Source organism: Pelecanus crispus, chromosome 9, assembly GCF_030463565.1.
Source record: "Pelecanus crispus isolate bPelCri1 chromosome 9, bPelCri1.pri, whole genome shotgun sequence".
Lineage (NCBI taxonomy): Eukaryota > Metazoa > Chordata > Aves > Pelecaniformes > Pelecanidae > Pelecanus > Pelecanus crispus.
Window position 1 is genome coordinate 39,784,148 of NC_134651.1, and position 68,795 is coordinate 39,852,942.

At 53.9% G+C, this 68,795-nt stretch overlaps 3 protein-coding genes across 3 annotated transcripts; 1 reads left to right on the plus strand and 2 right to left on the minus strand.

The window, feature by feature from the left end:
• Positions 1-10,186: 10,186 nt before the first annotated feature.
• On the minus strand, positions 10,187-18,075 carry MYMK (myomaker, myoblast fusion factor). The gene is made up of 5 exons (XM_009480359.2): positions 17,941-18,075; positions 15,177-15,291; positions 12,612-12,760; positions 11,390-11,506; positions 10,187-10,333 (listed from the first exon to the last, which is right to left on the minus strand). Exons 1-5 carry the CDS (start codon positions 18,073-18,075, stop codon positions 10,187-10,189), a joined length of 663 nt encoding a protein of 220 aa, XP_009478634.1.
• A 10,625-nt stretch (positions 18,076-28,700) lies between these two features.
• ADAMTSL2 (ADAMTS like 2) lies at positions 28,701-54,950 on the plus strand. Its single transcript, XM_075716688.1, has 18 exons — positions 28,701-28,826; positions 29,890-30,032; positions 30,679-30,754; positions 31,162-31,264; positions 32,974-33,119; positions 33,222-33,345; positions 34,308-34,388; positions 35,383-35,558; positions 36,536-36,878; positions 37,574-37,955; positions 43,324-43,427; positions 45,305-45,431; positions 47,695-47,908; positions 50,002-50,157; positions 51,883-52,053; positions 52,195-52,371; positions 53,411-53,555; positions 54,832-54,950. The coding sequence occupies exons 1-18, from the start codon at positions 28,716-28,718 to the stop codon at positions 54,948-54,950; spliced, it is 2,898 nt and encodes a 965-aa protein (XP_075572803.1). The 5' UTR covers positions 28,701-28,715.
• Positions 54,951-58,454: 3,504 nt separating this feature from the next.
• Positions 58,455-59,121, minus strand: FAM163B (family with sequence similarity 163 member B). The gene is made up of 2 exons (XM_009491591.2): positions 59,029-59,121; positions 58,455-58,844 (listed from the first exon to the last, which is right to left on the minus strand). The coding sequence occupies exons 1-2, from the start codon at positions 59,119-59,121 to the stop codon at positions 58,455-58,457; spliced, it is 483 nt and encodes a 160-aa protein (XP_009489866.2).
• Between the last annotated feature and the right edge of the window lie 9,674 nt (positions 59,122-68,795).

Here is a 68,795-nt window from a genome sequence, read left to right on the forward strand (position 1 = left end):
AAGTTCTTTACACAGCAAGGCTGCTTGGGAGAGGAGCGGGTTTTGGCTGGGCTGGGAGGGGGCAGCCGCTGCCGGCGTGGGGCTTGACCGCCGTGCTCCGCCGGGACGGCCGGCTGCAGGAGATGCGGTGGCACGACTCTTGCCAGCTGCCTGTGCCTGGCAACGCCGCGACGTGCCAGTGCTCACCGCCCTTTTCGGAGTGGGGCCTGGCTGGGCTGCTGCATGCTGCTGGCCCTTGGGAGATGGGGACGTGTTTAGGATTTGTGCAGCTCCTGGCACAGCAAGGTCCTTGCTCAGGGAGTGCTCGGAGGCTGCATGGGATGGGGACGTGCGGCGTGGAGGAGACGTGCAGGACACAGCAGGCGTGCAGCAGCTGGAGGTCATGGGCAGCTTGTTGTAGTCACTCATCCCAGTCCCTGCAGGCAGTTGTTTGCTGTCGGGGGCTCAGGGCTGGATGTCCCACCCTCTGCACGCTGGCGAGCCTGGAGCTGGGCCGGTGGGGTGACGCTGGTGCAGCCCAGCGCATGGTCCAAGGTGGCAACCACGCTTCCCTCCTCCCACGATGAGCAGCATCGTGGACACGCCGCCGTGGGGCTTTGCTTTGCGGAGATCTGGGCGATCCAGTCTCTTTGCTGGCTGCTCAAGCCCAGGGCAAGGCAGGCTGAACCTCGCCAGGCTCCTCTTGCCCTTGGGGAGGGGATGGGGGGCCCATGGGTCTCTGCTGGGATGGGGTGTCCGTCCCTGGGGGGGTGGCAGTCCCTGACCCTGGAGGAGTCCCCGCTGCTCACAGTCCCTCCGGAGAGGAGATGGTGAAGGGCTTCATTCACTCACTGCTGGGGTTTCTGCACTGCTGGAAAATGAAGGGGATTTTTCTGTTTTTAATGACTCCGCTTACAGTCTGTCTCCTCCCCATTTTATTTACTCTCCCCTCTTGTTTGCTGCTTCCCTTTCCGGTAACTGCCAGCATTTCTCCCCCTGCCAGCAGCAGCATTTGCTTTACCTTCCTCAGTCTTTCTAGGGACCATTTCTGCTCAGAAAAGGAAAAAGAGGGAAGCAGAGCGGGGAGCAAAGCTTGGAGGAAATGGTCCCGCCAGGCTCTTTGAGAGCATTATGGGCTGCGTTTGTGCCTTGCATTCACCAAGGCGTTTACAGGCACCGTGCAGGGCAGGACCGTGCTGCTCCGGGTGGCAGAAGCTGTTCAGGGCAGGAGGTGTTAAGACACACAGCAAGTGCTGCAATCTGCATTTGGGATCCAAGCAGATCTTATCAGGATGATGCAGAAGCCTCCCTCCATCCCTCCTGTCTTCTCGGCTTGCTTGCTCTCCTTCTCTCCCCCCCCCCCCCCTTTTTTTTTTTTTTGTCCAGACATAATTAATGTAAACCAAATGCTTTGTGCACAGCTGCTGGCATCCTGAAACCGTTTTGTGTGTGGTCTTTCCTTTAGCCTGGACAGAGATGGAGCAAAACTCTGAGCACTATCCCAGACCTGCTTGGGTAGAGAGCAGCATCTATTGCACAAGAGGCACCTTGAGTTTCTGCGTTTCCCTCGTGGGATGAGGTTATGCGATGGCTGGTTGAACTGGTTTAAATAAAACCATGGAGCTGCCCAAAAACTTCATCTCCCAAATCCAGCCAAACCCAAGCTCAACTTTTCTTGCTGGTTGAAGGAAATTTGCTTAACTGAAACCCCAAATGCCTGTCTCATTTTCGTGGCTGCCTCTGCGTGTCTTGGTTCCCCCGGGGCTGGATGCTAATGTACCAAAGCTGTTGCGGGAAGGATGTCCTCGTGCTGCGTCTGCTACCTTTGGACCTGGGGAGCAGTGAAATCTTGTGATTTATTTTTTTCCAGCCAAAGGGCTAATTTCCAATCGCTGCTATCGCTTGGCATTGCCACTGGATCTTTAGGGCATGAGATGTGAGGGAAAGAAAGTATCTGACCCTACCTGTTATGCTCCCAAAAGCCCAAGCAGCGGCGGAGCCTCTTGCATCCCGAGTGGCTCCCGACTGACCGCAACCCCCGGACTCCCCGTAGCGCTGGTGCCAGGGCTGAGGGGCTCCGTACCTTTTGTAGCCCCACGCTTCGCTGCCCCACAGTGCTGCCCCTGTGGCGTCCCCTTTCCAGTCCCTCTCAGATGGTGCTTTTTTCCTCCATTGCTCCGACTGCTCCCTTAAAACCCCAGCGTGGCATCTGGGATCATCGGCAAAAAATAGCAACTTCCACGTCCCACGTCCTGCTCGCTCACTGGTAGCACTCCGGGTGTGCTGGGAGAGGTGCAAAGTACCAAGGGATGCTCAGCTTCAAAAAAAATGCCTTTTTTTTTTGCCAAACACCCGGCCGGGGCGGCGGACAAGATCCTGCCATGGTGTGGCGAGGGCAGCCGAGTACCGCCGGCATGCCGACTCGCCCTGGGCCCTGCAGTGAGTCAGTGGCTGAGCATTTTGCAAACATTTAAGCTAAATGGGAAGCATCTGACTGCCCTGCCGTGGACGTGCTTTGGATTCCAGGGCGATTAGGATGCTGCAGATGCCTGGGCGAGAAGGTGGGCTGGGTGGTGTTTCTGGGAGAGACCACTCTCATGTTTCTGCTCAAAAACTCTCCCCCTGTTGTGGCTGGGAGCTGGGGGTGGCACCTCTTGAATGCATCCTCCCCGTGGAGACCGAGCAACTGGGGCACGTCTTGAGGTGGCTCCTTCTGGGGCGGCTCTGAGCAAAGAGCGGAGCAGAAAACCCATGTGCAATGGAGCAGTTACAGTCTGGGGCAATACCTGCAATTTACTTTTCCCTTCCTCAGACAAAGGCATCAGTCTGGAGAGAGTGTGCATGTGTCCACACAATATTTTAGTTTAAAAAAAAAAATAATCTGACTTTCTGTGGAAGACTATTTTCCGTGGAAAACTTTCAGCCAGCCCATGGTGGGGTGCCTGGAGAGGCTCACGTGTCCAGACGGGGCGATTTCTGCTCTCGGTGCTTGGTCAGGGGATGCTCACAGGAGAGGGGAAGGGTCCTGACTTGCAGGAAAATGTCCCCCCCAAGCCCCCCATCCTCGCACCCAGCCCCAGCCCTGCTCCAGGATGCTCCCAGGCTGTGGGGCTGGTAAGCACCAGAAAAAGTATTGTCTGCACCGAATGCCCTGCAGCTCCCGGGCGATGACAATTTTAAATGAGTGAGAGGTTGAAAAATAGTGAGTGAGATTTTTTAAAAGGTCACCTTGGCCAAGGAGGCAAAAATTCTTCCTTGCGCGAGTGAGATGCTTTAGGAACTGCCTTAAAATTAATCCAAAACATGAGCCCAGCTCCAAATGAGTGGGACTTGGCAAGACTGCTGGACACATTATCTTTAAATATAGGCAGGCATCCCGGAGGGTTTCTGGTGGTTTTCCTGGTCACTTCTTATTCCTCCGTCTCCCCCTCCGCTCCCCCCTCCTTGCATAATTCTCTCTATTTTAATGCCTCTTTCCACATTTTGGGTAGCCGTTTGTTTATTGGTATGAAGTCTCCCCAAGCCAGGCAGGGTTGCAACACTGCAAGAGCTTTTGTGCCGGGACGTTTTGCTGGCAGCGGCACTTTCCCTCGGGAGGGCATTGCCCGGGTGCCCGGTGGCCTCTGCCCCAAGGAGGCTGCGGCTCTCAAGGGATGGCAAAGGATTTTCAAAGGTGGAAACACCTCTGGCTTTTGGGTTGGGGCTCTGGTGGACCCCGATCTGTGCAAAATGGGGGTGAGACCTTGTGTGCTTCTGCCCCTCTGTGCAGCAACCCGAGCGGGTCCTCATGGCCACTGCAGCCCCCGAAACTCCTGTGCCAGGGGCAGCGTGCCCAGCGTGCCGGCAGGCTTGCGGGGACAGGCTCTGCGGTGCTTTCCTGAGCTATTCAGCTCCCTTTATCCTCTTCTCACCTTAAACGTGAGGCTGGGGGCATGCAGAAAACGAAGGGGACTCAGTTTAGGCTGGGAAGGAGAAGCGAGCCCCTTACCACCAAAGCAGGGAGGCTCAGGACCTGCTCGGGCTTTGAAGAGGGCTGTTGGACATGTCTGGGCATACAAAGACACATCTGTCTTTAATCCTTCCCTCTGTAACCGAGACCAGGGCCAGGCAGAGCCACGGCAAACCCTCGCCGCGTGCTGCAGGTACATGTGCATATGCGTTTGAAGGGCCTTGGCAATGCGGCGGTGCTAGACCGGTTAGAGCCACATGTTCTCGCAAATGCAGCTTCCTATTGACTTGTTAAACATTTGCTATTTATCAGATTTTGCTTTTAAACTGTCTGTAACAGTCTGGGAGAACTTGTGTCAAAATCCCTTCCAGATGTGAAGGTGCTACCCGATACTTTGGTTATAACCTGGACCCTCGCTCCTGCTCCATTCAGATTAGCTCAACTACTGTGAAAACGAAAATGCAAATAAAGACATAGAAAGAGAGGAGAGACGTGCGTAAAACTTCCCCTAAACCTTCCCTTTTACAGGCAAAAGGCAGATCTTCCCTTTTACAGATCCTGCCTTTATAAGGAGATCGTGAGTTTTATCAGTGAACATTTGCTTTGCTGGAAAACCGCAGGTAAGCAGGGGAGAGCAGCCACCCATCCCTGTCTGTCCACGGGGGTGATTTTTAAAGCATTATTGACTTTTTTCCCCATGGAAATAATGTTTCTTTGGGTCTGGGGCTTCCAGACACATCAGCTCGTTTTATGAGCATCAGATGATGTGTGCAGTTGGAAACCCGAGCAGTTCCCTTGCATTTGGAGCACATGGATCAGATAACGATGGTTCGTTAAAAGCTCATTGAAAGGCTGTTGCAAGGTTGGGAACTTTTCTTAGCAGCACCCGCTCTGCAGACACGCTGCCCTGTCCGTCTCCAGAAGAAGCTTTGGGGCCACAAGGTATTCCCAGATTAAAACAACTTCTCTCGCTCCATGGTATCTGTCAGATCGTATACGGCCCGAGCCAGCTCCCATCGTAACGAGGGAGGGTTTTTCCACTGACTTTAAGAGGCGCTGGACCGGCGCCATCCTCTGTGTAATGCGGATCCGGGAGTGTGCGTGATGCACTGCATGATGACAGAATTTCTGGGAGATTGGCCTAAACCAAAAACCTTGGACCGCCGCTCCCTGGGACTGCTCTGCCGGAGGAGTGGGGAGGCTGGAGACACCGAACCTGGACCTGGAGTGGGTTTTTGCAGCTGTGAAAGCATCCCCGCAAGAGCCGAGCGAGCCCGGCTGCTTTGCATCTGCCCTTCCTCGGGTCGGGGACTCGGCGCTCGGGTTTGGTCGCTTGGGTCGAGTCCACCATCCGCATCCGTCTCCAGTGCTGCCGGGGGGAGCGGACACCTGCATGTGTGCGAGGGGCTCCCTGCCCGACCGCCCGGGAGCCGAGCAGCTCAGCCTGTCTGCAGCACCGCAGCTGAGCTCCCCCATGCCCCGAAAATACCCCGTGGCTGCCGGAGGCTGCCGAGCAGTGCTGGGATGGGGCTGCCCGGCCCGCGCCAACCGGGCTGAAAAGCTTGGTTGGAAATCTTGCTGAAAGGCTGAGAGGAAAGAGGAGAAGAGAAACCTGCCGGGACATTGCATGGCATTGTTTTAAGCAAAAACCTGATGCATAAATGTTTTTTTCTCTTGCTGGCGCTGGGTTAGGCTGCTTTGCCCCCATGCGGGAGGCACCACTTTACCCATCCCCACGGCTGCCTCCGCTCTAGCTCCATCCTGCGCTGCCGCAGAAAGAAGGTGTTCCTGCAAAGCAGCACCGGCCATGGCAAATCCCACCCTGCTCTTCCTGGGTGCCCCCCAGATCCTCTGAAGGGCAGGAGACCTTCTTTGTACACCCAAAAAAGATACGCATTGGGGCTGGGATAGCTGGAGCAAAGCTGAGAGATACCAAGTGGTCCCGGCTAGGTGCTTCGGTTGCTCCATCTCCCCTTTTTTCCAGGCTGACGGATGGGGCCGGTATCTCATAGTGCATCTGTACCATGTGCCAGGGCTGTGGAGCCCTGGCTCTGTGGAGGACATTGGTGGTGACCCCCCTTTGCCCCTGCAGACCTGGTGTATCCCTGTTACAAGGCCCAAATACCTCCTGCGCATCAGAACTGGAGGGCGACGGAGGAGCCCAGGGCAAGACCTCTCTCTGGGGCTCCCCACAGAGCTCCTGCTTGCACAAAAAATCAACACTTTCGAATTTCCAGGGGAATCAGGTTTCTTTGGTCGTCCCCAGAAGGAGGCAGGACATCCCTGGAAGTCCCAGTGGATGCATCTCCTTGGGTTGTCCATCACCGCTCCTGATGAGCTGCATCTGCCTCAGGCTGGAGCAACAGCACTTTCTGGAGTGGGATAGCATCGCTGCAGCCTGAAGGGCATAAAAATGGTTAGAAGGAAAAACTTGGCCCCACAGTCTGTGAGTTAACCTGGCAGGGCTGACCGGGCTGGCTCACCGCTGGAACGTGCACGGAGGAACGGCGGTGCGAGGGTGAGGAGGGAAGAGCAGCGTGTGGAAAAAAAAAAAACAACCTGAAGCGGTCTTTCAAAATCACATGGTGATAAGGCGTTTTCTGGAGTGCCCCATACAGCTGGCAGCAGAAACCAGGCTTTTATGTTTTGGTCTGGCTAGTTTTTCACTTTCTGCAGCCAAAGGGATCTGGATAAAGTTTGCCTGGAAGATTAGCTGGCACCGAGCCCGACTAGACATCTCTGGAAGCCTCCCCTTGAGCAGGAGTAGGTCCTAATTCCCCTCTTGTCCCAGCCCTGCCGGAGGCGAGCACGGGGAACGTGTGTGACCGGGAAGGGATGGTTTGACCACACCACCCCGAAGCCCCGTCGCTGCCCACCGACCCCTGCGCCTGCTGCAGATCCCCTGCTGCGGGGCTGCAGCCGGGGGCCAGCCCTCTCCCCCCCGGCACGCCGGGTCCCCACTCCTCCCGCGGTGGGGATGCCGGGGAGCGTGCAGAGGTGAGCGACGTCCCGGGGGATCCCTGCCGCTGCCGTCCCTGCGTGCGGCAGAGGCGATGCCCTGCAGCCCGAGGCGCAGGACGGGAGCACGAAACCTCGGCACCGGTGCCCAGCTGTTGCGGCTTTGCGTCAGCCCTCGCCTGGGGACGCGTGTCCTTCATGTGGTCTGTCCCAACGCCGAAACCGAGCAGGGAAATGGGGTGCGCAGGAGTCCCCCGAGCAGGGCCGGCCTCCCCCCGTGCCATCTCCGGGGCAGATGTGCCCCAGCCGCTGCACACCAAATTCGGCACCGGCTGCAGTGTCCGACCACATCTGAGCCGCTGGCTCCGGGGCAGAGCTGGCAGGGCAGGGATGCGCGGGAAGAGAGGCCGTGTGATGCCGTCCCCACGGGGCCAGCGGGCACCCCACGGGGCCAGTGGGCACCCTACGCTGCCGCTGCGGCCCAGACACAAAGCAAATGGGATTTTGTGGCTGGGGAGGCATCGCGGGGCAGGAGGGAGGCCGGCAGGCTCCTGCCCGCCCTCGTCGCTGCTCTCTGCCGCTGTGCTGGTAGCAGATGCCGATGCCTCCGGAGCGGAAAGCCAGTCCCTCCCCTCTCATTCCTTTTTTCCTTTTTTATTTCTTTTTTTTCTTCACCCCCCACCCCCACCCCCCGGCTGATCTTAAAAAAAGCCTGGGCGGTTTGGGCTTCGTGAAACCCAAATGCCTTTTGCAGCATCAAGCCCGGATCCCATAAGTAATATCCCAGCATTCGAGAATAAGACAGTATATGAAGTAGACGGGGAGCTATAAAGACGCTTTAAAAGGGGCAATAAAAGTTTTGGGTTTCATATCGTCTTACCAAAGAAGAGAATAACAGAGAAGCAGGAAATTTCAGTAGCAGACATGACAAAGGTCACAGCACTCAGACTGCACCTTAGACGAAAACACCTACTCTTATGAAAACAGCAAGAATTTTTGGCAGGGGCTCAAGAGCTCTTACAGGCAAAGCTCTCGGCAGCGCTAAAAGGTTACAAGAGACTGTTTTGTCTACGTTGCTGTAAATGTTTATAATATTTCCCCGCATTTGTATTGCAGGGGATATCCTGCCCCGGCGATAGTGAATGCAGCCCGTGCACCTTCCTCGCGGGTGCCGGGGTGCCCGGTCCTGCCGCGGCGGGCGCTGCCGCCGGCGCGGGGTTGATGCTGCGGCAGGGACCCTGCGGACGAGCCCGGCTGCGTTTCGGCCCCGAGGATGGGTGCTGGTCCCACACTGGGTGCAAAGGGATGGACGGTTTGCACGGTCGCAGCAGTGCCCTGGGGCATCAGCAGGGAGAGGGGAAAAAAGAAACCTTGCCTGGGATTTTATTGTACGCTTTATTGTATGTATTGTAACTTTTGGGGTTTTTTTTTTGGTGTAACACCTGGATGCATGGCAGGTGGGAGCAGGAGCTTTCATTTACTCAGCTGGGCCTTATCTAACGTGCCCTCCTCGTTTGCGTGGGGTTTTGTCAGCCTTTTTTCCCTCCTGCTCAGCCATGGGAAGGCATTGCTGTTACCCAGCGCCTCTTCTCCCACCACTTTACCCACCCAAGGCTCTCCCCGTGCCCACGCTGCCCGTGATCTGCCAGGGCTTGCTGCGGCGTTCTGCACGTCACCGCAGCCCAGGAGGGGCCGAAGAGTCACAAAATGAGTTGGGGCGGGTTGGTGCCTCTGATCAGCAGCTGCAGCAAGCGGCGAAGGGCGTGCGGAGGGATGGAAGCTGCGGCCACTGCTGCTGGTCAGGCTCCTGGGGAGGGTCAGCGTTGAGTGTTTGCACGTGGGGTAACGCACGCCCAGAGGCGTGCTCAGGGTGGCTCGGTGAGAGCCAGCGTGGCCCTGGCCATGGGACACCCATGTGGGTGACCCCTTGGGAAGCGCCTGCGCACCCTCCGTGCATATAGCACCGAGCTGCTTCTTGCCCTCAGCTCTGAATCAGGAGCTGTAGCACATGGGACTGTTCTTTGGGGATGCCCTGAGCATCCTCGCATGGCAAAGTACTGCAGCAGCGTGCAAGCAATGGGGAAAGTGGTGCACGCCAACCCTCAGAGCATCTTGCAAAACACCCCGGGGGCTGGATGCTCAGAAAGGCCTGGCGCGCCGTGTTGGTTTAGGTGCTGGTGAACCCTTTGAAAACTCATTGCTCGCGCTGCCTCTGCGTGCAGCTGCGTCAGCTGTGCCACCGCCTGCCAGTGACTCTTGGATGCTCGGGGGTTCATAATTCATTTATATTTTTGTTGGAAGCTCCTTGGGTTTTGGTTGTTGCCCCGTTGCAGGAAGTTGCTCTGATGAATGACCGGGGTGGATTTCTCTTCCAGAGGAACCCGGGCTTAATGTGGGCTTTCTGTGGACATCACTGTATATCAATACCGCTCTAATTGTCCATGACATATAGTCTTGGCGTTTTTCCCAGACAGTCTAAATAAATCATACACTTCTGCTATAGTAAATAGTCTGTTAGAGGAGATGTTATAGGCTTACAGCCCTCCCCCTCCCTCCAGGAGCTTCTTTTCTCTGTCTCTAATTTTCCATGTACTTTCCATACTCGTGAGGCTCTCCGCGAGCGCACCTGCTGCCCGCGCCGCCCGGGCAGGTCTGCAAGGACAAAGTGCCCAATGTTGCAGCTCCCTCCAGGCTGGGGGGGGTCCGTGGGCAGGGGAGGGGGTGGCCGTGCCCAGAGCTCCGCTTTGGGGCTGGCACCAGCCCTCGAGTGAGCGGAGCTAAGCTGGAAAGTTTCTTGCACTGCTTAGGAAACACTGGGATGGCACACTTGCGAAGTCTTTGTTAGTATATATTATTTACATCAAGAGAATGCATAAATAAAATAGTAACTCTCTCACAAAAATACACGTTCTGTTAATTGGGCGTTACAAATGAAGCCCCGTGTGCTCAGGCTGGGCAAGCTCCCATGCAGGGGACAGCTCGGGTCCTCCTGGGCTGGTGCAGGTGGCAGCCCGGGCGGTGACATGGCCCGAGAGTGCAAGCGTCTCCTGAGGGTTGCAGCCCAGACAAGTGCTTCTCAGGGAGAAGTACAGGTATGTAGCAAACTGCAAGTGCAACCTTTGCTAGGGCTGCTGGTGGAAAGGTGAAGACTCCAGGGAAAAGCCTGGGGCGTGCACAGAGCAGGTGGGAGAAGATGCCGGTGTCCCAGAGGATAATGCAGCAGGCAGGCGTTTTGCTTTTGGCTGCACCCCTCCATCGCCCCAGGAGCAGAAAAGCGAGTGCCCCGCTCGCCCGGGGGGCTCAGACGCAGCAGCAGAGCGTGGAGCAGTCCAGCCTGGCGGGGGTCCCGGCGCTCCCGGCCTTCTTGTTCTCCTTGGGCAGCAGCAGCACGAAGGCCATGGCCAAGGCGCAGTGGTAGAAGCTGTGCACGTAGGTGTAATCCCACTCCTGCAAGCGGGGAGAGCGTTAGCGAGACCTGCCGGGACTGCGGGAGCAGCGGTGCCGGGGGGCTCTGCCTTAGGTGCAAAACATTAGGTTTCTACAAGTAGCCAAAAGGAAAGGAATAAAAAAAATTCCTGAGCCTTCTGCCTCTTTTTGCTGTCAGAGAAGAAAGGATTTCCAGCCTTAAAAAAAAAGCAAAGTGGATTTAACACATTCCAATTTGCACATTTCCCAATTCTTGAATGAAGTGTTTCATTACCCCGCAAAGGACGCGGCGGCGAGGCCGGGCGCGGGGGGAGGCGGTTTCTGCTAAGTGACATTTTTATGTTCTGCTAGAATTTGCAATTACTAAATGCTTTGAAAAATAACCCTTGGGGATGACTGTGAGGTTGTATCTAGCAGCTCCCAATGCACAGAGCAGCCGTAACAGCAGAGCTGAGCGCAGGCGTGACCGGCAGCTGTGTCGGGGGGTTATCGCCTTCCCCGTGCGGGACAGATGGACCCTTTTGCACAGGACGGGTGGACTGGCCAGCGGCGAGAGCAAAAGGTTATAAACAGGAGATTGAGTGCCCCTGGGAGTCAACTGAGAGTCTTTTCTTTGGCGTGAGCCAGCTTTGGATCTGGCCATGCCTGGGTCGTATCCAGTCCCTGCCGTGGCTCCACGAGGTGTCCTTAAGTCACCCATGCCCAGTTTCCAAAAAAACCCCGCTCGCATTTGACAAAACCATTTTGAGGACCGTGTATGGCTGAAGGAAGAAAGCGTGGCCCATGTCCTTGCAACTCAATGAGGGGGAAAAGAGAGTGAGCATCACCCTGCGTGTCACCCGCTGTCACGTCTGTCCCTGCCCACACCGCAGTTAATGGGTCAGGGATGGGGACAAGCAGGGAAGGACCCTCGTCCCTGCCACCAGACCCCGGCACGCCAACCCCGGTGACCCGCACCTGAGCTGGACTTTGTCCAAGGCTGGATGCAGCCCAGCGGTGCGAAGGGGGAGGTCGCCTATCTCGGTAACGTCTTTTGCACCTTGTAAAGTCAGGGTGATTGAGTGTGCAAACAGGTACCTCAAAGAAGAACCTCAGCATCAGTGCTAACGCCCCAAAACAGAAGCCAGGTCCGATCTGTTGGGTGTAGACGCTCTTGTCTGGATAGAGCCCTTTCTTCTCTTTCATCTTTTGCAGCTGGAAGGAAAGAGAGAGCACACCAAGTGTATTCACCTGGGGGGGTTGGGCTAGATGATCTCTCAAGGTCCCTTCCAACCCAAAGCATTCTATGAGTCTATGATTCTATGATTTAGCTGGCTGCTCCGCATCCAAAAGATCCCATGAATGCTGAAATAAAACCACGCAAAGCCCGCAGACCGGCTCCCCCAGGCTGCGGGGTCTGCCTGCACGTGGGAAGCACCTCTGCCTGCGTGCTGCGAGGGGTCCTGCTGCTTCGTTCCTCAGCATAATGTCGTTTTCTTAATATTCAGCCCCAAACCCAGCTCAGGAAGCGTGTGCCCTCACAAACCCAGTCTCTGGGAGAGTGGATCCCAGCACAGCATCCTTGGGCTGGGGGCTGCAGGGTGCTCCCATGCCTGGGTGCCCTCCTTGCCCATCCCCTCCCCATCACGGCCACTTGCTTTTAGCTGTCAGCTGGGCGGTGGACGGGGCGTAGTGACAGTCTGTAGCTGGGACTTGTGTCCCTGTAGTTCCATGACATTTGGCAGCATCTTCCTGCAATTTTTACCCCATCACTGAATCCTTCTCCTTTCCCTTTCCCGGCCGTGCCCATGGCTGCCAATGGCTCTGCCAGCCGTGCTCCCACCCAGGCCCACAGCATCTGCTGTGTGTGGGACACGCTGCGGCACGGTGCCCGACTGTCCCAGGAGCTGCCAGCCGGATTCAGGCAGACTGCAGGCGGATTCCTTCCCACTTTATCACTGCATTTTATGCACGTCTTCCACCGGCCCTGGGGCAGTTTACCAGACCCCTCTGCCTCTGAGTAGCTGTAAAAACTCCATAAATACGTTCCTCCTGATTAGAAATGCAGGGACAGGAGATGTGGTAGATTGCTCAGACTGATTGAATCTGGCGTTTATCACAAAGGCTGCTTGCTGTCTGCCTGCTTTCTGCTTGGGTTGAAAGCGAAGTGCTGCTTCATCACTGTCATGGCCTGTGCTGCGAGAGCTGGACCTTGAGGAGGAAACTGCTGGCGTAGGTTGGACCTCTCCGTGCAGGGCTCAGCCCCTTCGCCACCACGAGCACCCTGCAAAGCCCCGGCACGGTGCCCTTCCCTACGTACCCATTTCACGGTTATCACCAGGACGGCCGTCCCGATGGGTCCCGAGTAGACGCCGTAGCCCCAGCGGTCGTGGTAGATCCTTACGGCGATGGTGAGGACGCCAAACATGACGAAGGTCGATCTCTTCGGCTCGTCAAACTCTGCCAGGGCTGCAGGGCACCGAGCACAGGGAGCATCAGCTCATCCACCCCTTCCTCAGCTGCTGCCCTAAAGCCTTACTGGGGTCTGTCCCGCCTGCCCCGGCGACCCTCAGCACTGCATCCAGGTCTGGTTTGCCCTCCTTATGCCTCACAGCTGGGGAAACTGAGGCACGGGGGGGCAAAGCAAACTGTCCCGAGGCGTCAGAGTGGTATGTCTAGGAGCTGATTGTAGAGGTCTTTACACTCAGTCGTGTGTGGAAGTTAAAGGAGATGTCCCACCCGTATGCCCCTTTCCTGCCTCGACCCAGAAGTCGGAGGCATCACAAAGACGCTTGCACCCAGTGAGCCCGCCATCGGCTTTTGGGTTCATCCTACATCTCCAACCCTCCCAAGCTTGCTGCTTCACCCCGATGCAGCCTCCATCACCCCGCTCCAGTAGGAGCACACTCCCTGGTGCAATGGGGACCGGGCTGCCCGGCTGTGCCGGCACCTGCCTGAGGTTTGCAAGCTGGAAGTCGCCAGTGCGAGTAAATTATTAGAGGCTTTTGTTTAGCACAGAATGGGGTAATAACTGATAAAAGTTATGGATCCCAGTGGGCTCCATGCTTTTCCAGCTCTCACAGCTGTGTTATGGCTGTCCTGGATTTGCATTCCGGGAAGCGTGCCCGAGGGTCTGTGTCCGCACATGTGCGCTCGGGCAAGCCACAGCGAGAGGCTTCCCTGGGCTTCAGTCACCACACCTTCCATGTCCTTGGATCGTGGTTTTATAGGGAGTTTGGCTAAGGGATAATGTCCGCATTTTAATCTCTGTTGTTTCCCTGCGGGTCAATATTTTAAACATCGTAGTTCGGGATTTGTATTTTTTTGCAAGGTTTTTGAATACAGTAATGAAGCAATCAAGTCGAATTTTGCTGCAAGGAGCCAAAGTGTCTGGATCAGCTCTGACCTACCCTGACACTGCTGTTATCTACTGAAAATGCCCTTTGGAGATGATTTGCCTCGTTGCCTTTTCTAGCTGAGCAGAGAGAGCACTGAAGTGCCATGGACAGTGTAGGAGCCCACCCTGGGACTCACACCTTGGGGGAACAGAGCCATTTCTAAGGTTAATATTTCCCCCACTCATTTTTTCCCCATGTGGGAGATTTATCCCATTGCATGACCTGGAAGGGGGCTGCGCTGCTCGGCGGTGAAGGGAGGAGGGATGGACCTGCCCCACGGCTCCTGCTGGGCTCAGGGCCATCCTGGCCAGAGGTCCTGCACCTTCCCTGGAGCCCCAAGGGGCAGAGGGGAAAGTCCTGTGAGAGTTTTGGGGCTGTGCATCAGCATGGTGACCCCCAGCTCAGCACCAGGAGGGCTGGGGACCCTGCCTGGCTGGAGCGCGGACTGAGCGTGCGGCTGCTAGAGATGGTCCAAATCTGTTGAGCAAAGCCTTTGCTGTTGGAAAGTGAGTGTCCCCTCATCTCTCTCCTTACCCTACTCTCTTCACCTGTCAGAAATCCTCACATCCTTCCAAAAAACATGTTGACAAAATGGCAAAATAATAGGTTTGAAGTTTTTTTTTTTTTTAAGTCCTTCTTTAGTTTTGCCATTTTTTTTTCATTTCTATTCTACCTTGTTTCGGTGACAAATGAGGAACAAAATGAGAAAAAAAAGTGAGTGAAGCGAATGTGGGAAAAGGAAAACTGAGTAAGAGGGCAAAGGTCAGGATTTTTAATAAAAAGGAAGTGAAATATATTTCTGCTTTTTCTAAGCATATCTAATATTTCCCGTCAGCCCAGACTAGGCTTTTGGTAAACTAGGGAGATGTATGTTTTGACTAAACCACTTTGATTTGCATGCTACCAAGGGAAGTGGCAGATTCTGCATTTCTTAACGCCCCCAAGTCAGGACAGGTCAAGCTGATGGGCTCCGTATGGGGTAAATGAGGAGAAACGGGAGATTCCCTGCTATGTGAGGTTTCAAACCAAGTCATCTCACGGTACTGTCCTGCCTTGAACTAAAGCACAGGGCCGCACGTGTTACTTGCCAATTTGAAATAAATAATTCTGCTATTGTAAGGACATGCATAAGAGCTGGTGAAGGCGGAGGAACACCCGACTAACACAAACACCCGGCGCCAGAGCTCTGTTTATCTCCAAGAGCAAAACTTCCCCAGCCACCACTCAGGACAGTTTTCATGTGGGTCTGGACCCCACCAAGTGCAATGACTTTCCAAGGCATGAATGATATAAAAATGGATTAAACCGCAGCACGGGCTGACTTCCATAAAAGACAGTCTCAGAGCTAAGTCTTGCAGAGGGGAGCTCAAAGGCAAGGGCATTTCTGGGGACTGTACCCACTAACCGTCCCACCAGCAATGCTGACAAATCCTGCCCGACCTGCAAATGCTGGTGCTCTGTAGGAACCGTGAGAGACCAGTGCTTACCCATCAGGGACACCCAGATGGACAGAGCTGTGCCATAGATGCTGAAGTACTCCAGGATATCGTAGCGCATGAAGCACAGCACTGATAAGCCAGGGCCATCACATGCATGGTAAATCTATTTAAAAAAAAAGGCATTAAGAAAGTTAGTTCTCTGCCCACAGACAGCTAAGGTAAAATAAACTACTACTTTTTTTTATCAGTTGGTTTGAAACAGCCTTTTCCTGGCTGTTGAGAGGATGGCCAGCCAGGAACAGAACAGTCTCATATACGCCAGGGTCACTGATACACAGTAATGAATATATTTGAGATATAATGTCACTGTTCCCAATTGCAAATTGCCTGAGAATCAGCATTCTTCTCTCTTAGTACAAATTATTTGTGGACAAGCGTTAGTTTGCTTCTTGGTCTGTGCCAGAATTTGCAATCTGATGACCGTGCTGCTTCAAGCCGAGCCCCAGGCGGTGCGGGGACGTCCTCTCCAGCAGAAGGAGGACTCTGAGGTTACGGTTCTGATTGCGAAAGATTCTTGCAAAACAATTCAAAATGAGCGTCCTGATGAAATGTATATAGATGCCAGGTCACTGTCCAGGCTAACTAGAGTTTATATGGCCAAAGTCTGAATACTGGGGAATTCACTCATTAGTGCATTCTCTTAAAAGCTGCTGGTTCCTGCCCATTAGCTCATTGATTAGGTTATTTGCAAAAAAACCCCATTGTCATGCAATATAGATGCAAACCAAGCCAAGAGACATTTTCCAGTGCAATCAGAGGAACGCTCCCAGTGTTTGCCTGGCGTTCGCCTTTTCCTCTGAGCACTCAGCCCTGCAAGTTTTCTAGTGGTAGCACCAGCATGCTTCACTGTTTTTGAAGAAGTCCCTTCACCGCTTGGCAGGATGCCTTTGGAACAATCCTCGCTGTCATGGCCCAGCGGGGATGCTGATATTATTTATAATGGGAATTGCTGCAAGTCCTTTGGCTCGCTGCGGTTTCTAGAAAAGATTGCACCACGGCCGTAATTCTTTTCTCTGCTTGAGATTGGGTTTGGGGAGTCCAGAGAAGGGGGGAAGAAAGGGTGGAAGACAAAGAGCGTGTTTCTGGCCGGCGTCACAGCACTTGTCTGCGATGGACATATGCTTTCACTGCTCTGATGAGGTCTCCTGGGGGAGGACGAGTGGGATGCTACAAGAAAGGCAACGGCAGCAGCTGCTGCCCTTCCTACCCCCCCGACCATGCTGGCAGCTGCCTTCCCTTCCCTTCCCTTCCCTTCCCTTCCCTTCCCTTCCCTTCCCTTCCCTTCCCTTCCCTTCCCTTCCCTTCCCTTCCCTTCCCTTCCCTTCCCTTCCCTTCCCTTCCCTTCCCTTCCCTTCCCTTCCCTTCCCTTCCCTTCCCTTCCCTTCCCTTCCCTTCCCTTCCCTTCCCTTCCCTTCCCTTCCCTTCCCTTCCCTTCCCTTCCCTTCCCTTCCCTTCCCTTCCCTTCCCTTCCCTTCCCTTCCCCACGCACAGATATTTTGCCTCTTCAATCTCTTCAGCGAGGACCTGTTCCACCTCCCGTCGAAACATGTGCCAATTTTCCTATTGACTTCTCGGGGAGGTGGAGCAGACACAAAACCGGTGCGAAATGAAATTGTAGATGTCTGGCTTCCCCGGGGAGCTGGTGGGGGGGGGCTCGGTTGGGATGTTTTTATTAACTAGTCCTGTAGTTTTTATGGAACTGGCAGAATTTCTCCCCCTGCACTGTGCTTTAATTGGAGGTTTAAATGGTGGATCCTTAGGAATAAGAGACTGGTTCAGAGCCCTGCTTTACCCTCAGTGCTGCTGCGGAACAGCTTTTCACACCGGGAAGGTTCTTTGTCTACTCCCTGCCTCAGTTTCCCTGTCTCTCTGCAAGGGATGTGGCAACTGTTAGGAGATGCCTTGAGATGGGTGGGGAGAAGAGGTAAATGCAATATTGGTTGGGTTGCTGGGCTATTTCCTTCATATTCTTTAGCAGAGCATTGCCATGGGGTTAAATAGGAGATATTTTCCAGTGGGAATGCTGCTTTAGGTGCTCAACCCATGTGTGTACGGAGGCACCTAGCAGCGATACGAAGCGCAGGGCAGCTTACTGCTGGGAGCAGGAATATGAATTATTTTGTGTATGTACAGACAACTGACTTTCTCCACTCATTCCCACGCGAGGGAAGGCAGGGTGACTCTGAGCCTGGTGAAACACACATTTTCAACCCGCTCTGCCAGGTTGGAGGGTTACTAATTATTTTTCTTGATAGCTCAGCAGCATATTTCAGTCTTTCCTTTCCCAGTGCAGAAACTCCCCTGACTCCAGAGTTGCTCCCATCACCAGTTAGCAATTGCAAAATCAGTAATTCAACTACGTGCTTTTGGCTAAAACGACAGAAGCATAGCAAGAGACTCTGGATACAATTTAAAGCCCAAATTCAGCATGGCCACTTACCAGCTGTAAAACAAAGAGAAAAACCAGCTCCAAAACACTGCGAATCAATGGAGTCGCTTTGCACCCAGACCCTCTCCCTAACCTCACAACCATAAAACACCATTAAATCTATGTAAGGCCATCCCTTAGGACATCCTAAACTGAAGAATCAGCTACTCAGCACCGCACGCGGGGGGAAATAACTGAAAATGGATATTCTGGGGTCACGCTCGCTGCTGTTGGGTGAGATCCAGCTATGCTTCTCAGCGGAGACCCAACGTAGGGGAATCTGGGGGGATGAAACACGCGGTGGGGGGGACGGGGACATCTTACCGCCACGAAGAACATGGTGAAGAAGTAGACCATGGCTTCCATGTGAAAGCGCCGCTTGGCTGCGATGCTGATGGTGGGGAGGAAGACCAAGGTGCTGATGGTGGGCAGAAGGAGCTTGGCCACCAGCGAACCCATGGGTGCCTCACAGGCCAGCAGCTCCCGGGGCTGGGGTCTCTGTGAGCTGGATGGGGACAGTGGAGGAAACAGCCGTGGCGAGTGTGCTTTAAAATTTAAATGCCCTGCATGGATAGGAGGGCTGCGGGCAGGGAACAGCTGCTGCCACCGCCGCAGCCGCCCCCTTCGCTCCTGTCTCTCCCTGACAGTGAAATTCCTGATGCAGCCGGCGGCTCCCAGTGGCAGATGCTCTGTGCCCCTGCTATCGCCCCGGGTGTTTCTAAAGGAGCAAAGGGGAATGTCGTCCTGGCACGCCTTGTGCTGGGTGCCAGCTCTGGGCGCACAGTGGGTGAGCACTGTGGGTTTGCTTGCTCCCCATGGGGACACCCCACCTCTGCATCCCGCTGCCCCCACACCGAGCCTGGGTCAGTGCTGCTGGAGCAGCCCGGCAGGGAAAAACCATCCTCTGCTCTGCGCTGGCACAAAGTAGGGAAGAACTGGTGCATGAAAGGTGCCAAGGGTTTTTAAAACAGTGGGATGTATCCTGCTACATTTGCTGTACCTGAGAAATACACACCAAGCTCCAAATCTGCCTTTTATTTCCCCGCGAGGGCATAACCTGGAGCGGGTGGCCTTGCTCTAGCGGAGCACAGGCACCGGGGAGCTCGTGCGACGCAGCGTCTAACGCCTGCTACGCGTGCCTGCGTGCCCTCCTGCGCGCTCGGGTGGAGTTAAGCGCGGTTAAGTTTCCCAGCCATGCCCTCAGCCTTTGCAGAGTGGACACCTCCAGGAGAGCTGTCTGAAATTCAGGAGCTGAGCGTCTCTGGGGTGGAGGAATTTGAGCAGATCGGCGTGCAGCACAGAAAAGCTGGAGGAAAGGAGACCAAAAGCCAAGCAGCGTTTGGGCTGCTAATCCATTCAGTGGCTTCTCTCTTTTATTATGACTTTTTATTATATCACTGCTGCTCCCCTCCTGGGTTAATATCTTTTCCTTGGAGCCTCGCAGGGATTCTCGGCATCTTTTAGGTACAGCTGTTCCCGGGACGCAGGGAACAGGAATGCTACGCTTGAGCAACCGCCTTTGTGGCTGCGGGTTTGGGGAGGAGGCTGCGAGCAGCGATATGAGCCACCATTTCTGAGGCCGATAGGACAGGCTCGCCTGTCCCCTGGGAGAGGGTCCGGTGGAAAGGCAGGCATGCACAGATCAAAAAATGCTCTTTAAACCACTCCGGCCAAGTTGGAAAGGGCTCCGGGAGGGGGAGCGCAGCGGTGTTGTGTGTGCGGTGAGAATGGCACGACAGCACTAAAGCACTGACCCAAGAGTGCTGTGCTCAGAGCCTTCCTCGGGCACAGCTGAGATGAGCTGCGTAGGGCTCCTCTTTTTAGCTGATATTGCAGGAACCTTCCACATGCCCTGGCTGGCTGCAGGCAGCATCCCTCTGCAGAGCGCGGGGGCTCCACGCTGCCCACGCCGCGTCTCCAGCCGCCCTCCTGCCATAAACTTACCACAAACCCCTGCAAAATTGAATCTCTCCCAATAAATAGTGAAAAACTCCGGTGTCCCTATTTACTGTGAAAATTAATCCCTCCAAGTCAGCACATAAATACCCCCTGCTTCTCCCCAGGCATCCAGCCCTGAGCGGGAAGCGGAGCCGAGCGCCAGCACGCCCCGAAGTACCCTGTTCCTTTTCTGTGCCATATCCTCAGCCGTATCCGTTATTCCGTGTTATTCTTGCAAGAGCTGCTTGGACCAAGGAAGGTGCTCGGGGCCGCTGCATGCTGCACGGCAGGGCTTGTCTCCAGGAGGGTTTCAAGTAGGGTTGGGGTTAGCTGGTTGCACAAACAGCTCTGGATTCCTGGCTAAGGAAACCGCGTCCACCCTGCTTTTGTGGCCACGAGGTTGGTGGCAGCGAAGTGAAAACACAGCTCAAAACCTGTTGGTGAGGACAAACTTCCACATCTGGGGGCAAAGCAGCCCCCCTCGCCCTCGTGGGACCATTTGCAAGGACATGGCGGTTGTGCAATAAGCCACCATTTGCAAGGACGTGCAAGGGTGGTGGTTGTGCAACAAGCCAAAGGGCATCAGTTGAAAAATATGATCAAGCAGTTGTTAAATGCATCCCCCTCGCTCCCATCCTTTGCCCAAAATCTAGCTGGAGCCCACTGGAAAGGAAACCCCGTTGGCTGCTGGATGCAGCAAGCGCCAGCCATGGCAAGCGTTCCCCCGAGCAGGGAAGTGTTGGAGCTCTCAGGAGCAAGAAAACATTCCACAGGTTGTTGGGGTTTTTTTTGGTTTTTTTTTTTTTTTTCTCTCCCAGCTGCACACCCTGGGCTGGCGTTTGGTTTGCAGCCAGCACTGTAGGCATAGAGGAAAAAAAAAAAAACCCACACCGGTTTGCACACGTGTTCCAGCTATTATTGAAAAAGAGACCCCAAAGTAAACTGCAAGGCAAGGGGCAGGCAGGTGGCGAGCTCCTGTCGGGAGCTGCTGCTTAAAAGGTCTTTGTTCAGGCTGCAAACAAACCGCAGTGCTAGACATGGGCTTTGCAAACCTTCCCGGGAAGGAACCCAAATAACAAAGGGCCAGGACTTTGTTCCTTCTCTCCTAAACAGGTAGGAAATGTAGAAAGAGCAAATTTTAGCTCCTGCATTTAAGTCCTTCTGGAAAGCGAATTTTAAATCTGCATTCCACAGGGCTAATTTTGTGTGGACCGGAGTGCACGCAGGAACGGTGATATATATGGCTGAAAACTGGTTCCCAGATGCCAAAACCAGGTTCTGGTATGCTGTCCTGGATCCTTCCAGGGTAACATTAACCATGACTTTCTGTATAGAAGCACCTTTTCAGCTCAGACATTGCAGGGAAGGAGAGAGACATAGACAGTTTTGGTTTATTTTTAATATGAGGGTGATAGTTTGAAAGTCGTATATATTGGAACAGAGGATGAGGGATCTGTGCCAATTGAGAGTATTGACAGTATATTCTCCTTGGGATAAGTATGGGATGATCTTTCATCCACGTGTGGTGTAAGACAGTATCAGAATTGAAAGGTGCTCCATTGCGTGTCCCCAGTTACTGCCAGGTTGGAAATAATGATGATAACGACACTAAAATGGAGAGTTAAGGTTGCAGCTTCTGTATGGGCTTGCAGTCTGCAGTGCTGCAATACGAGCGTCGGTGTGCGCAGGTATGCACGGGCGGCTGCGCCAACTCAGCGCTTACTGCAGAGTGTTATTTACCACTTCCGTTACTTCAGAGCCTGGTTTTTCATCTCCACAACTTTGACTTACGCACTCTGGACTTGGGGATAACGGTGAAAAGGTGGATGATGGCCTGGTTTCAGCGGGATGATGTGCAAGAGCCGCTGCTCTGGAGCAACACGGTCGGCCCCGAGGAGCCCTGAGCGATTTGACGAGCACGGCTCCATCCAGCGTGCAAAGATTTCTTGTCTTCTTGCTGCTCCGCCTCAGGAATTTAATCAAGAAACCTTCTGGCGTGAAAGGGCCTGGTGTAAGTGTGGAGCAGCCCATGGGCACAAGCCCTTCCCTGCCCAGCTGGAGAAGTGGCGGCTGTAGCATCTGGATAAAATACCTCTCGTTACCTACCGCAGCCTGTGATCAGCGCCGTCGCACGAGACGCCGGTGCGGGCGGTGCTTTCTGGAGAGCTGAAATCCATACGCGGGCCCTGGCACCAGGGAAAAGGAGCCCAATAAACGCAGAGCCACCAGCTGTGCCGGAGCCCCTCGCACGGCCGGTGCCGCAGACCCGGCTCTGATCAACCGCGGCTCTCGCCCGCTCCCGTCCACAGCCCTGCCAAAGCACCTGCATCCTTCTTTTTTTATTAGTGGAATAAATTGCCACTTAAAATATCCATTCTCCGTAACGCCTGGCCCCATTTTAGGCAGCTCTAGTTGAATACATGCCCTTAAAAAAATTCCCTCATCCCGTCTCCCTGTTGAATAAACCTATTATGCGTATCCCTCGCAGGTATCCCTGCTTCTTTTTCCCTTAGGGTTTTTTTTCACTCTTCCCTTCTCCTCTACCCTGCCATGGCCCATTACAAGCATGTCACTGCTAATGGTGAGGACATCTCTTTTCTCGTCACCAGTTTTCCATTGCTCGTACCCTTCGGGGTGTCCCAGGGCGGCCATCCCGCTGCCAAATTCGGGGAGGCAGTGCAGGGGTTTATTGCTCGTTTCATGGTGTTTAATGGGTTTTTTTTTTACAGCCACAACTCTTGGAGCCCAGTAACGACGTGAGGGTCTCAGCTCTCACCCCGATGGTCAAAAATGTAATTTTCTGAAGAGAAAAACTTGAAGCTGTGATGCTTCAAGGCTCAAAATCCAGAGGGGAATGAAACCGGTCTTAGGGTTTTGGGGAGTCTGACTCATGATTTTTGAATGCCTGTGGTTGCCAGTGCTGCATAGCTGATGTCCCTCAGCACAATACTGCACAACTTCCATGCGAGACTCATTCCATTTAAAGAAAAGGCTTTGTACTTCTTTTTTTTTTTAATCTTTGCATAGCTAAAATTTTGAACCAAGCATGACTTGTCTGGAAGCTCCTCCAGCTTCTTGCAGGGATGTGTACTCCTTGGGGACAGGTAAAATTAAAGTCTGAACAGAAAAAAGAGGCTTTTAAAGCCATTGAAACTCTATGGCCATGACCATACCTGGGGTCACTGTGGTCGCTTGTGGCTTTCAAACTGCCCAGAGATATTTTTTAATAGGAATCTGATGGCGAGAGCGGCTTGGTGGCTTTGGCTTGTTCAGTTTGACTCAACATTTTGCAAATCTCCATGGATGAAACGCTCACGCTAGCACGATATAAATCATCGCTATCCACATTGCATGGAGGCATGCAGAGATGAAGTGCCTTGCCCAACACTGTGCCGTAGGTCACTCTGCAAGGGACCAGGACTGTCTCTAAAGGATACTTTTTTTGGTCTCTTCTTGCTTGTTTTAGTTAGCCAGTGGTAGGCCATAGCTGCAACTCTTGAGAAGAAGGTAGGGCTGGCTGCCAGGGCATTTTCTGGGGGCTTCGCCACATTTTGATCCCCCTAGCAATATCCCGGCCATGCAGGGACCTCACCCACTCCGTGGATGGCTTAGATCTGCCCACACCACTTCGGGCTCACCCGGAAATAACGTGTGTAGCTGTGCAGAAGTGTTGAACAAATGGGTTGCTTCCGTAGGCAGTCTTAAAAAATAAGAAAATCAGTTAGTCGTCTTGCCCCTGGGCAAATACAAAGCTGCTGGGGGGTCCTGGGCCAACAGGCTCCAGACCATGCTCCTGCTCCTCCTCCAGCCTGGCTCTTCTGGACCTGAGCACGCATTTCAGTGAGGCTGGCTATGACAGAGCCATCCTGTCTGCCATGCTGGCACGAGGGCTGGCCCAGAAAAGGGCTAGTTATGCTGGAAAAGTGGTGCTGGAATGCCGCAGCCCATGGCTGGGCCGTGGTTCTGGTTCACCAAGAGCAGATCCCATGGTACATCATTCATGGAAGACCTGCTCTAGGGACACGCTTGGGACTTGGTGGTGCTGGGCGTCAGCTCCGGCAGGTCCTTTGGTCAGGATGGGAAGGTGTCCCGCGATGGGGAGCACAGGAAGACCGTCAGCGTTTTGTGCCTGGATCGGAGCTTACCATCGCTCTCTGCTCCAGCTCAAGGATGGAGGTCCCTCTACCGCAGCGAAGGCTGCCCCGGCAAAGGGCTCACCTCACCTCTCCCTAGGTGAGGGAGGGCCTGATCCTGCAAAACACAGAGTGCCTCCGCTCAGCTGAGCAGCCCCAGCTCCTGCTGAGCAGCAACAGTGCCCAGCCCAGCACTTTGTTGAACTCATTTCAGCCAAGGAAACTCCTTTCCTCTGCAGGCGCTTTTCCGGCCAAACCAGCAGCCAGTCGCCGGCGACACTCCCCTGGCTGGAGGAGGTTATTTTGGAGTGTCTGTCGCTCCTTTTATTTGCACTCTGAATTATGCACAGTACCAGTTTGGGATGGAAAGCCTGGCAGCTGCCTGCCGGACGGCTGCCGTGTGTCCCTCGGGGAGGCTGTCGGGGTAAGAGCCCACCGTCCCCACACTGCCGCAGGGACAGGCATCACACCGGCGGCTCTGAGCCTCCTTCCGTGGCGCCGGGAGGTGAATGCGCAGCACCAGGACCACCGGACTGCCTTGCCGAAGTGCGGGATGCGGGGAGCAGGGCTGGCTCAGGGACCCTTGCCCGAATCCTAAATTTCCCTGGGAAAGTCCAGTACGATCCCTCAGCGACCGTCCCTGGGTGGGAAAGCCTTTCGCTGTCCATGCAGGTGCATCTTGTCTCAATTTACTCCAAGCCCAAAAGCAGTAAATAACATCTGCAAATCATTTCTAACGCTTATGCCAAAAACCAGGAGATAAAAACCGCTGTCGTCTGAGCCCGGCCGTCGGTGATTAATGCCATACCTGCCGGCAGCCTTGGCAGCAGCACCCGCGGCCCCGGGGTTTTGGGGGCAACACTGGCCCCGGGGGTTTTGGGGTGGTGGGAGCAGGGGCTGATCCAGCCCCACACTGGAGCCGTGGGGTCTCGCTGATGTGAAGCTGGACGGAGGCTCATGTTTTGGATCTGCTCTCCGGTGCGTTTTGTTTTCGGGGCTGTTTTTGCTCCCACCGAGGCGATGGCATTGCTCCTGCTGATTTCACGAGGACGGGCCGGGGCTGCGTAAGCCGCGCTGCTGCGGCCAGGGATAACACTGCGTGATTTATGGGAGCAATCAGTTGCCACTAGGAGCTGGTTAGGAATTTTCCGATGAAACGGGGATTGCGTCAGAAACCGCTGAGTCATCTCAACTGTTTCATAAAAAAAAAAAAAAAAAAAAAAAAAAAAAAAAAATTAAAAAAATCCTTTGGCTTTGATGAACTTTTGGTGAAGCAGAGACCGAATGCGTCTCGCCTGCTGCCGGCTCCCCCAGCGCCTGCCTCAGGGACAGCCTTCCCCCACCCTCCCGCTGTCCTCCTCCCTGCCCGGTGCTCCCCAGTCCCGGGGCACCCCTGAGGCAGGATGGGGTGCGGGGTCACCCGGGGATGGGGTCTCCTGGGGTGCAACCTCCTGCCAAATCCCAGAGCTGGCAGGAGCGCTGGGAGGACGCTGGGGCTTGCACGGACCCAGGCAGCTCTGGCATTTTCAATGTGAAATATTTTGATGCTTTTAAAACCTCTCGTGTTCAGACTTTTCCCTCCTGGTTGTTCCAAAACGGAAAGGGTTTTCTCCTGCGTGTCTCAGGCTGGGATATTTTGAAATGCAGAAGTTGGGTGAACTCAAGTGCTAAATTTTCCCAGTGTCCTGGTCACAGCCAACCGATGGAAAATTGAAAGTTGCAAATCAACCTAGCTGGGTAAATTAAAACAGGCTGGCAGACATTTAGCCAAACAGAAAAGGAGACTTCATTTCCCATGTAAAGTTTTTGGGATGGATTCTCTGCTCAGCTTCACGCAGCCATCCCTGGGAGGACTTGGATCCAAATTAACATCACCATGGATGTGCAGCGATTCCCGCAGGGTGCCGGGAGCCGTGCAGGGATCCGTGCCCCGTGGCAGGGTTGGAGCACGCACCGAGGCCCTGCAGATGGGAGCTCCTGGCCCATGGCAAATAGCGACAGGACTGAACGTTGCCACCAAGGGCCAGGAGCAGCCGGTGGCGATAACCACGATGAACTGCAGTGATCGCCTTTGGTGCAGAGCCGGTGCCGGGGTGCGGTGCCCCACTGGGAGCACTGGTTTTGCCCTGTGCGGGGCCCAGTCTAGAGGGGAAGGAGAAAAGGCTTGAGCTGAAGCACCTCTGGTGCGATGAAAGAAATCGTTCAGGTGGGCTGCTCAAAGCTGCTGGGATGTGACGGTGGCGTGGGCAGAGGGGATGCGCTAAGGAAACGCATAGGAATGCGTGGCACCACGTGGGCGAGGTGTCTCATCAACCACATTTTGCACGTAGAGACTGCAGAGGACAAACCACGTATAGCGTATATAGGTTGCATACATTGCATAACTGTGTCCTTCTTCACGCCATAGGTTTTTCTCTCTGGCACCCACAGATCAGATACAATCCGTGCACGGCTGTCACTGCGTCAGGGGGACTGTTCTCATCCAAAATGGCTCTTCGCATGCACCAAGCCCATTTGCTGACCACCACCGTTCTCCTGCGTGGCAGAAAACTTTCAAGCAGCGCGACTGACGCTGAGCCTTAGCAAATGACACCAAAAGCCCGGGATCATGGGGACTGGGCTGCTTTTTCAGCAGAAAGTGCAATTAAAAACCTGGCAGGCCGTTACCAACCCATCTTCCCTGCCCTTCCAGAGGCAGGATTCAGCCGCACGGTGCCTGTGGAGGTACCGGGAGCATTTTGGCCACCTCGCTCGGTGCCTGCGGAGGTACCGGGAGCGTTTTGGCCACCTCGCTCGGTGCCTGCGGAGGTACCGGGAGCGTTTTGGCCACCTCGCTCGGTGCCTGCGGAGGTACCGGGAGCGTTTTGGCCACCTCGCTCGGTGCCGGTGATGCGGGGGTGGGTGGGGGGTGGGTGGGGGCAGCGGGTACCGTCCCCCCCGGGCGGGGGGGCAGCGCAGCATCGCCCCGGGGGGTGCCCGGGGGGGGTCCGGGGGGTGCCCGAGGGGGGGCCCGGGGGGTATCCGGGGGGTGCCCGGGGGGGACCCGGCGCTGCGTGTGCCGGGCGGCCGGCGGCGGGGACGCATGCGTGCGGGCTCCCCCCGCCTGTGCCCCCCCGGCCTCGCCGCAGGAAACCGGCTGGCGGCCGCGGGCCGGCGCCGGGGGAGGCGAGGGGTTAACCGGGGTGGGGGCATCCCGGGCCGAGAGGTGTGAATTCCGCCCGCTCCCCCCCCTTCCACCCCCCTACCCCCCCCCCCCCCCCCCGCCGCTATAAGAGCGGCCGGCGCGGGCTGGGGGGAGCCACTGCGGCGGCTCCTCCTCGCTGGAAGCCCCGGCGCTTTTGGCTGCCCTTTGAAGTCGGAGAGGGAGAAGAAGGGAGGGAGCGTCTGGGGCCGCTGCTCCTCCGCGCTGCCGCCGCCGCTGCCGCCCGGCCCCGGAGCATCGCCCCGCCCGGCCCCGCCGCCTCCAGGTACGGCCCGGCCCGGCCCCGGGGGTCGCGCCCCGCCGGCCCCTTCCCCGCTCCCCGCTCGGCTGCGGGCCGAGCCCCGGCCGCCTTCCCGCATCGCCTTCCCGCATCGCCTTCTTCCCGCACCGCCTTCCCGCATCGCCTTCTTCCCGCACCGCCTTCCCGCATCGCCTTCCCTCCCGCCGGCGGGGCTCCCTCCGGTACCGGCTCCGCGATGCTTGGCGGTGGCATCCCTTCCCCCCCCCCCCCCCCCCTTCTTTAATTTTTCTTCTATTTAACCATGCAGCTCGGACCGACGCTAGGATAAACTCTGAGCGAGCTCTGTTATTGGCTTCGAGTCAGAAGTGTCTGGAAGCCTTAATGAAAACCAAGTGTAAGGCAAGTCTCAGCCACCTGTCCCCGGGATCCCCAGGCAAGCGCACTGGGCTTCCATTAATCAATGGATTTGCCTCTTGGAAAGTGTCTTTTGCATGCTGGACCTCTACCCCGGGGCGATGGCAAAGCGGAGTTGGGGACCTGGAAGCCCGCTGGTAATTTCTCTAAGCCAGATACCAAAGCCGTGCTGGCATTGCCGGCAATTCTGCCTTTCCAAAACGGCTACAAAAGCCCTTGCAAGAAGAAAAAAGGGTAGGAAAAAAGCTCTTTCTGTTGCAGGTCTGCAGTCCTGCCCCCTCTCCCCAGGAGCAGCACCTCTCCCACCTCCCTACTTCCCAAAGATACTGTCTAGTTACTTTTCAAGGGGAATTAGCTTAGGGGAGAATTTTTTTTCTTTTTCTTACAGACATGAGCTGCTTTGATTGCCTGGAAGCATGATTTCCTGAAACCTGCTCCTTTCTGGCTCTTGCAGTGAGATTCACAATAAAATGTATTGTGGTTTTGAGCCAGGTTCTATTTAAGAAAATGCCATTCTGGGTTATTCTCTTTCATGAGGCAGATGGAGAAAGAGATGAAAGGCTGACACTTGGGATATTTAATTTCTGCTCTTTAATTGTGGATGGTTTCTTTTCTATAAGAACAGGCTTCTTCCCTGGGAATCGATGGGAATCAGAGTGGAACAAAGGAAAAAAGGAAAAATAATGGCTGTTAATTGCTTTTTTTTTTTTTCTTTATGAAGCCTTTCATCTCATTCTTCTAGGAGCAATTCTGTAAATGGGGATATATAAATGTACTGCTTTTATAGATCCAGGGACACTTCTTGTTACTCACTGCCTCCTGTGCAACGCTTGCTTCCGTGTAAGCCACGTTCCCTTCCAAGACAGGCTTGGAGCCTCAGCTCGCACTGATGGTATCAGGTGCAGCCACTGGGAACCACTGCAGAGTTGTGGTTTGGAAGATAGCACCCGAGCTGGGATGTGAACATGTACCATGTTAATGCTTCCACTAATTGAATATAACTTCAGGATCAAGCCCATGCAGTCACTGGTGGTTGGTGTCGCTTAGCTGACCGGGAATGCTGAAGAAGACATGTGCCGTGTAGCCCAGGCTGCAAAGCAGTCCCTGCTCTTGATGGGTGGTGGGGCTGGATGGGAGTTTTGCTTAGCGTGGTGTTTGGTTGCTTTCTAGGATGAAGATATCTAAGTGGAGGTGGAGCAACATCTCCATCAGTGTGCGATCCCAGCTGAAAGGCACCCTGGCCCTTCTTCTCGTGGGCAACGTTGCCTTTGTGATAGCTCAGGTAAGTGCGTCGTCTTGCTGGGGGGTCTCTGGGCTTTAAAATGCTGCAGTGTCTGGGATGGGTAACCCCTGGGACTTGCAGGACTGGTCTGCGCATGCATCAGGTCTCCAGCAAGCGTGAGGACGTATGACTTGGCTTAGCTCTTTAGTCTGGACTTAACCTAAGTTGTACCTGCTGTGGCTAAGAGTGTGGGCAGATCATTGCCAGGGCTCTGGAAGGCTGTGCCCTGCTCTTGGGTGAGCACCGCTTCCTCGGTCCCTGCAGTGGTTGGAGCTTTCACTTATTTTGCATGGAATGTTATTATCCCTTTCCCAGTAAACACAGAATTAATAGAACTCCCCTAACCAGCAGGTGATTCTGGATGTCAAAAACACATCCCTTCCCCTGCAATGAGCAATAGCTGGGGACCCCCCAGGAGGTTCCCTGCCCCTTGCAAAGGGATGCGAACGCCCTCCTGAGCGCAGGCGTATGGTGGTGACGCTGCCCGTGGAGCAGCTCCTTTGCCTTCTGCACGGTCACGCTGCTGCCTGCAGTGGCTGAGGGGTGGGAGGTGGGGGTGTCAAGGACCCTCCTGAAGTGACAAACCTGTGTTTGCAAAGAGAGCATGTGGGCTTCTCCAGCCTGCTAGCATCCGCTGGCGTGCTGTCCCGCTGCAGAGTGGTTTTGCAAGGGTTTGCTTAAGCTTTCAGTGAAGCCTTCAGCTGCAACTGGCTATTCGGCTCCCTGAATTCACTGTGGAGCAAGAGTCAGAGAGCACCAAAAGACTTGGAGGGTCTAGGGTTGTTTGGGAGCTCAGTTTTGCCAACTTAGCGAAACAATGAACGTTTCCTTTCCTGAGGAATCCTAAATGTTGCCATTTCATTCCAATCTGTAATGAAAACACAATTGGAAAAATGCAGGGTTTCTTGCAAGATGGAAATCTCAGACTTGACCTCAGATGGAGAAGGAAATGCCCTGTTCGCTCAGGGCAGGCTGGGCGGGGGACGCCCTCAGAGCTGTGCAGGCTCGGGGTGCGGGTGCCGACTGCTGCTTCTTTCCCCCACCTGCCTGGCGCTTCAAGCAGGACCTGACGCAGACCTCCAACAGCCTGGAGGAAGGGGCAGACGTCACCGCGTACTGGTGGGGCGAGTGGACCAAGTGGACGGCCTGCACCAGGACCTGCGGGGGAGGCGTCAAGTCCCAGGAGAGGCACTGCCTGCGGCAGAGGTACGGCGCCCGCCTGCCAGGGTTTGGGCAGCTCCAGCTTGCTGGAGGTAGGCTTGATCCAGGAGGTCATCGCTCGGTAGATAAGCACCGGTGAAAAGGTGGTGTCCGGCAAAGCCTGCTCGTGCAGAAGGTAAGTATGTCCTTGAGCACGCTTCCATGAGGATGCTGTGCCCTGGGCACCCCTGCCAGGAGGACCAGCCAAGCTATTCCTGTGCTGGCCCTGAAGTTTCTCCTGCAGGGATTAGTGCAGATGGGCAGCAGACGTAGCATGAGCCCATTCTCAAGGCTTCTGGGCAGAGCAGAGAGGATGCCGTGGTGCAGGGGTGGTTGGGGACCTGCTGATCCCGGCTGCTCTGTGCATGGCTCTGCCCTCTCCAGGCTGTGTGGTTGCCAGAAGGCGCCTTGCAAACCTTGTCCCCAGGCCCTCATCCCCACAATACCTCCTAGGATGCTGTAATGAGAATAGTTGATGCTGCAGGTAACAATGCCAGGGAGACCTTTGCTATCAACTCCAGTGACACTGTGATAGATCTCTGTGTGACTCTGATACATGGAGACTGATCTTGCAGAAGCAGGGGACAAATATATTTAAAAAAGGGAAATGAAGGGTTTCTGACCCCTGTCTAACCATCATTTCTTTATTCAGAAGAAAGTCAGTGAGTGGGCTGGCTAATAAAACTTGCACTGGAACATCCAAAAGATACCAGCTCTGCAAAGTACAAGTAAGGATATCCCTTTTCTCATCGGGAACGCTCGATACAAGATGTGGAAAGTCATGCTTGCTTTGTGTCATGGCACTTCTGGGCCCCTCGGAGAGGGGACACCATTTGTCCTGTAGCTGTCACCCCATTGTCCCTCCAAGCAACTGGAGTTCCCTTCTTTGGTGCCCATCACCATTGTGTCAGGGCTTTGGGCCTTTTGCCTGCGCTGGGGGCCATAAAATGCAGCGGGTGGTTCTTGCACCATCTCCTGGGGGGGGTTCCCCTGGCTGTCCCTGCAGTGGGAGGAGGAGGAGGATGTGGCTCTGGACAGGGCAGGCAATGGAAATGCTCCTTGCAGCTGGTCAAGATGTGCCAGAAACATTTCCCGCATTTTGTTTTCATCAGGATATTAATGTATCCCATTCTAGGAGTGCCCTGCAAACGGAAGGAGCTTTCGAGAGGAGCAGTGTTCATCATTTAACTCCCATGTGTATAATGGCAGAACGTATCAATGGAAACCTTTATATCCTGGTAACAAGACATTCTTTGTGTGTTTCATAATGCTTAGCCAAAATATTTTGATAGTTATGATGCTATAGCCCGCGGGAAGGCTCCTCCTCTGCTGTTTTAAAGTCATGTTTTTCAGAGACACAATCAGCTGTCTCCCAAGTTCAAAGGCGTGTTTTGCAGCTGCAGGGTAGCTTAAAAATAAAATAACAACATGAGTTTATGGCTGTAGCCTGTGTTGGTCACAGCTCCTAAGGACCAGAGAGCTGAAAGGCTGGAGGAGGATGCGAGAGCGTGTGGTGATGGACTGCACTGGCAGGGAGAGTCCGGCTCACCCGAACAAGCGTCCTTTGAGCTGGGGCCATTACTGGCTGTGTTGTGTTTCGGTGACATTTGCTCACTCCCACACCCTTCATGTGCTCTGTCAAATGTCACCGAGATGCAGTCAGCCAGTTTGGTCATCTGGGGTGAGCGACACAGAGCTGCAGAAATAACTCAGGAGTCAGAGACTGAGATCTTATTTAATTTTTAGGCACCTAACTCCCATCAAAATCAAGCATTAAACGAAAAATCAAGGCCGATTTTTTAGAGCTTTTGGGAACCCAGGACCCTTCTCCTGAGGACGAGGCTCCTGAGCGCTGGTTCTTCAGATTCACAGTGCCATTTGGGTGTCTAAAAATAGAGACAGGATCTAATGCAACTTTCATGTTTTAGGGGTCTCTGTACATACCTAAAAGCAGTTATGCTTCATGAAATGACTTGTTGCCTCCCTTTGTGTGAAACGAGCCCCTGTCTCACCAGCCTTCTTGGCAGGGTCAGCATGGTAGAACTTGGCCCATGGCAAGCTGGTTGGCTATAGCTACTTGGCTGCTTTTGTCCCTTTCCTATGGCAAGGTGACAATTTCTTTAAACATATTTGCTCTTTGAGATGATTCCCCAGAATAGTTACAGTGAATTGTTTTGGTTTTTAGGAGGCGTTCACGTGGCTCCTGGGGGATTTGCAGAATAATGTTTTGACATTGATGCTGTCTTGCTTGGGCACGCAGGCCAGTGGGTATATAACCGCTCACTAGTTGGCAGAGTTCAGCACTTAGCGTTGGGTTTCTGATGCAAATATGAATTTGTCATTTGCTTCCTGTGGATATTATAAAATGTGGGACTACTGTGCCAGTGGATGCAGCCAGCCAGTTGCCTGCAGAAGGCAAAGGGTGAACGAAGTCTGACTCGGGTGGATGTTTATGGAAAAGTTCTCATGTTTTAAGCTGCTGTGGTTTTGAATATAGTCTTACTTGTATATGTATTTATAACAATATATCTGTGTTAATTTGACTCATGTATTCAATGCTGATATGTGAACATGCATATGTCTGTGTAATGTGTGCATATATCACTGCTGCAAGTCCTTGCACAGAACAGTGGCTGTTACTGCTGCAGTGCATGCCCTGGGCTGATGTTAGCGATGCCGCGAGCATCGCTCGGTGCATCTGTTCCTGGCAGCAGAGAGGGCTGCCTGGCTGTGCAAAGGTTTGCAGCAGTGGGCTGTCACGCTGTCAGAAGCGCAATCTCCTGTCCAGCCTGAAACACAAGAGATGGCAGCTTCTGAACTGCTGGCTGCTGTGCAATTGTGCTGTTGCTGCTGTTGTTTAGCTTGGCAGAGATTCATTGACATTGGTAGGATGAAAGTTATTGTGTTTCTGCTGTTTTGAATGTATCTTTATATCCTTTCCCCTTAGATGACTATGTTCACATTTCTAGCAAGCCCTGTGACCTCCATTGCACCACTGTGGATGGTCAGAGACAGTTAATGGTTCAGGCTCGGGATGGAACATCCTGCAAATACACTGATTTCCGAGGGGTTTGCGTGTCTGGAAAATGTGAGGTTGTTAAACATTATAGCAAAAATATTGTTAGTAGCATTCAGAAAGTTACGGTGGGTGCGACATTTGCCTGACCTTCAATACTCTATTTGTGCATTTTTTAGCCGATTGGATGCGATGGCATTCTCTTTTCCACCCACACCTTGGATAAATGTGGAGTTTGCCAAGGAGATGGGAGCAGCTGCACTCATGTGACCGGCAGTTACCGGAAAGGAAATTCTCATCTTGGTAAGGCTTTTGGGGACCTTTTGCTTTATTTGTGTCAGAGGGCTATTTTTAAAATGTACTTATTTTTTGGTAAATTGCTTTCAGCTCTTACCGACTGCCCTGCTTCAGTTTTTCCCGTGTGTTCTATGTGTGTTAATGCTGCTTGTAAATTCTGGGCAGCGAAAGCCTCCTTTGAAGAAAAGCAGTAACTTTGCATGGTGCTTGTCAGAAGCCTGAGGTCTCTGATGCTGAATGGTGCAAAAGGGTTATGCAAGAGGCTGGCATCTATTTTCATCTTCTTTCGCATGACCCAGTAAGACTGGAAAGAAATGATTTGTAATAACAGGAAGCGAGGGTATTTTGAAAGACCAGGATTTCCAAAATTAGTGTGATGTAAAGCAACAGAACCTACTTGTCCTAAATATAGCAGTCTAACTCGGGAATAATGAGTTAATGCTCTCTGAGGATGAGTTTAAGATGGAGCAAGCTGCAGGAACTTCAGTGGCCTTAGGAGGACTTGTCCCATCACTTACCTAGTGCTAAGCAAAGGGCAGTCGGAGGAGAAACAAGCCGTAATCTCTTGCTGGGGTTTTGGGAAGACTGGCTAGCACAGGGTTCAATACTGAACTACAGGGTAGCTTCCCTAGCTGACAAAGCAGTCTTCAGATACCTTTTCTTACACCAGTTTAGCCAAATGTGGTATTTGTGCATGTAAGGGTTGCATCTTTTTTTGCCCCCCTTGGCTGTGTTTTTCCATGATAAACCAGGATGCATAGTTCACACATTTTTCTTTCTTGTTATCGATAAGGTCCTGTTTGCAGCCTAACAGTTATCAAAACTATGGGTTTTTTTAATCCATAACTCCTTAAAAATAATTTCCGATCAAGGCCAGTTTGCTTGATATATTGCAGTATTGACTACCGAGTGTTTCGTTCAGATTATTTGTTACAAAGTTCCTTTCATTAATCTGTAGTTTCCCATAGGCTATTCTCTGGTAACGCACATTCCTGCTGGAGCAAGGGATATCCAGATAGTAGAACGGAAAAAATCTGCAGATGTTCTGGGTGTGTATAACCTCTTGGTACTTCCCTAGAATGCATGCCTATACTAGCTAATGCTTTTTCCAATGCGAAGCTGAACGTAGTTTTATTGCAGACATGAGCTAAATCCATAGGCAATGTAAATCACAATCGCGTTGTCTAAGCCAATGCGTTTCTTTCTGCAGTCTGAGCACCTGGGCTGTATGTATCAACGCTTTGATTGCTTTAATGCAGAAACTGTTGGTCAATATTATTGCTACTTCAGTGTGGTATGACAGACACACTGGTGCTGGATCACAGATAGCCAAGTGACTTCACCTCTCTTGTGATCCCCTTGATCTTCTCTTGCTTGGGGAATGTGCAATGGCCACATGACAACAGCACCAAGGAGATGTGACCTATGTGTTGCCTTCCAGAAGTGTCGGCGGCCACGCCATCCATCTCATGATGGAGATGGCAGAGCTGCTCAGGAGGAGTGTGGAAAAAAATCTGGACTTGCCCAAGAGAAGCTCATTTCCTACCATCATGCTCTGCTGCCTCAGAGGCTCGTGCCCGTGTGCAGGAAGGCATGAATGAAAAAGCCTTGATTTAGTACAGTCCCCGGGCTAGCTCTGGATCACCTCTCTTGGGCCACTGCTGGGTCAAGTGGCATCAGCTCAGTGCTCCCAAGGAGACAACTCCTGCTGTTGGCCACCTGACAGTCTGCTTATTGTCTGCAGAGCTGTGATTATTAAATGTTCATGCTGTGCTAGCACCCAAAGGGTGAGAGGAGCCATGGACTAGTGTAAGCCGCATACCCAAGAGCTTGCAGTGCAGAGGGGTGCATGGCCCAGAACTCTGGGCACGTACTTGCATGATATGTGTTGGAAATAGGTGACAAATGCATCGTAATGTAGGAAAAACACTTGTTTTAGGACTGTGACACTCTAATAATTTTATCCCTGGAATGAACAAGTGGCAATGTTGCATACCTCTGCTCTTACATGTGATGGCACTGATTTTTCTCTCTCATTTGAAGCTGTGGCTGATGAAGCTGGGTACTATTTCTTCAACGGGAACTACAAAGTTGACAGTCCAAAGAACTTCAACATTGCAGGCACGGTGTTCAAGTACCGCAGGCCCATGGATGTTTATGAGACTGGCATAGAGTATATTGTTGCACAAGGACCGACAAATCAAGGGTTGAATATAATGGTGTGCTTTGACTTCTTCAAGTTTGCAAGTCTGGGGGTGATGGGGAAGGAAAAATCTATGTTGGAGGAAGGGGTGGGCATGGGAGCAGAGTCCTGCCATGGTTTCCCAGCTTTCCTGGGCAGCTTGAGGAAGGGAGTGGGAGCAGTGACTGTGCCCAGTTCCTTGCAAGAACCTATTTTATTTGCATCAGTGCTCTCAGATGCCGGCAAGGCTGTGAATAATGAACGTGGGCTTGGTAACCCCTCTCTCTGCAGGGAGAAGATGCTTTAGGCACTGTGGGAGGATTTTTCTTCTACTCCTTGGCATTTTTATCCAATTTACCTGGCAGGAAGAGTAAAAATAAGAAATTGGGCCAGACAGCTTAGAGAGGTGCACAAAACTTAAACCCCAACTCTTTCTTGGAAAGCAAACCATCTAAAACTAGGCATATGAAGAGAAGTCATTTATTTTTTCTTCTGGGCAGCCAGCCAGAGCCCAACCTCTGACATCTCCCATGTAGCCCTGGGCTCCTCTGGAAGGGAAAGGGATGGCTGCTTGGGGGCTTATAAAGCATTGGACTGGTAAAAGATGTTGTAGTGTACCAGCTGTGAGTCCCCATCCCCAGTGGGGATGTAGTAGGTGAAGGGGTGAGTGTGCATGCTCCTCATTCACCATAAAGCCACAAAAAATGGGTTTGCAAGTGACGGTCAGTAACTTTTTTGAAGTGGCTCTCCCAAGTCTCCAGTTGCTCAGCAGCAGAGGAGGGAGCATTACCTGCAGCTCCCACCCCCTGAACGGGTGCTAATCCCCAGGGCAGTGCTGCCAAATAACCCTTGGAAAATTGTGCTGGGCTCCAGCTGTAAGAAGTTGGCAGTACGATGGAAAACAGATTGGAAATAGCAAAGTAGATGCTAACCAACTGACAAGTCCAAGATGAATCACAAGCTTTGCGTGCCATATCCTCATTGCATCCGCTAATAATTTAATTTGTTTGCTAGGTTTGGAATCAAAATGGCAAGAATCCATCCATCACATTTGAATACACCCTCCTGAGGAAGCCACACTCAAAAAATCTGCAGCCCATCTACTACACCTTCTCTGAGTCAGATAGCGAAGAAAGCAGAGAGTTTGATGGAGACGTGCCATTGGGTTTTATCCAGCACAATGCAACCTATTTTGGGAAAATCTCCAGGGAAAGGATAGACTTGGAGAACCAGGTGTTTGGAAGGCAGGACACGGAGGAAGATATAAACTTGAGCAAAGGTCAGGAAACCAATGAGGTCTATGAAAGAGCAGAAACAATTGACTGTGAGCCAAAACTGAAGGGCAAACAACCCCAAGGTAAGGAGGAGACTTGGGCCTCACTGTTCTGCTTCTCAGAGCTCTTGTTGGGAAACGCTCTGTTTCTACCTCTGGTGATTCTGCTGGTTTGTTTTTTGGAAACCGTGGAAAGTTCTTTAAAATGTCTTTGCTCATAAATCCTCTTTGCCCTTCAGGTTCTGGTTTCTGGCGGGTGGGGGGGTGGCCATGGGTAATGTCTCCCTGCTGGTGCCCTGCCATGCTTTGCCTCATGCCGAGGACAGGAGGGAGCCCTGGGTGCAGAGGTCCCTGTCACAACACCTTCCATCGCCTCCCACCTCTGCCCAGCCCCCAGCAACCTCCTTCCCACTCCAGTCCCTTGGGCATCCCACCACCAAACTGCCTTGAGTGCTTTCCCAGCATGACTGCATGGGCTCTGGGGCCAGGAGGGCATCTTCCTTTCTGACCTCTGCTACTGCTTGGGGCAGTGCTGGCAGGTGCTGAGCTCTGCTCTGGCCATGTGATAGCAGGATGAGACCCACAGAGCTGCACACTCTTCCCAAAGGGGTACAACCCCATGAGATTCCCCCTCCCTAAGACCCCAACTCCTGCCTCTCGCCTCCCGGGTGGCTGCTCAGGCTCTGGCGTGCCCCTGCTGCTCCGGGCTGCTTTCGCCTCCCAGCCTGAATGCATTTTGTGGTTGTCACTGTTGTTTCCCCCTGTTGGCTCCAATCTAGATTCAAACGTAACCAGGTCTACTTACCAGACAGACCATGACGACAGAGACTTTGACCCCAGGTTCACCTCCAGGGAATTCCTTTCGGAGAACGCCATCACGGACAAGTTGCTGGACAAGACCTCGGACTCCAAGGAGTTGGTGCTCAACATGACCATGAACAGCATCTTTGCCCAGGGAGACCCAATCAACTCTGTGGGGTCGCACATTGACAGCCTCTATGTTGACTACGAGGACACTGATGGCGTTGTGACCTACACCATTAATAGCACCTACATGGAGCTGAGCAATGGCAAAGCCATCAACACGTCTGCAGAGACGCCATTTTCAAATGCCACTGTCACCATGACCAGCCCTCAAGGGAACAGAACCCACAAAGCAAGGTAGGAGATGTCTTTAACTATAGTCAATCCTATTTGTTGCTATTCTTGACTTATAATAGCCCTGTACTCAATGCAAACCCCATTGCATGGTTTCTATCTGCTTTGGAGGTCAGAAGGTAAGTGGGGGTAGGATGATGTATGTGAAAGCTTTCTGTCGGGGGTTAATTTGGAAGGAAGGGCCAGAGGTTTGGGAGCAGAAAGACAAGAGAGCATTTAAGCAAGAGGAAAACTCGCTGCCCTCCTTAGTGGGGATGTTGGCAAGTCCCTGCTGATGGCTGTCAGCTTGTGCATTGCTCTCTGCCTGTCATAGCTCATTATCAGAGCCATGGCCATAAAGAAGCCTCTTCCTTTTGTCTTCTCTTGACGCTCTGCTCTGATTCCCCAGGCCCCTTCCTCTGAGTTCTGATGCAGCAGAAGTTGGTCCTGGCCCCTTTTTAACCCACCCTGTTGACTGCCACCCACGATCCTCCTCAATTGTGTCGGCAGGAACATGCTTCCAGCAGCTCCCAGGCATGGCCCTGCCTGCTTAACTACTGCTGGAGAGGCAGAGCAGGACAACAGGAGCTCTTCTGTAGGGCCTGCAGAAACAGCCTGGGTTTGCCACCTTGATGGATGCAGAAGCAGTGCAATTAGTCACTGCCTTGACAAGAATATCAAAAGCTCTCCAGTGGCAGCTCACTGATTGATATTAGGGCTGTCACTTCAGGATTCCTCGAATGGCTGTTTTGGAGTGATAGTGTTAAAAATGTAGTGGGAAGGTAAAAAAGGCTTAATCTCTTCTTAGCAGCAGAATTCATCCAGGCAAGGATAGGCTGAGTGAAAGGGAGTCTCAGGATAGTGCTGGTCCACAAGTTTGTGTCTAGGGTCTTTTGGGGTGTGCCCTGGGGCTCTCTGGGGAGAGCCACAAATTAAAGCAATCTCTGGATAGCTGGGGCTGAAACTGGGGCCTTGGGAGTCATCCAGGTCCCAGACCCATGGCTGTGGATTTGGGTCCTGCTCTGCACCCCCACGACTTGTTCGGGGCTCACGGCACCAAAGCCTCCCCTGTGGGTCTGCTCCTGGCTCTGCTTTGACTCTTCTGTCTCCCAGCCTTCACCACCAGTAAAACGTGGGTTATGATGCTGAGCTTCAAAAGACGTAAAGCACTGAGCAGATGCTCTCTGGTTATAGTTAGCTGTATTTACCCAGAACTTATACTAGCTTATGCTAAAGCAACTTGTGCTAAAGAAAATGTCCATGCAGCCAAAGGTATCAACAAACTTCTTAATGATAAGAACATCAAAATATTGCCAAGGGCTTGAGTCTATCATCTCCTCTTGTGGCTTGGCTTGGAAACTTTGCCTTCATCTGCCAAAGCAGGCATTTCATTAACACTCTGACAGGCGAGGACAGAGCCCTCAGCTCCCCTGCCTTACCGTGCCTTACCGTGGCGGGGAGGAAGGGGCTGCCCTGTCCCTTGGGGCTCTCCTCATCCCCACCACGCTCCCTGTACCCGCACCCCTCTCCCAGTAGCTGTTAAAGGGGTCTAATGCTTTCCCACCTCCTGGGAATCCAGGGACCTCTACATGCTTTGGACTTCAGAGCAGCTTGGCTGGTGCAGGATAATCACAAAAGACTTGCAGTGCAGGTTTTTTTGTGGTTAAAAAAAAAAAAAAAAAGCTCCTTGCACTATCCCTGACTGCCCCTCTACTGAAGACATGGGGCAGGTTTTTAAACCCCTTCAGGAAGGATACCCAGTATTGCCAATTTTTTTCCCATTCTTCCCTTGGTTGTTTTACAGTGTTCCCTCTTATTCCCCGCCCCCCCGCTCTAGAATACAAGATGAACTTTTCAGATCTAAATATTAATATCCAGAAAAGGTGTTTAGTTCAAGTTTTGCACTAGCCAAAAGGCTGCATCCAGGCCCAGCTGGGACTGTAGTGTGGGCTGAGAGATGCTCAGCTCCTCCGTGGCTGCGGCAGGCTGGGCTCAAGGGACCGTAGGTGCGGCTGAAACACCAGTGGAGGCAGACGTGGGGCAGCTGGGGTGCAGGAAACATGCTGTTTGGGGGTATGTAACTTTATTAAAAAAAAAAAAAAAAATAGGGGTGGTGGTGAGAGGAAGGCAACAAAACAACGTGCACCTCATTTCAAGAGGCTTCACCCACTGCATGGAGGCATTGCTCTCCACCCCGGCAGTTCAGCAAGTCCCATAATGTCATCGGCAATTAAAGCGTCCGCATGTGCGGGCCCTTGCAGAGGAGGGAGGGACGGGCACGGTTGCAGGCTCCGGGTCTGGCTGTTCTGCCACCACCGCAGGGATGGGCTATCCTTGCTTCCAGGGAACGGGGCAGAAGGGACTGTGTTGGGACAGCCTGTTTGTGCCCGGGCTTTTATTGCTTCCCCCGACTTTTTATTTATTGCTTCAAGCCCAGTTGCAATTTTAAGTCTAATAACTAATCTGTATCTCCTGGGTGGGAATGATGGATGAAGAGCCCCAGCTCAGCTCCCTGAGGCCAAGATTAAAGCTCCTGCTGGCACCCAGCACAGCAGGATAAAGCCCATACTGACAGCAGGGTGCGGTTTTGGGTTTGGCGTATCATGGGCAGGGTGCTGGAGCATGAGGCGTGTGAAGAGCAGTGGGGGTTGGACTTGTGCCTGCAGGAGGAAGGGCGATGGAGGGGACAGCCAGAAGCTGCGCTCAAGGGAATGGTGGTGGGGTGCAAGGGAAAAGCTCTTGCCCTGGGCGTGGGGCAGGGTGGGGGATCTCCATCCTTGGAGGTGGGCAAAGCTGGACTGTGCAAGGCCCTGCGGGACCCAGTCTCTTAGTGGGGTCAGCCTAGTTCTGGGCAGGAGCTTGGACTTGAGACCTCCCAAATCCTTCCCAGGCTCAGTTTGGGATGGATGGTGGCTTTTTTTGCTCATTTTCATTCCCTGAGAACAAGCAAGGGAGGATCATCTCTTCACAGACCGTAACCAGCCAGTCTGTACACGCAGGACAGTGCTGGTTAGCAGTGGGGCACTTTCTTTCTTTCTAAACTCTTGTAGTTCTTAGTGTAGATGGAGTTACCCAGTTATAGGAGCACCTTGCACCAGCATGGCGTGTTACATTCCTCTCTCGGAACAGGCCCCGCTGGGACAGGAATGGGCAGGTGGCTCTTGTGCCGTGGTGGGGATGCATTGCTGCTTTTCCTCTCCCGGAACAGTTAAAGCCTTGCCATGGCATGCCAGGGCAGATCCAGGCACCCTTTGTCCTTCGTCCCATGCCGCAGTGTGCAGCCAGGGCTGATCCTGCAACAGGAGCCATGCTTAAGAATAAAAACTGAAATAAAACACAAATGTGAGCCCAGCGACCCTGGATGTTGATCTGTGGTGTTTATGTGCACTTGTTAAGATTATTCTTCTGCTATGGGGACTGTTTGGGCAAGACAGGCAGCCTGGACCTCAGCTGGGGGTGAGGGACTGGTACTGATTTTTGGTGCAGTTGTTTGCTTGAAAAGCAGAAGCAAAGTGCAGACAGGGAAGAAAATACATGATTTTTGTTGTAAAGCTCCTAATAAAGAGCAAAAATAAAAGAAAAGAGGAAAACCCCATCAGCTTTTTAGGACAATGTGCTGCTGTTTTGCATTTAGAGGAGAACAAAATGACAGTTTTGTCTTTGCTTGAAATGGTAAGAGAGCTGAACGCTGCCCTGTGACCAAATGTCTGATTTATCTGGAAAGAACTTGTCCCTGCGACCTCGTTACACATAGAAGCAGCTCTTTATTTAGGATCACATACATTAAAGGGACACCGTTGAAAGATTTTTCTGTCCTCAGCTGTAGTAAAAAGTTTATTTTGAAGCTTATTTTCTCCTTTTGAGGGAGAGGAGTCCCGGTCACAGGATAACTTGGTATTTTTTTGTGCCTCAGACAGCAGGGCATAGACCGGAGCATCTAGGTAATACTCTGTTTTCCAGGCAAATTAAAGTACGAAACCCAGATGTTGGCTATGTTTTAATGGCTTTTACTGAAAACTGTCATCTTGTGAGCCCTCTCCTGGCTGGGTGGCAGCAGGCAGCGCACCGACGGCAGCCGGGATCAGGGGCTGGTGCGGGTCCCCAGGCAGAGCTGTTTTGGCAAGATAAAGCACTATTTATAGTGAGCAGAGGTTGTTATTTTTCCGCAAAAAATAGTCACATTCATTTCAGTTCCATTTCAAGCGCAGGAAGCGACCATTTGCCAAACTGACAGAGCAAAATCAACAGGGAGAATGAGATTGTTGTTGTTTTTAATCCTTCTGGAGGCTCAGTGCTGGCGGTGGAAGGAGGGTGGGTCCAAAAGGAAACGGCTGGATTCTCAACAGTGTCCTTTTAGAGGTTGATTTGATAGACTGGACCTCAACTTTTTCTTACGAACAACTAAATAAGGCAATTTCAGAGCTTCTGCTGCCTAGAAATCATACAAGCTGCATATCTCGCCAGGCCAGAGACAACTGGATGTCAGGATACAACCTTGTACGCTATTTCAGTGTAGCCGTTTCAAGGGTTTGAATAAAGGTATGAGAACAGAATTGAAGCCTCTTGTTGTAAAGGTGCAGTATCCCTGATGTGTTACAACCTTGCAGCATGTAGGATGCACTGAACCGGGAGAAGCTGTTATTCTTGCTTTGACGAATGCTTTTTCGTACACCAGGCTGACTCCGTTACTCCTTTCCCGATGGCATTATGTGTTTGAGCATAGCGTGGATACGAGAGATGCAAATTGCCGATCTAAAATAAACCCAAATAAACCAAAACTGAACAAGAGTGGCAAAAGCAGCGGGTAGGCAAATGGCATGCCTTGGTGTTTAAAAGGAGCGTGCTTTGAGAAGCAAGCTTATAAACTCCTGTGCCACATGTAGGCTTTCGGAAGGAGCGAGCTGCTGAGATTTGAGCAGCCGAAAGCTCTGCCGCGTTGAGCAGCACGAGTCGCCGTGCCTGGCCCTGGAGACGCAGGGGAGGAGATACTGCACCTTTAGTCGCTGTATGCCGAGGGCCAGGTGTATTTGAGCAGAAAATGCAAACTTTGTTAAATTCTGAACTGTTTCTACTTGTGGGTATTTTTATCCCATTCTCTCTATTTCTAGACAGTGGAAGCTCTGCCTCTAACCGGGCTGGGGATTCTACTTGGGGCTCAGGACAGGTATGTTGTGAAACAAACCAAACCAATTCAAACAAACAAACAAACCCCAAAAAATCAGAAAAACCAAACCCAACCGCCAAACAAAGCAAATCCCCTCCCAAACCCGAACCCAACCGAACTGCAGCCTGCTGGCAGATGTGTGTGTCTGACGTGGCCTATCACCGCTCGCCTTGTAAATGCCTTTTTTTTGTTTTGTTTTGTTCTTTTTTTTTGTTTGCTTATCGCTAGAAACAGATTGAAGTTGTTAAGAAAGGGCCAAGGTGTGAGTGCTGCTGACATGTACAGGTGGAAGCTTTCCTCCCATGAACCCTGCAGCTCTACATGTACCACAGGTAGTTATAAGAAGCAGCCAAATTCTGCACAACCGCTGAAATCACCTGGTGTGTGAGTCACTTTTATGTCTGTTAGGGATGGGAAGGACCTGGTGATGCGTAGGGGATCTTGTGATCTCTGGAGCTGGTTTAGCACAACCCCGAATCTGCTCCACCCAGGTGCAAACACGGGGAGAGGAGCCGGGGTACACGGCGCGCAAAGCCCACCACCCTTGCGGGCGCGTCGGGGGCCGGGTGCTGGTGCCCACCGTGTCCGTCAGCCTGCAAAACACTTTTCCTTGGGGAGCTCTGAACATCGCCTTTGCTTGCCAACCCCGCGGGGACGTGCTGGGGCTCGGCAGGATCCCCAAACCTGTGCTGAGTCTCAGTATGTTGCCTCTTCTTTTTTTTTTTTTTTCTTCCTCCCCTTTTTGACTGTTCAGAGGGGTTTGAAAAGCTCAGCTGCTTCCCCACCGAGTGAAATTTTGAAGATTGTTCAGCTCTGGCAGGAAACAAAATAGCATTTGGCTTTTTGATTTTTGTTTTGTTTCTCCCACTCCTTCTACCCTGCAGCCTGATCTCGGCTGCAAGGGTGTAAATCTGGAACGGCAACTTAGATGCCAGGAATATTGAAACCAAGCCTGTATTCTTCTTGCCCCCCGAAAAGCTTCAAGTCACCTGATCTCTCTCCTCCTTTACTCCTTGATTAGGGGATCCTGGCCCCTGCGAGCCCATCGCTCGTGATGAAGCATGCTCGCCTGCACCGCTCCCCAACGGCACCGTCCCTGAAATAATCCAGATCCTGCGGTGCTTCTGGAATTAGAAAGAAGGCAAAAAAGGGGAGAGAGGAGATTGCGATCTAAGGGGCGTCTCTTAAAAGGGCAAACGCAGGGATTTTATTTTTTTAAGCATTTGTTCCTGTCCAGTAGACACACGGCCGCAGTGCGCCAGCAGCAGGAGCTTCACAAGCTGTCCCTGTCCCCGGGATCTCATCAGCCACGTGGTCTGGGACATTTTTAACTTCTTTGATCCCCTCTGAACAAATTTCCCCCTTGACTGGGCCAGGCTGCTCTGCCCCGGTTTGCAGCTAGCAGAGAGAGGTTTTACTTAAATTTCTCCTTTCTCATTGCCTTTTCTTAATGACATATCACAGAGAAGCAATACCATGTCAAGAGCTGTAGATCTTTTTTAGTTTCATGTAAACCATATGTTCCCGAGAGCTGCAATTCTTGTTACCTGTAGCCAGAGCAGCCTCCTGGTCCCCAGCCAGGTCCCAGAATGGGCTTCACAACATTTACTCTGGCACGGCAGGCTGCGGGGGAAAAGGTCTTGGTCTGACAACACTGGCTGCCTGTGCTTTCGGTGGGGGAGCAGGAGGGGCAGGTGCCTCCTTGCAAAGCCCCCAGGGAGCCCTTCCTTGGTCCGGAGGACTGGGTGCACATGGGGGGCACCCAGGAACAAATGGGTGTAACGCATAGCGTGGGCGGATGGAGTGGGTTGGGGACCGTTTTCTGTCGCCTCCACCCACGAGCCTGGCAGGGTGGGAGCTGCTGAGCAGACTTGTTGCCCCGAGCATTTCCTATAAAAATGTGTTAGTCATATATTGATCTTGGTGGCAAGCCCTGGCAGGGGTGGCCGTGCCCGCCTTTGGAGCTGGCCAAACTCAGCTGCGCTGCCTGTGTTGGCTGGGTGGCCGCTGTGGTCCTCCCCTCCCAGCAGCATCCACCCCGCGGGCCAGAAAGTCTGGCTTGCTGCTTTCCATTGGGAGAAAGTTTTGGAAAATGCAGCTCAAAAAAAAAAAAAAAAAGAAAAACCCAAGAAAAAAAAAAAAAAAGAAGAGTTTGGATGTCAAAATCACCAAGCGTCCTCTTGTGTGTATGTATTCTCTTTGAAACTAGGAGTGATGTCCACATATGCTATGTGTGTTCGCTATGATGGGATCGAAGTGGATGATACGTACTGTGATGCCATGACCCGTCCCGAGCCCGTCCATGAGTTCTGTGCTGGGAGAGAGTGCCAGCCAAGGTACCACCTCGACAGAGCGCTCCTGGGGGGCTCTGTGCTTTCTTTGCCATGGATGTATTTGGGGGAGGGAGTCGGCGTGGATTTGGAGGGGGGGGCAGCAGGGATGGCCCGTAGGACCCCCGTCCCTCCTCCCCCAGTTGTATCTGCCCGGGCTGCGTCGGGATTCAGCAAGACTTTCCTCCTGAGTGCTTTAGCTCAAGCTGCCAGGTTAAAACTTCCGTAAATCCTGGCAGAGTTTGCATCTGCGGCTCCTATCAAGTCTGGCTTCTAACAATACAGGCAGTATCCTGCCCTGGCCAGCGCGTGGAGGAATGCGTGTGTGAATTGGGTGGAGGGGCCGGGCTTGCAAACTGTGCCACAGATCCGGCCCTCTGGTCCCTTCAGCATCCTAAACATGACTGAGGTTTACTTGTATCAGGGCAGGAGCTGGTGCAGAGGGGAAGCCGTGCTGGAAGTTCTTCAGAAGGTTTCCCTTTGGATGCAGCTCTTTATCCGAAAAGCGTGACTGCAGTCCAGAGCCAGGCTGTACGGCTCGGGGCAGCTCCGCTGCTGGTTTGTAACACGGGGCGTGCTTGTTGGAAGATTTGCAAGTAACAGCAGTTATGGGCAGGGCAGACCGGTGTCTGTCGAAGGGAGGAGGACTGTGATGGGGTCAGACTACGAACAGGGCAAAGGGAGAAGTAAAGCTGCCTGGTGCATGCCCTGGAATGGTGTCACTTGTGAACAGTGCAAAGCAAGACTAGAGTGATGCCAGGGACCAGGTATGGCACCTGGTCCCTGGAGAGTGCTTGCTTTCGCCTCGGGTAATCGCGAAGGAGGACGAGGGAGGAAAGCTCGTGCCCTTTGCAGTGTAAGATCTCATTGAACCTTGCACGTTAAGGCTGAGAGCCAGGGCAGGCTGCAGTTGAGGCGAGAAAAGCGTGGCGAGGTGGGTGGTGCTACCGCTGGGAACATACCTACCCTGTAGGCACCGGTGGGGACTTTAATCTCTATTTGCGTTAACTTTGTAATTTTTTAGCACGAGCATTAGGGCTATTTTCATGCTTAGATTATCCCACTGTTCTTTTTATAAAGCCACCCCTCCTTATAGTTATGCTGTTCCAGCTCCACGGGCTCGCACTGTGAGGGAGAAGAGCTGCTCTGGGATTTACTGGTGACTGCAGCTCCGTGGTGGGTAAACCAAGGAGCTGCCGGCAGCTCAGGGCGGGCAGCCGGGCACGTTCACTAGCACTTAGGCAGACGGGATGCTGCTTGGGCTGGCCACGCTTTTCCAACAGAAAGTGCCAAAAGAATTTTGCCTTATCGGGATGGGAAAGACCTTGGTTCCATCTCCCTTCTGAATTTAGGTGGCACTTTTCAATGTGTGACACCTCCCTACGGCTGCTGCTTGTGCCGGGAGCCCCACGCAGGGCACGGGACCGGCATGCAGCCGGGGGATGTGGCTCTCCCGCTCGGAGAGCGGCAGCAGCGGGTGGCCCCAGGGGATGCATGGGGCAGCCACACGTCCAGAGGAGCTGTGATTTCTGATTCATTTAGATTTTTACATTTTTTAGGTTATTCTTTAATTCAGAATTCTTATAATGTTACTGTACTGTAAAAATACTGAATTTTTATGTTTCTTCCCTTGGTTTACAAGCTGCTCTCCTCTTGCAATGTCAGGACAGTAGTGGCAGGGGACAGTAAGGGGCAGGCAGTGTCTCGGAGCAGATCCCAGCTCTTCCAGCCCGTTGCATGAGGTTAGCAGAGTTAGACTGATGGTGGTAAATGAACGTCTGTCCCACCGGGGCACAAGCAGCTTCGTGTGACGTTTACTGATGGAATTTGCAAGGTGGTGGGTGGTTGTGTCCTCTCTGCCCTTTAGCTGATCAGGCAAAAAAGAGAGGCCAAATGTGGGTGAAAAGCATGGTAGAGAAATGGGCTGGCACACGCAGGGTTGCAGCTGGGGAGCGTGCAGCCTGCGGGTGACAAACGCTCAGCAGCGAGCGCGCCGGTCCGTGCCTCACCACACTGGTGCCTTCTTCCTCTCGTCAATCCGATTTTAGCATCTGCTGCTGCGGGCATGAGCTCTGGTCTGCTGGGTGAAACCACCATCCGTTAGTACATCCCATCCTGTGGGGAAACCTCTCGCACACTGGCAGCCCGACTACAGCTCATTCCTATTGCAGCCGTCTCCCTCCAGCCGAGAGCAGGCAGGGTTTTCCCGTGGGATGCTGCAGCCTGGGTCCAGCCGTGCCCGGCGCAATGGCCTCTCTCGCCTCTGCAGGTGGGAGACGAGCAGCTGGAGCGAGTGCTCCCGCACCTGCGGGGAGGGCTACCAGTTCCGCATCGTCCGCTGCTGGAAGATGATCTCTCCGGGATTCGACAGCTCCGTCTACAGCGACCTCTGCGAGTCCGCTGACATCACCCGGCCGGACGAGCGCAAGGTCTGCAAGAACCCAGCCTGCGGGCCCCAGTGGGAGATGTCGGAGTGGTCCGAGGTAAGTCCCCGGGGACTGCTGGCCTGGCAGCGCTGAGGGCGAGCACACGTGCCTACGCTTCTCCGTTCCTTTTCCGATTGAAACTCATCCGTGCGCATCAGAGACTCTGCCTTTTAGGACACCGGCTGCAGTCGTTGCATGTGGACTGACATGCGCCAGTAATTTTTTTTTCCCCTAAAATGAAGCCTTGGGAAGGCCACTGCCATCGGTCACTCACAGTCTTTGATGACACACAAGGTGCTGGCGTTGCCTGCTGAGATAGGGCAGGAGCCCGCGGCTGAGACCCTCCCACCACTGCTTGCTTGGCAGCCGGTACAACGCAGCAGGGAGGAGATCCCACTTCACACATGAATTACATTCCCATAAACTTCCCTTCCTCACCTCCAATTTCACCGCACCGCATGGAGAATTAAATCTTTTCCTAGCTGTGCCTTAAGCAGATCCCTAAAGCAGTTGGAAGGTGGTTTGGGGCGGCGCAGCGCTGCTCTTGCTTTAGCTCGTCGGTTTGCTCGGGAAAACCTGTGAAAGCCTTTGTGCCCCTGAATTCATTTCCAGGTGCGGCCAGCGCTCTTGCGAGTCACTTGCAAACACAAATCCATGGAAATGACTGAACCAGTGCCTCTTCCTCGGGGAGCTGGGGCCGGTCTCGGAGCTCGGGTGGCTCCGGAGCCAGTCCCCTGGCTGCCACCAGTGTTGCACTGGATTGACACTTGTGGTGCAGGGAGGGGGACCAGCATGGCTCACAGCGAATGCATAAAACACATGGAGTATGCCCCCATGCATTGCTAGGAAGCAGCTCTGCCTCTTTAATGTCTTCTGGAAGCAGGCGTGCATGGGGAGAGTGAGATTGCAGGTCTGTGTCCGTCCCCGAGCTCGCCCAGGATGCCATCGCCAGCCCCCTGCAACGGTGACGGCTGCGCACGGAGCGTGGCATTTGTGCCCTGGAGCCTGCACGCTCATTGACTCTGCAAAGGAGCAAATGTTGTTCCTGCTCCCAAATCAAGCCCAGACCCTTTCTAAGCAAGAGCAGACTGAGCTCCGAGCCGAGCTGTCCGCGGGTGTGAACCTGCCCCACAGTTTACACCACAAGGAATCGGACTTTTTCTCCTGGGAGGCTCCCAAAAATGTTTCTTGGTCATAACTTAAATGTCTCTCTACCTTTTCAAGTTGGGGTGAGTCGTTTCCCTTGAGCTGATGGAGGGGCTGGTGTGTTCCTTGGTGTTGCAGGATGTTTTGACTTTCCCAGCTGGGTAGAGAGGAGCTCCCAGTGCACGTGCGGGCGCGTTATTTTGACTGGCGTAGCAAACCGGAGTGGCTTATTTTACAGAAATCCGTATTCTCCTCCAGCATGTGTCAGGGACAGATTGCTTGAGACAGTCCTGGAGTAGTTCGTTCTTAGCCAGCAGCAAAGCTAATCTCATTTGGATCCCATCTGAAGCAGGGTGCCAAGTTGGCTGGGGAAATAGGCATAAAAAAAAAAGCACATTTCAGGGATCTGAGGATTAACATATCAGCGCGGTGCGTCTGAGCGCTGTGCTGTTGACACTTTTCCCTGCTTTACGTTATGCATGGAGCAAATGTGTGTATGTGAGACTGTAGTAACTCAAATCCAGTTCTAAATAATGTCACGGGGCTGTGCGGTGCCAAATTTATCCACAGCATAAAAATCTCAGTTGTGCAGTTTGGGGAAAGCAGTCTCCAAAGAGGTGGAAAGGAGCTGGCTGTTCCTGGGAAGGAGGCGAGGGAGATCTCACCCTGTCTCTAGTGACAGCTACAACTTTTCAGCTCTGATCGAGCATTTTTGGTGCCTTGGGTTTTCACCCTCTGGCATCTGACATCCCCCGGTGGAGAGCTCGCACAGCACCCAGGCAGGATACAGCCCTCCTGCACCTTAACCTGACCACTGAAGCTGTTGAAGGCTTTTGGGGAAGAGGGGTGGCTTTGCTATGGATTGTTTTACAGACAGCCACCTATGCATTGTCAGTGTGTGTTTTTAGAGTTTCATGTTAAATATGTCAAAAAACCCCAGCGAGCAGCTCCTAGCTCCCATCGCGGCTCCTGGTAACACCGTTCTCCCCGTCCCCTCCCGGCAGTGCTCAGCCCGGTGCGGAGAGCGGAGCGTGGTGACGCGGGACATTCGCTGCTCGGAGGACGAGAAGCTGTGCGATGCCAGCGCCCGGCCCCTGGCCGAGAAGAACTGCACCGGACCACCCTGCGACCGGCAGTGGACCGTCTCTGACTGGGGACCGGTGAGACCCGGGGGTGGCTGGCCGAGTGGCCATCATGACCCGCTGCAGCTGGCCCTGCTCGCAGGCTTGCTTGTGTCTCCGGTGCTGGGAGTTTTGGGATTGGATTCATCCTCCCCGGCAGCTCCCAGCTCTGACAGACCTGGAGCTGACCTCCAAATGATTCGGCTGCTGTGGCTCTCCTCGTCCCCGTGTCACGTCAAGTCTCTGTCTCATCCCCAGGACTTGCTCGCCAGCGCGGTCACCCTGACCGCTGTGCTGGTGGCCGGGGTTTGAGGGTGTTTGTGAGCACCGAGCCCTCCTCTTCGCACGGCTCCTCCTTGCGCAGGGCATGGATGAGCTGGCGGATGGGCTCCAGCACTGGGGCTGATCCAGCATCCCCATGGGTCCCACGGCTTCCCGGCAGGTCCTCCCTGGGGCCCCTCCCTTGCAGGGGATGGGGTGCAGGAGGGGTTAAACACCGAGACACCTGGCTGAGGGCCTTAGTGGGTGTAAAAATCCCCCGTCTGTCTGCTCTGTACCTTGACAATGCTGATGCTCCATGCCCAGAAAATGAACCTTTTTCCTTTTTTGCCTCTGCCTTTTTTCCTTTTCTTCCCCTGCCCTTTTCCCTTCCCCGCCCTTTTCCCTTTTCTCCTCCCTCCCCTTTTCCCTTCTTTTCCTCCCTCCCCTTTTTCCTTTTTCCTCCCCTTTTTCCTTTCCCTTTTTCCTTTTTTCCCCCCTTTTCCCTTCCCCCCCCTTTCCCTTCCTTCACAGTTCTGCTACAGAGACCCCCTTCATCCCAAGCTATTTTTACCCAGCTTTTGATACACTAGCATCAGCTAAAAATAAGTAGTTTCCATGGCAGCAGCAGCGCGGTGAAACACCCTATGTCTCCGCAAGAGCGGCCGCAAAAGAGCCGGGGAGCACTGGTTGCCTCCGTGGGCGCTCGGGGCAATGCCTGCCTGGCTCTTTGCGGGGCGGGGGGGGAATTGCAGCCGCTTGCTTGGTCCCCTTTGCCTTGACCTCTTCAAGAGCCACCCTGGGGTTCCCTGCTCGCAGTGCTTCCCCTCCCACCTGGCCTGAGGAGAGGCAGAGTTTTCATAGAATCACAGAATCATTTAGGTTGGAAAAGACCTTTAAGATCATCCAGTCCAACCATTAACCTAACACTACCAAGTCCACCACTAAACCAATTAAGGGTTGAGTAATAATTTCATGTTTCCTGGCTTGGTGACTGGATTATTTTTTAATGAAAGTAAAACTAGAATAGAGTCACTAAGGTTGGAAAGGATCTCTAAGATCATCAGTCCAACCATCAACCCAACACCCCCATGCCCACTAAACCATGTCCCAGAGTGCCACGTCTGCCCATTTTTTGAACACTTCCAGGGATGGTGACTCCACCACCTCTCTGGGCAGCCTGTTCCAATGCTTGACTACCCTTTCCGTGAAGAAATTTTTCCTAATATCCAATCTAAATCTCCCCTGGAGCAGCTTGAGCCCATTTTGCTCAGCACCAGCATGCTGGGCCCGCGGGATGGGTTGGCTGCGGCAGGGCTGCCCAGGGAAGGGTGCGCTGAGCTATTTTAAGCTGACTCCCAATGATCCCTCTGTGATTTGGGGAAGGTGGGGTTGGGGAGGCAGCTGAGCCCCATGGAGGCATCTCGGTCCCCATCGCGGGGATGGGGATGAGGCCATGCCGCCTTCCCCACCGCTGACCGTCCGCCCTGCCCGGTGCGGTTTCAGTGCAGCGGCGGCTGCGGGCAGGGCAGGATGATCCGGCACGTGTACTGCAAGACCAGCGACGGGCGGGTGGTGCCAGAGTCGCAGTGCAACCTGGAGACGAAGCCGCTGGCCATCCATCCCTGCGGGGACAAGAACTGCCCCTCGCACTGGCTGGCGCAGGACTGGGAGCGGGTAAGTGCAGCCCCAACTGGGCCGGGGGGGTGCTTGGAGCGAGGGCTTGGTTTTGGGGGGCGATGGAGGTTTTGGGAGGCCCTGCAGTAGGGTTGGACCGGGGTGCGTGGGTCTCAGCCGGCCCCGCTTGCACCCCTGCAGTGCAACACCACGTGCGGCCGGGGCGTGAAGAAGAGGATCGTGCTCTGCCTGGAGATCGTCAACGGCAAGATCAAGACCCGCAACCCCGCCGACTGCGACGTCGCCAAGAAGCCCGTGGAGGAGACGACGTGCTTTGAGCGGCCATGCTTCAAGTGGTACACGACCCCCTGGTCGGAGGTGAGCGGGGAGGGAGCCGAGGCCAGCTTGGGGGATCTGTGGGAGGGAGATGGGGGCAAAATACCCTTCCTTCAACATGTGCTTGCCCTGAGCATGTGGTGCCCTCGTACCAAGGGCCACACCACCTGCAAAATAACCCACGGAGATGGGCAAAGCTCTGCAGGACGCAGCCCCTGAGGGAGCACCCGGGGGGCCCTTTCGCTGCCGTGACAGAGAGCCTGCCCTGCCATGGTGCAATCGGGACTGGCTGTGCTCAGGGAGAACAGGAATGAAAGGAGGTGTTTGGGGTCAGCTTTGGCTTTTTCTTTTTTTTTCCCCCCCTTTTTCTTTTTCTTCTTTCCCCCTTACCCTGCAGCCGCTGCGGGGGTGTGCGTGGAGCCCGTAGGACGACTGTCCCGGGGATGCAGAGGTTGGGGATGCAGTTTTGCCCCAGCACCCTGCATGGTCCGCAAAGGCAGCCAGGGCTCGGTGGCTGCAGGGATGAGCCCAGCGAGCGTGGGTGAGGAGCTGTGAAGGGCTGCGGCCGGCTCCCTGAAAGGCGCCTCGTTTTGTTTAGTCTTGCAAACCATCGTTGCAGCCTATAATTAGCCAAAGCAGCCCTGCTGTAATCCCAGCCTGACGAGGCGTCCAAAGAGCAGCAGGCAGCGAGCGCCGGGCCCAGGAGCGGCTCTGCAAACCCACGCCCGGGGTGCTGGTGAGGGGTCCCGCAGCCTCGGGGGGCTGCAGCCGCCCTGGTGCCACGGAGCAGCGTACGGGCTGGGCCAGCTCGTTCGTGGCCCTTTGCGAAGGGCAGCAGGAGGAGGGAGGATCGCAGTGCCTGGGGATGGGAGCGCATCCATGTATCCCCAGGCAGTAGGCTGCTGCAGGCGGCTGATGTTGCTGGCAGCAAAGACGGGGCAAGAGGCCAGCGTTGTGGGGCTGAGACATGACATTCAGCCAGGGGAAGAGCTCACCCCCCTGCCCTGGCATCTTCAGTGAGCACATTTTTTTTATCCCGCGATGGCAGGGTCTTGCCTCACCCCCTCTCTCTGTTCCCCAGTGCACGAAAACCTGCGGCATCGGCGTGAGGATGCGGGATGTGAAGTGCTACCAAGGGAAGGACATCGTCCGGGGCTGCGACCCGCTGGTGAAGCCGGTGGGCAAGCAGACCTGTGACCTGCAGCCCTGCCCCACGGAGCCCCCAGGTGAGCCCCACTGCCGGCAGCACCCCCAGCATTGATTTGCCACCGATCCCCCCCCAGGCAGCACAGCCTAGCGTCTCAGCTTCCACCATCCCCCCAGTTTGAGAGTCATCCCAGGGAGGATGTAAAGGGAACAGCTCTCCCTCTGTGCCCAAGTAACGAGACCCCATGCACTGGCTATTTCTGCAGGTAACCCCATTAAATTAAGGGGAGAGTTCAAAAGAAGCGTGCTCTGACCTTAAGATAACAGGGAGCTTTGGAGAGCTGACTCGGGTGCTGCTTCTGTGTGATTCCAGCTAATGTCGAGGAAGTTTTGTCTATGCCATTATTTTAATGATGTCTCCAAATGTCCTGCAGGATTTGTAACTATCTTGTTATCTGACTCGGCTGCTGGCTCAAAGGCCCTGTGATCTTTAGCGAACATGCGGTTCTAATTCTTTAATAGGATTTGGGAATAAGGACGGTGTGGGAGAAAAGCATGAAAATGGGAGACAGGTTTGGGGCTGGCTCCTGGCTCGGCTCCGGCCCCGCTGGGTGCCCTCGGCTGGCCTCTCCTGCAGGAGCTGGGACGAGGCACGGTGCTTGCGAGGTGCCTCGTGGCCCCCCCGTAGCAAGCTGCCTGCCCTAGAGGCAGCCTGGTTTCATGCCTCCTGTGGATTTTAAGCAAAAGATATATATGAAACTGTAAATCTTATGGGTTTGAAGCAAAATACTGCTCTGAAGGGAGCTGGGAGAGCGTTATAGCAGTTTCTGCCCTCCTCCCTCTCTCCAGCAGCCGCTCATTTGCCCCAAACTCCTGCTGTAATGCTGCTGGATTCCCGTTCCCTTTCTCACATAGCCTTTTTGGGACAGAAACTGTGAGTATGTTGGGGCCACCCCGTGCCCTACTATGGGTGGCCCTTGGCTTGGGGACGGCTCAGTGCCAGGGTCCCTTGGTGGCTCCAGCAATCCCTGGGCAGCTCTGTTTTGCAGGGAAGAGCTTGAGTTTTGGGGCTGGGACCAAATAAGACTCCCCAGGCCAGGCCAGGTGTGATGAAAGGGGTCAACCTTCTCATGCCTCTGCTTAGGTTGAGGATGATATTTACAGAGAAGCTCCATGGTATTTTCCAGGGGATGCTCTGCCAGATATCGGGGAGGTGGCAGTTGCAGCTGGGGTGATTTGTTGCACAGCCCATGGTGTTTAGTGCAGGCTGCGTATGGGGGGAAAAAAAATGAGCTCATGAGCTTGCAATGGTTTCTTTTCTTTTCCCTATCGTGCCTTTTGCCTTCTCTCCCCCAGACGACAGCTGCCAGGACCAGGCAGGAACCAACTGCGCCTTGGCCATCAAAGTCAACCTGTGCAGCCACTGGTACTACAGCAAAGCCTGCTGCCGCTCCTGCCGTGCACCCCACTCCTAGTGCCCGGCAGCACCCAGCACCCGCGGCACGCACCGGGCCGGCACCCCTGGCCTGCGCCTCCCTTAGCAAGGGCTCTCTATACCATTTAGTAAGCACTACACATCCCACAGACTGGTGTTAAGGATGCTTTTGGGTTGTCTTTTTTTTTTTTTTTCCTCCCCCACCGATGCAGAACTACTATCCTTGTCCCTCTCCCGTGTAGAGGAACGGTGCTGGCACGGCTCGGTTGCAAAGCCGTTACCACTGTACATTGGTAGCCCTCGTTATCAGAGCTGTACATAAAGTCGTGTATATTTGATTCCCCCGAACTGCAGACACGTGCATGTGTTTCACAAGGTCTTGTCCTTTGGTTTCCTTCCTCTGTGCAAGTTTGGGGTTGACGATGGGAAGGCGTGAACTCTGTGAAGTGCAAGTTTCCCTTCGCAAAGGGGGTTAGTGCCTCTCTCCTAATTTATCCCTGAGACCTGCGCTTTCTCGTTAGCTGCATTTAATGTGGTGGGAAGCTGATTTTCCTTTGCTAAATGAACTCAAACCCAAGCCCTTTTTTTGTAATATGTAGGTGTATACTTTTTCAGAGAATTTTATCTTATAATCAAATGTTAGTTCCATAGTCCTTACAACCCCCCCGTAATGCTGACATAGTGTATATAATATGGAAACATAACTGCACTTTATATCACAAAAAAGACGTGCTCTTTTTTAATATATTTGTTTACAGACAGTGAACTTTATCCATATAATCCTTAATTTGTACTCATATGTATATTTTAATAAAGTTGTCATATTTATGGTGGTATCTTGTTTTATTCTCCAGTTTGTAGTGGGTCTTTGCCCCGTGTGCTGGGAACACCAGAGTCGGGGCTATGAACTTGCTGGTGCCTGGGCAGAGCAGCTCTAAGTTGGGGAATCGTGATGCGAGGAAAAATCCCAGCAGTGGGGGAGCTGGGGATTTTCATAGAATCGTTTAGGTTGGAAAAGACCTTTAAGATCATCCAGTCCAACCATTAACCTAACACTACATTTTGGGATGGTTGCCCTGGGTTAGGGGCCCTTTGGGGTTATGTGTGTGGCTTTAGGAACTGCAACCCTGAAGCTTCTCGGGAGCTTGCAAGGAAAGAGGTTTGATACGGTGCCAGCAAGAAAAGGGCCTTTCCATGCTCCCAAGGGCAGTTATTGCTCCATGTTTCTGCGGGCGTGACTCACCGAGGCCAGGCCAAAGGCTTTTTAGCATCCCCTCCACTGGTGTGTGCACCCCAACTACTGCTGCACGGCTCCCCTCGGCAGCAGGGCAACTCCTGCACCTAGGTGGAAGCTTTGCAAACAACGCCCCGTCTTTGAAGATGCAGGGACAGAAACGTTAGCCTCAAAACCCATGTCAAAGTAGTTTATTTCTTTTTTTTTTTTTTTCTGTTTTTGTTTTTTTTTTTTTTTGTACCCCCGCTGTGTTACCCAAAGTCTTGTACAACAGATCACCAGGTGAAGGTTAGTGTAAGCCAACCATTTGCTTAGTTTCCAAGCTACACGGGAAGGAAAAATGGAAAAGGAAGAAAGGAAGGCTGGCAAGGGAAGTACGGTCACAAGAGATGCAAAGAAGAGGAGGGCTCGCTGTGTGGAAACAAACCCCGGTGAGAACTGTACACGGGAGCGTAGCCGCAGCGGCAGCCAGCCCCCAGGAGCAGAGGCATCGTGCTCCTGGGATGCGGCGCCGCAGGGACCGAGCCCGGAATATTAAACATGTACGAAACCAAACCCAGCTGCCCACCCCCCCCACACCCCAAACAGAACCCCCCGAGAAAGTCAAAGATACTCATTTGCAAAGACTGACTTGTACTTCAAAAAAATTTCTTGTGGAATTAAAAGCCCTCGCGGTTAAAAGTGAAATATCCAGCTGGGCTGCAACCAGTGTTTGTGAGTCGATGGGGCGGAAGCAAAGGCTTTTTCTTCCCATCGCATCTTTAAAAAGGAAAGCTGACCCAGAGCACAGCGCCGAGGCCATTAGAGTCTCTTTGCAGCCAGTCCATCCTCCGCCGCGGCTAGGCCAGCCGTCCCCGAGACCAGCGCGATGCTTTTAACCTGACTAATGCACAATCCAGGAGAAAGAGGGTGTTTTGTCAGACAAACTGTGAGTATTGCAAGGTTGGAGGGGAGGAATCGAGACAACCAGGAGAAACCAAAGCATGAGAGTCCCCACGCAGGCACTGCTGCAGTGAGCGATTCCTCCTCCCGAAGCACTGAATTAATCAAATGGCTCCTTTGCAGCAGGTTTAGCGCAGAGGGACACGCTCGGCGGCCGGCTCCGTGCCTGTTGCTCTGCCCGCGCAGCCCTGGCCGCATCCGGGGTGGCCGGCGGAGCTGGGGCAGAGCCGGCGCTGCAGCCCCGGTCAGGCTGCCCGGCCATGGGAAATGGCATGGTGAAAAATGCAAAAGAGGTGGCTTCGCCTAAATCTGAAGTGTTTCGACACATTCCTGAATGGGGACAAAATGTCATGGCTTTGGTTTTTTGGTTTTTTTTTTTTAAATGAAAAAAAAACCCCAAATGCATGTTAAAATGTGCATGCTGGGGGGGAGTGGGTGGGCACTCGCCCAGCACGCAGAGCTCTCGATTAGAAATCACGTACAGCATTATTTGGAGCGGGGACACTCAGTCGGAGATGGGTGGCTATGGGTATATTCCGAAACCGCACCGCACGGTATTTCCATGGCCAGGTAATGCAATGGGTTTGCAACCACCCTCCACCCCGCCAGCCCATCTCCATCAGGGGGGCTGTGGGGCTGCTCTGGGGGCTCCAGGGGCAGGGACAGGCTGTGCACCCACCCGCCATCCTAACCCTGAGGGGATCGCGCCTGTCACCCAGGAATAAATGACCAACTTGAGGAGTGAGACAGCCTGGGAATAGGGCATGGCTCTGCACACACATGCACACGCACGCATGGCTGCGGTCTGGAGCGGTGCAGGAGGGGTGGGTGATAGCAGCCCTGCTTTGCTATGGGACCATGGGGTGCATGTGTGTGCATGTGTGTGCACGTGCTAGGGCCAGGAGCAGCCGGCTGCAGCGTGCCCCCACGACAGGGTGGCAGATGCCCACTGACTTGCAGCACGAGCCATTTTGCAGCCAACCCTGTGGCCCATTACTTGCTTGTCATCACTTGGCACAGTAGCTGAATGTTGAGGGTGGGGTGTTTACTCTGTATAAAAGGATCTACGATATCAAAATCCTCTTTATAATAGAAAAAAACCCGCAACGCAGTGCTAGAAAACCTTGCATCCCAGCTGCAACCATCCTCCCCTCGCTCGCTTTTTGCTTGGTTTTTTTCGCTACCCCTTTATATTGCCATTTAGCACGTCTCTGCCTACAGAAAGTAGAAATGCGTTCAATTTTTTTTTTTCTTCTTCCTTTTCAAAACGCTTCCATGAATCTCAGAAAGTTCTCCCCAGCGTTAAAAGCCCCATCGGCAGCGGCGAGGCGCGATGCGGTGCTCCGGGCTGGGCGGGCAGCCAGAGCCTCACACGTCGGTGCTTATGCTGCGGCTGCGGGAGAAAGCTTCCCGCATGGCCGAGAGCCGGTTGGGGTTGAGGGCCTGCAGGTTGGCCACGCTCACCGGCAGGTCGAGGTCTTCCTGGCTCACCGTCTTGTAGCTCACCCGGTCCCCCCCGTTGTGCAGCTCCTCGGGGGGCTCCTGCAGGAAGAAGGTGGGGGGCTCGTACGGCGTGCAGCTGGGGCAGCTGGGCCGGCTCGCTGCCGGCTTCTTGCCGAAGGGCGACGAGGCGTAGAGGGACGGGCCGTTGGTCAGCACTACGTTGCGGTTGCAGTGGAGCGGCGGGATGTGGGAGTGCACGGCGAAGTCGGGCTCCTCCTCGTCCTCCTCGGACTCATCCTTCTTGCAGCAGTAGTACTGAAACGGGATGGCCCCATGGGGCCGGGGGGCTCAGCCAGCATCCCAAACCACCCACCCTGTCACCGAGGGGCTGCTCCGTGCATGCCAGCCCTGGGGACCGGCAGGCAGGGGATGCCGGGCTGCCCGCAGGCTCCCCTCCCCATCACAGCACCCTTCGGGGCTGCGTCCCCCCCAGCCTTACCTGGAGCCTACAGTAGCAGAGGACGGCGATGATACAAAGCAAAATGACAGTCGCTAATATTCCACCTGTGATGACCACGGTCCCGGCTGTCATCCGCCCTCTTCTCCATTAACAGCCTGCAAAAGCGAGTGCACGGGGTGACGGGGTACGGCGGGGGACAGGGTGAGGCTGGCGCTGGGTGATGCACTGGGCAGCAGGTCCCCAAACCCTCAGCTCACCCCAATTTGCAGGGGGCTAGAAACCAGGAGGGCTCTGTGGGAGGTGATGGGCAGCGTTGGGCCAGATCCTGGCACTGGGTGCCTGTGAAAGCCATCAGGGAGTCCCCGTCCCCGCCAAACGCCACCTTGCAGGTGCAGGGGGATAAAGCAAGCTTCATGCCGTGGGTGAGAGATTTAGTGAGCAGCAGCTCTGGGGTCACACTGGACCGTCCTGCATGCAGGAGGTGGGACCCAAGGGAAATAAAACCTTCTGCCCAGTGCCCGTGGCACTCAGGGCACCCTCCTGGCTCCTGCCTGGTGACGGGGAGCTTCAGTGATGGGAGAAGAAGCTCTGTAGTAAGGATTTCTGAGCTGTACACATTTTTCTCTGAGCCTATAATCCATTTTCCCCATGAAAGCAATGTGGTATTTTAATTTGGAATAACTGGAGCTGCTAAGTGAGCCTTTAATGACTGCAGGGACAGGCGCTCTCCCCTTCCTGAGCAGCGAGCTGGGGTATGGGATGTGTCTGCCTGCTGCAGGAGGCACCGAGCTCCCTGCCTTCGCCACGGCCAAGCCACAGTGTTGGGGGGGTTGTGGGGGCACCCCGGGACGATGCTTCTGACAGCCTCGGGCGAGGCGTTCATTCCCACCACAGCAAACACTGCAGCTGGGACCAAGCGTGCTGGATGTCACGGAGATACTGTGGCTCAGCTTGGCCCCACTCTTGCGTTTTGGGGTACCACCAGCACCCTTCTCTCCCTGGGGTGCCCCATAGAGGAATCTGGGTGCTGACACAGAACTGGTAGCAGTGGAAGGTCCCTGCTTCTTGCACCGCTGGGCTCACCCAGAAGGCAGATGCCGTGCATCAAGCGCAGCACACGAGCCCCGCAATGCCAGCACCGGTCTTGCTCTGAGCATCTCTGCTCCGAGAGCTCACGGGAGGGCTTGAACTTCCCTCCATCCCGTGCAGAGTAAGACCGAGCTCTTTGCCACAAAAAGGATGCTGGGGAGATGCGTACCTGCCTGCACACACCTGCTAGCAGCTACGCAGACGGCGGCACTAACACCAGCATCCCTCTGCAGCTAAAGCTCCAGCAGCCCTTTAGTGCCGCAAGTGCCGGGCTGGGAACAGGAGGAGTGACATAAATTAAGAGAGAAATCGTACCCTGACCACCTACTCTACAAATGCTTTAACAAAGCTGGCCTCCAGCTCACACTATCAGGTTAAAACAAAAAACCAGCCACCCCAGCCCCAAATTACTTCAGCACCCGAGGAAAAGCAACCGTATCTGTCAGGGATTTAACCCGCTTCCAAAGGAAATAAATCTGTGGCATATTTTCAGGCGCTTAATGTCCTGCTAAAGTTGGGTAAGTGCTGAATGGATAAAGCAGTATCACATTTTATGTTGCTGCTGAGCAGCGCCGTAGGAGGGAAGGTAATTTATAACGACATCTGAACGCCTTCTCACACCGCGCGGCCACGGGGCAAGCGCCGGGCCAAATCCTGCCCTCATTCCTTGGGCTAAATACTCTGAGGAGGCTCAAGGGGAGGAACAGAGTCAGGGGAAGGTTTTGCAAAAAAATGCATTAGTGATTTAGAAACTTTGGTTCCTGTTTAAAAAGAGGGATGGAGGCACTTGGCTGCAAGACCTCGGGCTGCGCCGAGTGCCGTGGGTGCGTGCACCGGCCTGGCAGGGCTGGCTGGAAACGCCTGTCCGTGGGTCTTTTGCTGCTCCCATTTGCAACCACCGGAGCCCAGGGCAGGGGCGTGCAGGGCAGGCGCAGGACCTGGCTCTGGGGTGGCCGGGCTCAGCCCTGCAGCTCCTCAGGGACGGGCGCTGCGCCCATCGGAGAGGATCAGCATCTTAGCGAGCTCCTTGCCAGCCGAAGATGAAAGGTGGCAGGCAGGGCTCGGGCAGGGAGGGCTCCCCGCCTTCCTCAGTGTTTAATTAAACGGCCGCCTAGCTCGGGGGGGACAGCGAGGGTCACACAGAGCCAATTTTCATGGTTTCTGTCCAGCCACGGTCAGCCAGACGTGGCATTGCGGCCACCACTCCATCCAGAGAAAGACCATTTGCACTTCACTCTTTTTTCCTCCCGTAACATACTTGTCTGATTAAAGCTGTGTACCTGGAAGCATTAAACTCTCCAGCGTGCAAAGGGGGAGGAAAGCAGAGCATGTGGAGGCCCATAAGCAGAACAATTCCTGTCTAGACCTCCTTTATACATTTGTTCCTAATTTCACGCTCCACAGGCTCCCAGATTCATATATTTAGTAATAAATATCCTGGTAAAAGGAAGTGCTTTGCAGCTCCGCTGTGGTCTTGGAGAAAGTATGCAGGAGCCCTGGTATTAGGAACGCAGGCACCGGGAGACGTGGTCCCAACAGACAGTTGCTTGGCTCCTTCCTCGCCCCTCAGTAATGTTAGGAGCCGTCGAGCTACCGAGGATGCCTGAATCCCCCCAGCCCCTCTGCCCCATCCAAATACAGCCCCCAGCGTGTCCTCTATTGCTGCCAGAGAGCAGGGAAAGGGCTGCGGGAGGATGTTAACTCCGCACAGGCTCTTTGCCCCTGGCCCAGGAGCCCTTTGCTGTAGGAAAGCGGTCCCCAGTGCCGTGGGGGTGACAGGGGCTGGTGCTGCTCGAGGTTACCGAGGGTGGATGGGAGCTTGGGTGCAATGCCCCCCCCTTCCCTGGCACCCTGCTTTACCTTCCCAGCACACAAAGGACAGGTCGTGCTGCAACAAACTGAAGACAAGTCACTGGGTGGTTGCTACAGGCTGCTCCTGGATGAGCTGTTTGGTTGTAGACACAATCCTGTGTTGCTTGCCTGCTTTTGCCAGGACATCTATTGCCGCAGTTACAGCGGCACCAGCCCTGCAGCGGCTGGGAAGTCCCAGGGTGCGAGAAAATGGCCTTTGCTATTCCTTGCAGCCTGCAGAAGATACAAGCAGAGCTCCCATCGGCTCCAGCCCTGGACTGGTGGCTCCTTTCCTCACTGACACCCCCTGCATGTCCCCGCCGCAGCTGAGGACGTGGGTTTTGAGGTTGCGCTGTTCACTACGAGCCAGGGGTGCATCAGCCTCTGCACCCCACTTTGCCTGGGCACTGCCATGAGGGACTGACGGACCTTCCCGACACGCTGCAGCGCTGGAAGGGGGCTGGGGGAAGCTTCCCATGAGCAACAGAGAATGGGACAGCACAGAATCGCACTTGACAGTGCAGAAAGGAGAAGAGGGGGGGGATAAGAAATCATCCCAAGTCACCTCTTCCAGCATTCTGAATGCGGCCCCTGGACCCCCGAGGGTGCCCGGTGCAGGGAGAGGCTGCTCACAGCTGCGCCTTGCTCCTGGGCCGGCTCTGCGGAGACGGGGCAGACCGGCTGTGCAGCCAGTGTCTCCTGGGAGCCTGCGTGGGAGGAAGGCTTCGGAGCAGCCGGCGGGGCTGAGCTCAGCCCATGAGGGCTCCAGCTAACACCCGGCTAACCGTGGCTCTGAAATGCTGAGCTCCAGGTGCTGGAGCACTCCAGCCACAGCCGGCTCCTGCGGACTGGCCTGACCCTGCCTGCCGAAGCTGTGGGAGAAGGAGACGCAGGGAATGCTAAGGAGACCACACAGAGGTTTCTTTAAGAGACCCTCAAGTGCCCAGCTAAGCCAGCTTCTGGGATTTACAGGTCTTAAGCACAATCTTCAGGGCAGACCTCTACATGAATGAGGCTCCCGCTCATCCCATCCCATCTCATCCCATCCCTATTCCCATCTCCAGGGCAACACAGTCACCCCAAAGCCTTTTGCACTAGCTGGAAGTGCTGTCACGGCAAGGACCAAATAAAGCAAGTGCTGGTCCCACTGAAACTGTGCCTGTACAAGAAGACTGCGTCTTACTTGCAAAGAGCTGTAGCTCATGGCTTGTCCTACCTGCATCCCCCAGCAGCCCTGGGACCATCTTCCTCCGCAGCCAGAAGCAGCACAGCCCTCTATTTAACAAGGAAGCTGGGAATTGCCCTTATTCACCTGACTCCAGACACTGGAGATTTAAAGAAAGTAGCCAAATGAGGTGCAAAACAACAACTGGCAGCACAGACGTGAGTGCTGGCAGGATTGCTCACGCCTGGTACCCCAGCACTGGAGCAGGCAGGAGCTTGGACCCCCACCATAATAAACACACAGGGATAAAAACACAGCCAGAAACACCCCACGCTCGAGGGACACTCAGCTCAAACCTTCTGCATGAGACCTCTGGCCCTTGTCCTAGCTGTTCTGCTGATCACAGCGGTGGTCTCACATGTGCAGAGGGGAGCGGGAATCAGCTCTGCCCTGCACTTCCAAATGGCCAAGATGGAAAAAGGAGAGAAAAAAGGAAAAAAAAACCCACCCCACCCTTCCCAGGGAGCGGAGGAGGCCAGCACTGTGTCCTGAAGTAACACCATCCTGCCTTGTCTTGGCTCTGCTCTGCACTAGCACATCCCTGGCCGTGCTGTGTGCTTGGCCGAGCCGTTTCTGCGCCGAGCCCTGCTGCCGTGCGTGGGTGTCCTCCTGCACCCGGGAAGGGCCTCCGAGGAGGGAGCGACCCTGCACGCCAGCACAGCCCCCCGGGCAGGGTCCCCATGCTGCCGGCACCGACCCTCCTTCGAGCATCACGAGTGATGGCTGGTGGTGGGTCAGCTCGTTTGGGTCGCTCTGGGGAGAAGACCCAAGGGAGGGACCTCAATGGGGAGGATGTTCAGGTTGTGAAAATTAAGTGCTACGTGGAAACTGGGGGTTAGGCAGCTGTGTACAGGGGGAGCATGAGTCTGACCCTCTGTGGTGGAGGGTCACGAGCGCCACCGGTCTTGTCCTGGGTGGGCAAGGCAGCCGTTTCCCAGCCCATCTACGCACAATGAACCCTGATGCCAACACTTCTGACCAAGCCCCACATCAGAAGAAGGGAAAAGAGCTCAGCAAGAGGCCGGGGAAACAGGAGATCACGCGAGTGATGCTGGCTGTGTGAGATGCCACTTCCCCAAGCTGCTGGGTCTTGCTGCTGCTGCTGCTTTCCGCCTCCGAGCAGGGTGCAGGCAGCATTCGGGGCCCAGGACCTCGGCCCAGAGCAACAAGAAATCACACTATAATGAACCGGCTGGGGCAGAGGAGACTGGATCTGTGCCCTTGATGCTGCAAAGTTTCAGGGTGAGCCTGGCTTACACTCCCCTGTTGCCCCCCCGGTGCCACGTAAGTACCATGGCTCTGCCCATGGGCAAATCCTGGAGAGCATCAGCATGAAGGGAAGCCACTGCCCGGCCAGCAGCCACCAGCCTGGGAAGTGGGAAAGCAGCAAATAAGTTAGAAGCCAAAAACAGTTTGGTGGCAAATACAGCCTTATTTCTGCATTTCCCCCAGTTCCTGTAATCCTACCCAGTCAATGAATAAGAGCTGGGCTGCTAAGAACAGCCGGGCAGCGTGCCAGCAGAAGACTTTGCATTTAACGGAGCCAGCGGACAGGGCAGCTGCCAGAAACACAGGCGGAGAACGTGGCTTTCCATATGAAAAACACTTTAAGCAGAAGGCCTGCATCACTTTTGTTTGCTTTCTCTCTCTTCCTCCTGACGGCAGCACTCTTGGCCTGGGGGCTGATGCTCTGCGTAAAGAGCAGGGATTTAAACAGCCAGGCTTGACCGCGGCTGGGCTGGGGAAGGGACACATGGGTGCTTGGTGCCTGCGGGATCCATCGCTTCAGCTAGACCATCTGAGCACTCCTCAACAAAAGGCCAAGACGAGACATGTCTCATCAATCAATGCTTCCCCATCTCGGCACAAGTGCTTCCCATGTGGGACACCCCCCCCCATATCTCCAGGCACCCCATTCTCCAAGTTTCATTTGAACATTTTATGAGTAGAGCGCACTTAACTCCTTGCTGTCCCCTGTTTGGAGGATGCTACTCACAGTTTCCCAGGCTGATCCATAGCAGACGGGTCCTCCTGGGTGGTGGAGACGGCTTGGAGATTGCAGCAGCCCCATCCTCCCATCCGCACCCACCGGGACCGCGCTCGCCCCCATCTCTGCTCAGACACTGGCCCTTTGCAGAGTGGCCCCTGTGCTTGGGAGCAGTGCAGAGGTCAGGTGCTTTCCCTACCCTAAAAATGGGCATTTGCACCGCTATTGATAGTCCCTGGAATAAGACGGATTTTTAGAAGTGAGTCTATGGCTCATCAGAGAGGGCTCCACCACCTGGGAGATGCAGCCAGCTCTGGGCAGGCACTCTCAGGCTGTAACGCTGCTGTGGGCTTGTAAACGGCAAATCAGAACAGGGAGCAAAACATTTCACACCCCCCTGAAACTTCATGGCCCCCTCTGGGGGCCTTAGAGCAGTTATGTGGTTTGAAGCCCATTACAGAGGTCAGCGATACTCTTGCAGAGGTAACTCACAGCCGACTTCAGCTAAGCCTGCAGCACCCCATGCCACTTGCCGCCCCGCTAACGCACCTCCAGCCCTCCTTCCCGCTGGGACAGACCCCGATACTCCAGCTCCCACTGATGTCCAGACCAGAAACAACACATTTCAAAGGCAATCTATACACAGTGCCTGATAAATTATTCAGCAGCTGGCACATTGCTGGAATAGTGCTGAGTTCTGCAGAACAGGATCCCGGCCACCTCCAGGCTCCCACGCTGCACGGCACGGTTTGGGCAGGGCTGGGACCACGGCTCAGGGCAGGCTCTGCTGGGACCACGGCTCACGGGGCGCCTGGGAACAGCTGAAGGCAGGAGGACAACACCATGGCCATGGAAAGGCCATTAAAAGGCCATTTAAGCTTCAGGAAAACCTGAAATTCAGAGCGGCTGTTGCTGTATGATGTATCTCCCGGATAGCCTGGGCATCCTTTGCTGGGTTTCATTGCCGATGAGTTAAGGAGTTAAGCCTGGAGGTAGATCAGGCTAATGCAAGACGAGCATCAGGATGGTATGTGCATGTATCCCCCGTATTTGCATCAATCATAACCCATGATAAACTCGTCCAGGGGACTGGAGAGGCTGGGGACCGTTCCTCTCCTCTCTGCCCATTCTCAGCTCAGCCCTTTACAGCCAGAAATGCCCCTCCAGCGCTCCTGGAGCAGTGCCGATGGTCAGGCTGAGGTGGGGAACGGGGACAGGCAAATGTCCTGCTCCTTCCATTTGCTCTTATTATCATCTGATATAACGATATATAATAAAGATATTACATATCATTAAAAACCAGAATTCTATAATCCAAAGTACTTTGTTAAATATTGCACAGTGGCCCAAAAACTCACAGAAAAGCCACTGCTTTTCTGGTAAGTTGTATAAGCTTTTTCCATAAGCTGAGGCCACGCTGTATTCGTATCCCCGCAGGTGTCCCTGCTAGCGCTGGCACTGCCAGAGCAGCCAGGCTGTACTCCCGTGCAAGAGCAGCTCATCGGCAACAAAACCCAGCAAAGGATGCCCAGGCTATCCGGGAGATACATCATACAGCAACAGCCGCTCTGAATTTCGGGTTTTCCTGAAGCTTAAGTAAAGCAGGAGTTCATGGAAAAGTTAGGGAGCCCCTCCCACCCATTACCATTATTAGTTTTTAAAACAGAGGTTGGCACTTAGTGAGTCGTCTGATTTTCAGCACACTTAAGCAGGCTGCCTTCAAAGCGCATCGATTTAGGGGATGCCTGCCCCAGCAGCGTGCGAGAGGGAATATGTGCTCTGCAATAATGAGGCAATAATGTCATTTAATACAACCAAATCACGCCTAATGAAAAATAATATTTGCACAGCTCATCAAAGCGGCGTTGAGGCTTACTAAGCACAACTCCAGGCATGAATTTAAATGACTGCAGATGCTAAACGGAGCACAGCGGTGCTGCTGGGGAAGGACGGGGAAAACGCTGAATCACCTGGACAGTGTGTGCGCTGCCCTCGGGAACGTCCCTTTCCAGTACCCCTGGGGCCGTCCCAAAGGTGCTGCTATCTCTGTCCCAAAGGGACAAGGGTGGGTGTCGGTGGACATTTCAGCATTGCCTGGAATAAAGCAGGGTATATTGACCCTGCTCTGCCCTTCTGACCCTCTGTAAAACGGTACATCCCATAAAGCATCGATAGGGATGCTGTCGATACCGATAGGGACGCTGTTGATACCGATAGGGATGCTGTTGATATCGATAGGGATGCTGTCAATATCGATAGGGATGCTGTCGATATCGATAGGGATGCTGTCAATATCGATAGGGATGCTGTCGATATCGATAAGGATGCTGTCAATACCGATAGGGATGCTGGCGGCACTGCCCAGCAGTGCAGCCCCGCACACCAGCCCTACGCTCGTGGCAATCCAGGAGGGGTAAACCCCCAAAACAGGCCCAAGGAAGGAGCCAGCACAGCCGCGATAGACTCACCTCTGGGTCCGACCCCACGCATTGTGAGCTGCTGCAGCAGGGGTTCACGGCCAGCCGGTCTCTGTCAGGATCTGAGAGCCGCTGTCAAACCACACCAGAGGGTTTTACCCTCCCCAATCCCACCTTTCACTGCCCAAACAATCACACTCTGCTTAAGTACCAGGAATTATTTCCATACATCAGCTGGAAAGCAGGCCGTAATCCCAAACACACATAAGCAGCCTAAACTCCTTGAAAAAAAAAAAAAAAAAAAAAGAAAGAAGGAAGACAGACAGGCTGTCTTTCCATCCTGTATCATTTAATCGCCTCTTGAATTATGGTTTAGTCAGCCTGAGATATCAGCATCAGAGAGAGCAGGTTTTGGTATTAGCAGCTTGAGATAAGCTACCGCAATCACTGCTGAGTGGGAAATAAGTCAGAGGGTGGGGAGCACCCATCCACCCCGGGGACTTCTCCTAGCAGGGCAGTTTTGCAGGCTGGAGATGTCCCCTGGCCAACCGGAAAAGCTTACTGAGAACTAACAATAAATCTTAATCCTGATCAGTACTTTTTCCTGCAATTCACGGAGCAGGCATTGCTCCCTGTCCATCACCGTCCCACAGGAGAGCGCACCGCAGCCCCCCAGCACGGCAGAGTCTGCCGGAGCACCGGTGGAAAGATCAAAAAGCCTCAGCTGTCAGAAAACACTGCTGAAATGCTGCATCAAAAGTGGAAAAAAAAGGGAATTTGTCCTTCTGAAAGAGCAAGTCTTTCCAGAATTGCTCCGTTCACCTGGATTTTGAAAGCTCTTCAGGCTGAAAACCAGCCGCTGCTGCCCCGAGAGCCCGACGCAGCCGGGGGAGCCCCGCGGGACCTGGTGCCCTACACCAAGAGCTCACACCAGCTTTTCCCCTGCCGCGTCTCCCGGCAGCTGCCTTGAAAGCAGGGTTTTGTGGCTCAGATGGGACTGCTAGACATGCCGATGGGAAGGGACGTGCACAGAGTTGCCGGCTGAGCTCTCGGCAGATTACAACCCTGGCTGGGAGCTGGAGCTCCCTCCCGGCCCCAGGGGCACCGGCACCGCAGCTGGGATGGGTCCGGCACTCCCATCCACGGCGGTCCTGGGGACAAGGCTCTTACAGGCCAGGGACAGCACGCAGAGGGAAAGCAAGGTCTTGGTACCCTCTGACGGCCGTGCAAAGAAACA

Excerpts from the sequence above, each read along its gene's own strand:
- FAM163B (XM_009491591.2), bottom strand. The coding sequence starts at position 59,121 with ATGACAGCCGGGACCGTGGTCATCACAGGTGGAATATTAGCGACTGTC. Across the intron at positions 58,845-59,028 it reads TCTGCTACTGTAGGCTCCAG|TACTACTGCTGCAAGAAGGA; the intron begins GTAAGGCTGGGG and ends ATCCCGTTTCAG.
- ADAMTSL2 (XM_075716688.1), top strand. The coding sequence starts at position 28,716 with ATGAAGATATCTAAGTGGAGGTGGAGCAACATCTCCATCAGTGTGCGA. Across the intron at positions 33,346-34,307 it reads GAAAGGAAATTCTCATCTTG|GCTATTCTCTGGTAACGCAC; the intron begins GTAAGGCTTTTG and ends AGTTTCCCATAG. Across the intron at positions 50,158-51,882 it reads CCGTCTCTGACTGGGGACCG|TGCAGCGGCGGCTGCGGGCA; the intron begins GTGAGACCCGGG and ends GTGCGGTTTCAG.
- MYMK (XM_009480359.2), bottom strand. The coding sequence starts at position 18,075 with ATGGGTTCGCTGGTGGCCAAGCTCCTTCTGCCCACCATCAGCACCTTG. Across the intron at positions 15,292-17,940 it reads TCACCATGTTCTTCGTGGCG|ATTTACCATGCATGTGATGG; the intron begins GTAAGATGTCCC and ends TTTTTTAAATAG. Across the intron at positions 11,507-12,611 it reads TGGTGATAACCGTGAAATGG|CTGCAAAAGATGAAAGAGAA; the intron begins GTACGTAGGGAA and ends CTTTCCTTCCAG.